This window comes from Prenolepis imparis, unplaced genomic scaffold (assembly GCF_030444845.1).
Source record: "Prenolepis imparis isolate NDT839.2.m4 unplaced genomic scaffold, iyPreImpa1.0 SCAF_4, whole genome shotgun sequence".
Taxonomy (NCBI): Eukaryota; Metazoa; Arthropoda; class Insecta; order Hymenoptera; family Formicidae; genus Prenolepis; species Prenolepis imparis.
Window position 1 is genome coordinate 20,484,093 of NW_028141162.1, and position 72,089 is coordinate 20,556,181.

Sequence of the window (72,089 nt, forward strand, 5' to 3'; positions counted from 1 at the left end):
TTAATCTTATGGCAGCTTGATTGTCCACCTTTAGGACAATTGGACCGATATATTGATATTCGATATCTGTCAACAAATGTTTCAACCACATAATTTCTCTTGTTGCAATACTCGCAGCAACATACTCTGCCTTTGTTGTACTCAAGGTTACCATGCTTTGTCTCTGCGAACCCCAAACAATAGGACCGTTAACGAGCTTTATTAGAAAACCTGACGTTGACCTTCGCGTGTCAACATCTCCAGCATAATCTGCATCTGAGTATGCTACAAGACTGTTATTTCCACGTTCGAATGAATATGTTATTTTCAAGTCTCGAGTCTCTATCAAGTATTTAATGATTCCTTTCACCGCGTTCCAATGATTTGAATCGAATTTATTCAAAAATCTGCTGGTTACACTAACAGCATAAGCAATGTCTGGACGACTAATTATCGCGAGAAAATTTAGACTACCGACAGCCTCTCGATATGGTACATCCAACGACTTTTCTGAATGACTCGACGCTAATACTGCACTCGGAGCAAATGGAACACCGATTGAATTTGCGTCAGTCATATTAAATCTTAAGGCAACACAGGCTCCCTGCATTGATAAATTACAAATTCAGAAGGAGGCTATATGGAGCAACGCGTAGGGTGTAGGTACGCAAATACTAAAAACAAACTTGTTGGAATAACAAATTTATTAAATCTAAACGTTTCGATCCTTTCTTTGGACCTTCTTCAGTAATTTAATACAATAAATTATAATGGGGAATCTACATACTGCCGCATGCAGCGCAAAAGCCGTGAGCCCCCCGATCGATACCCCACTAAATAGACAAAGTGAAATAATATGTCATGAGGTACTCAAAAGTGGACTCTAATGAAGAGTATAGTGAGGAATTTCCGAAAGGGGGCTCACTCTTACTCACACACTCATCCAACGCACATTCGCACGACCGTACGCGGACGCGTCCGACGCACGAGTGAAGAAGATATTCGGTTTGATGCTATTTATAAGGCGCCATACAATGGCTCATAGCCTGTTATCGAAGTCAATGTCAAACCCAATGTGTGGAATTTATTTCTCTCCCTCTCTCTCTCTCCCTCTCCCTATCCCTCTCCCTCTCCACTCTCTCTCTCCCCCTCTCTCTCCCTTCCTCCCTCCGTCTCTCTCCCTCTATCCCTGTCCTTCTTTCCTCTCGCTTCCCCCCCTTCTCTATCTCCCTCTCTCAAACATACAATGTATGGAATTTCATGTTACAAATGATTTATGGCTCTATAAAAGAATTCGATAACAACTAAACGAAGACCGTCTTTCAGGAAATTTGAGGCATATTTGTCACAACAGATATATATGCTTGACTTAGACACTCTGTCTTCTTGTCGGTTTAGGCCATTTATCTGGCGCCTGATAAACAGCATCTCTGACAAGTCTCTTTCTTAGAAGCGGTTCCTCATCCAAGATCTCAACGTTATCCCAATCAAATTCGTGGTTATTCAGCCTGTGGTCCGTGATCACGGATTTTTGCGCGGTGTTTCTTTTTATGTGATTTCTGTGCTCCCTAATGCGTGTTCTCAACTGTCTGCTGGTCTGACCGACATAAGAGGCATTACAATTTTGACATGAAATTTTGTATACAACGTTATTATGCCAGTCTTTCTGCAGTGTGTCTTTATGCACGCGGATAACCGAGCGTAACTTATTCAAACCTGTGTAGGACATTTTTACATCTAGATCACGGACCACATGGCTAAACCGCTCGGACAATTTGGGTATGTATGGGACATTAAAATATGCAACGCGAGCCGAATTATTATCAGGTGTTCTGTTAGCGTCACCTGAATTATTATTTTTATTTCTCGCAAACAGTCTTAAGCCTTTCGTGAAATGTTTCAAAAATCAGTTGCAATATGCCTCAAATTTCCTGAAAGACGGTCTTCTTTTAGTTGTTATCGAATTCCTTTATAGAGCCATAAATCATTTGTAACATGAAATTCCATACGTTGTATGTTTGAAAGAGGGAGATAGAGAAGGGGGGGAAGCGACTTCGGACTGCCCTGCCCCCCGGCTGTCACGCAATCTGCTACGCAGACGACACGCTGGTGATGGCCGGGGGAAAAACGTGGGAGGAGGCGACTGCGCGAGCCAATCTGGCGGTAGCTCGTGTCGTGCGGCTAATCAAACAGATCGGGCTTAAAGTGGCGCCCCAAAAAACTGAGGCAGTGTTTATGCACAACGGTTCTCAGGGGACGCCGCCAAAAGCCCAGATCACGTTGGAGAACACCCTTGTGGACGTGAGGACCCATATGAAATACTTGGGTCTCCACCTGGATGGAAAGAGGAGCTTCGGCGAGCACCTTCGTCAAATCTCCCCGAGAGTAGAAAGGGCAGCGATGGCACTATGCCGGCTGCTGCCTAATCTCGGGGGCCCTGACGAGAGTGTTCGCCGTCTCTATGCCGTTCACTCTATGCTGATGTACGGAGCCCCGGTATGGGCAGAGAAGCTGGGAGCCACCCGCAAAGCTAAAGATGCAATGCATCAGTTGCCAAAGCGGGTGGCGAACAGGATCTGCCGGGGCTACCGTACAGTCAGCTGGACGGCTGTGGGGGTGCTTTCAGGTGTACTCCCTGCAGAACTGCTCGCCCGCATGTACGCCAAAGTATATCGGCGTACGCGAGCGTATCAGCGGGCGGGCATTCCGGTTACGGACGGTGTCCGGCGGGCCCTGAGGGTCCATACCCGACGGGCGCTGATCGAGGAGTGGGCCGAGAATCTTCTCGGCCCAAGACTGCCTGGTCAGCGCATCGTCGGGGCCATCCAGCCCTGCCTAACAGACTGGTTGGACAGGGCGAAAGGGGGTGTAACCTACCGTATGACCCAGGTGCTCACAGGTCATGGATGTTTTGGCGAGTACCTGGGTCGTATACGGAAGGAGCGCACGACACGATGTCACCATTGTGGCCACGAGCGGGACACCGCCCAGCACACCCTGCAGGAGTGTGCAGCCTGGGCGGGAGAAAGAGCCGAGCTCGTGGCCACAATCGGAGGGGACCTATTACTGCCCAGTGTTGTAAGAGCAGTGATAGGAAGCGAAGATGCCTGGAAGGGATTCTCTTCCTTCTGCAGCACAGTAATGCTGCAGAAGGAGGAAGCCGAGAGAGAGAGGGAGAGAAGTGGAAGGAGAAGACGCTCCTTGGAGCGGGCGGAGGAGGATAGAGAGAGCAGCGGGAGGAACCCCCTCCACAACAACGGAGGGGGAGACTCACCCGCCTCCCCGGGGTCAATATTGACCCGGAATGAGGTTTTCGGGGGTGGACCCGAGACGCTTAAGTCTTGGTCTCCTCCCCCGACCTCTCGGGAATTGGGGGTGGGGGCGGGTAGGCTAAGCTCCGGCGTGGCATGCTCGCCCAAATCCCTCAAAATGGGCAACCTCCCCGATTGCGGTCCTAACTCCCATGGGAGCGGAGGAAGTTGCAATCGGGGAGGCCGGGGGATCGTGTGTCGCCGGTGGCTGGGCCCATGCCCGGCTAACGGCGCGCGCGACCTCCCTCTTGGACGGAAATGCAGCGGGAAGTGCTCTCTTACCGGGAGCCATAAGGCACCGGGGAGAGGACATCACCATTGTAAAGAGGACTCTCCTCTGAGAGAGGAGAGTCCTTTGGTGAGGGCCTCTGGGGCTAAATGCCGAATCCAATTCCCCCCCTTGGAGGTGGAGGGAGCACCAACCTTGGAGGCGGGGGGCCCCGGCTCGAGCGGGAATACTCGAGCCGTGACTCCGCCCCCCAAACTCTTTGGGAGGGCGCGACGCGGGATCGGTGTCGTCCCGCGTCGCAATCGCGAAGTCCGCACGATGGCGGAGAGGAGGGTGACCCTTCTCCGAGAAAGAAAAGGCGGGGGGGGCGTGGAGTCGGCATGGGTTTCCAACATCCTCCACGCTCCCTACCTAAACGCCCGAGAAGGACACCCGCTGTGGTTTTAGTGCGGTCCCCTTCTGTGCCCCATCACAGGGAAAACCTCGGTTCTCCCTGGGATGAGGAGAAGGAATCCCACATAACCCTTGCTCTTTACCCGGGGGGCAAGGGTACCTCTTGGAGGTTTCCACAGCATAAAAAAAAGGGGAGGGGAAGCGAGAGGAAAGAAGGACAGGGATAGAGGGAGAGAGACGGAGGGGGGAAGGGAGAGAGAGGGGGAGAGAGAGAGTGGAGAGGGAGAGGGAGAGGGAGAGAGAGAGAAATAAATTCCACACATTGGGTTTGACATTGACTTCGATAACAGGCTATGAGCCATTGTATGGCGCCTTATAAATAGCATCAAACCGAATATCTTCTTCACTCGTGCGTCGGACGCGTCCGCGTACGGTCGTGCAAATGTGCGATGGATGAGTGTGTGAGTAAGAGTGAGCCCCCTTTCGGAAATTCCTCACTATACTCTTCATTAGAGTCCACTTTTGAGTACCTCATAACATATTATTTCACTTTGTCTATTTAGTGGGGTATCGATCGGGGGGCTCACGGCTTTTGCGCTGCGTGCGGCAGTATGTAGATTCTCCATTATAATTTATTGTATTAAATTTACTGAAGAAGGTCCAAAGAAAGGACCGAAACGTTTAGATTTAATAAATTTGTTATTCCAACAGTTTGTTTTTAGTATTTGCGTACCTACACCCTACGCGTGGCTCCATATAGCCTCCTTCTGAATTTGTAATATATTAAATCTTGTTATAATTTTCTCAATGTATTCGTGCTGGTGATTTGACATTGTTTTATTAGCACGATCTCTTTCTATCTGCATGCCTACAAATACATTTGCATTTCCTACCGTTATTTGAAATGTTTTACGCAATGCATCAATAATTACATTTATGGTTTCCTTCGGTTTTGCAAAAATTAAACCATCATCTACATACAGTGCAAGCCAGATCATACTGTCATTAATGTGTCCTTTGAATACACACTTATCAGACTCACACTCACTGAATTTTAATTTTTTAAGGAATGCTTTAAATTTCTCATTCCAACAGCATGAGGCTTGTTTTAAGCCATACAACGCTTTCACTAACTTGCACACGGCCATTTTCTTCTCATCACTGGCGTTGCTCGTTTGGAGTCCCTCTGGGATCTTCATGTATATTTCCTCCTCCAGTTGACCATACAGAAATGCCGTCTTGACGTCGAACTGACTGATCTCTAGGTTCTGTTCCGTGGCGACTGCCAGCAAGGTTCGCAATGAGTCGTACCTGCGACTACAGGCGAGAATGTCTCTTTATAATCGATTCCTGGACGCTGCGAGAAACCTCTGGCACAGAGACGGGCTTTGTAGCGCACCACGTCTCCCACTGTTTTCTTCAGTTTAAATACCCATCTCGAGTTTATGGGCTTCCTGTCCGGTGGCAATGAAACAACTTTCCACGTTCCATTGTTTTTATGAGCTTCCAACTCCTCCTCGATGGCGCACTTCCACTTGTCTGCCTCCGATCACCTCATGGCTTCTGCGAAGGTGACTGGCTCATTTTACACTCAGATTACACTCTGTAATATGAGGTTCATATCTATCTGGTGGGCGAATTGACTCTCGACTTCTCAATCGTGCACGACCATCGTCAATTTTATTTTGATTGTCTTCACCAGGATCATCAGCGTCGTCGAATACCTGGTTGTCGTCTTCTTCTTCTTCCTTTTCGACGTCCTCGACACCCTCCTCGGCTGGTGAATTCATTGTGATGCCATTTATGCTCACATCAACAGTGGTTGATTTCTTCACCGAAGTCGTTACTTTCTCATTGAATGTCACATCTCGATTTACGACGATCTTCTTCGTGTGTGGATTGTACAAGTTGTAGTTTTGTGAATCTCCGCTGTATCCAATTAGAATATTCTTCTCTGCCTTCGGATCCAGTTTCCTACGATGCATCTTCGGTACATGCATGAATGCATCACTACCGAACACTTTCACATGTGACAGATCGGGTTTCCTGCTTCGTATTCTTTGAATCTTTCGAACACGTCTGATTTGTGTTTCATAAAGAATACGTGCCGAAATCCTGAAGCGTCATCCTTGAACGTTACATAAAAACGGGATCCTCCAAACGAATTCACGGACATCGATCCGCATACATCACTGTGAATAAATCGTCCGGGTTCACGTTTCGCACGCGTCTTGATTTTCTTTTCAAAGCTTTTTCGGTGCGATTTGCCAACTTGACACGGCTCGCAGAAAAACTCACTGTTGTTTGTTATTTTTATACCGTCGACGAGCTTCTCAGTATCGCGCTGATTTACTGACTTTACATTAATGTGAGCAAGTCTCTCATGCCAGAGTTGTAAGCTGCCCTTTTCTACGACGACATGTGCTTCAGGCTCAAGCGATGATTTTAAGAAAAGCCTGTAAAGTTGATTGCTTTGCTTTACACCTTCAACAATCAGTTCTCTATCTTCGTTTATGTAATATACTAATACGCGTCCCTTGTCAACACGACGTTATAACCTCTGCCCGTGCACACACCAAGAGATATCAAATTTCGTTTGAATCCCGGGATAAACAACACGTTCTCAAGGTTAATGTCTATCCACGCGTCGTTCATTAGTCGTTTCACTGGTACAACACCGCAGCCTTTTATCTCACACGGACCGTCGTCGCCTAGCACGATGCTCCCACCGGCTTCACTAATACTGGAAAACCAGTCTCGTCTGTACGTTATGTGTCTTGAACACGCACTATCGCCGAACCATACGTCGCGATTGTCTCTCCGCGCGAACTTTTCCTTCTCAGCACTAGAGGTGCTGAACACAAAAATGTCCGTCGTCGAGTTTCCGTCTTCTTCATCCTTAAAAACAGCTAACAGCGCTCTCTTCTCGTTCTGCTCAGACTTCCCGCCATTTTTCTTTCTACAATTAGCCTTTATGTGGCCTGACTTGCCACAACCGTAACATATAAATTCACGCTTCGGCTTATTTCTCTTCGGATTGCCGCGCTTGGATGACGAACGCCCGTTCTTCGATGCATTTTCAGCGCTAAACGCAGATTCCTCCTCGTCTTGATGCGTTAGTCTGTTTTCCTCTTTTAGCAATCTTTGACGGAGATTCTCGAGCGTTTGATCCATGATCGCAACGCTATCCCATGCCGTTATTATTGCGTTATATTTCATGGGCAAGCTCCCTAGAATTTTAGCCATTACTGCATTGTCGGAGATATTCTTTTAAATCCTTTAATTGTCTGGCCATGTTTTCGACTTTAGTTATGTGCTGAGAAATCGAATCATCGATGCTCATTCTGTAGCTATGAAATCTTTGATTTAGATGCAATAAATTACAGGCCGACTTTTGCTCGTGGATACTGAGCAATTTATCCCACATCTCTTTGGCCGTAACGCACGTAATCAGGCATTCTAACTGTGAGAATTCCATTGTTGTGGACAAAGTGCACATCGCAATGGCGTTATTCTTGCACCAATCGGTATATCCGTTCGTGCCCACCTCGGGTTTTGGAACGGTCCCATCCGTATCCGATCGCTCCTTGCGCTCTTAAAACTGTGCTGATCTGGAATTTCCATAGTTGGAAATTCATTCCGTCAAACTTCGTCACTTGTTTGACGTCAACTCGATAATTACTCTGATTATCAACACTCTAAATGAATGTTCTTTCCGCGTTTAACCGACGCGAAGAATCCTTCTATTCGTTAATGGCGACACACGCTTATACTGCGCGACGTCCTTTCAATCTACCGTTCGAACAAAAAAAAACTCGAAAAACACTTTCCGAAATCAATTAAATTTTCGCGACCGCCAGGAAACAACAACGTTCTGGGCCCATAACCTGTTACATAAAATAGTCGCGAGGAAATGGGCAGTTTAGTGAAGTAACACTCTTGAGAGAATGGATTATTTTATTCAGAACTAAACGGTTTAGAGAATGCGTACGAATCAGAACAGCTGATGTGAGATGTGTTATGTATAACGCACGACGCAAGAAGAAGGAAAACAAAGAGCGTGAGAGTCGCACATACCTCGCTTCCTGAACAGAAAAGTGGGGGTAGAGATCACCTTGGTTTCAAAACAGACAGGTGTCTCTACTCATATGATTTGTGTACGAAATGTCGCCATATTCAACATATATCATTAGATAATGATAATTCTGAGGAAATTGATATTCAAGAAGACGTGTCAGAAGATGGTTTGGATGCGTCAGAAGATGAGTCTGCAAATATTTCTTCAGTTTCATCAGATTCGTCAGTCGAAGAAAAATCAAATAATATTATAAATGATCTTCGAGAATGGGCATTTCAATTTCCGCCACTTCCCCATTCTCGCTTAGATGATCTATTAAATATATTACGACCCATCTTACCTCAATTACCAAAAAGCTCTAAAACATTTTTACAAACTACAAGTGAAAATTATAAAATTGAGAAACTAGATGAAAATGCTAATGGTTTATTTGTATATTTTGGTTTAACTTCACACCTTGTAAAATATTTTAATCCTGATTTACATTTAAATAATATAATAGAGTTGGTAATAAATGTAGATGGTTTGCCACTATTTAAGTCGAGTTCAACAAGTTTTTGGCCAATTTTATGCAAAATTTTTCATCAACCTGATATTTATAAACCATTTCCGGTTGCAATTTATTGTGGAAATCAAAAACCAGAAAATATCCAAAAATATTTTGGAAAGTTTGTTGAGGAAATCAATCTGCTCCAAACTGAAGGAGTAAATGTAAATAATCAAGTATTTTAAGTTTGTATTAAAGCTTTTATTTGCGATAGGCCAGCTCGGTCATTTGTAAAATGTATAAAAAATCATAACAGATTTTGGGCATATGAACGTTGTTTAGTACGTGGCAAACGGTATAAAAATCGGACAATCTACCCAGGTAGTAATTATGAAATAAGAACGGATCGTTCTTTCAGAGAACAAGCAAATAGTGAACATCACAAAGGAACATCTCCTTTAATTAATGTTCACCCACCAATTGACATGATAAATAGTTTTCCACTTGATGCAATGCATCTCCTTTAGGAGTTATGAAGAAGCTATTGGATTAAAAAATTATCGTACAATTCAAAAACACAATTGTCTTCCCTGTTAATAAAAATTCAACAGTACATCCCAGAAGAATTCCAGAGAACAACTCGATCCCTTTCAGAATTTAAAAAATTTAAGGCTACTGAATATAATTTTCTTTTATTGTATATTGGACCAATTATTTTTAAAAAAATTTTACCGGAAGATATATATAAACATTTTATGATTCTTCACGCTCCTATTCGGATTTTGTCGGGAAAAGACAGCACTAAAATACTGTACGCATGCCCGAAATTTATTGCAAAAATTTGTACATCTCACAGAAAAATTTTATGGAAAGGAATTTTTAATTAGCAACGTCCACAATCTACTGCACATTGCGGATGATGTGTCATTCATGCAATGTCCTCTGTCTGATATTACATCATTTCCGTTCGAAAATACATTAGGAAAAATGAAGAAATTATTACGTAATGGAAATAAACCTTTATCACAAATATGCCGTCGTTACAATGAAATATCTCGTACTCATCAAGCACAATCAAATGTATCATCTGGAATTGAAGTTCTAAAAAAATCAAGCTGTCAAAATTCAGAAAAAATAAATATAAAAAAAAATAAAGTATAAATATGTGCTCTTAACAACAAAATCACCTAATAACACAGTTTTACTTTCTAATGGCAGTATAATACAAATTAATAATATTTATCTTCCGGAGAATCAGGGAGAAAAGATGGCGGTCGTCTAGTGGACAGGTGGTTTTCGGAGCTCTGAGCTCTGACGGGCTTGTCGGCGGTGAGAGTGATGGTGGAGGCTGGAGAAGTGTTGGACGAAGGGATATAAGGAAGGTGGGCAATTGAAGATAGAGCTGGAAATGGAGTAGAAGAAAGGATCTAGAGGAAGGAAAAGTCGGAGCAAATAGAAGAATGACGGCAGGAGAGAGAGGTAGGAAGGGAAGAGGAAGGAAATGACTAAGAGGAACGGAGGCAGAAGAAAGCAGCAGAGAGGGCGCAAGGTGTATGGAGCAAAAGGAAAGAGTGTGGAAAGTAATGAAGAGGGCGCCGGCGACGGGAAGGGAGAGTAGAAGAGAGTGGAACTGAGAGAAGGAAGGAGTCGGCAAGGAAGGAGCACGATGAAGGAACGGATGAAGAAGAAGAACTAGGGAACGGAATGGTCGGTAGGGAAGGAATTGACGGAGGAGAGTGTTATCGGCCGGCGGTAGAACGAGATGCTGGGACTACAGGTGATGGCGACACAGGAAAGCCGGCGGGCCACGTGCGCGAGCACATGTTGCGAGGGGCTAATAGTGATACGCAGTAGTGCGTGGAGGTAGCATTCGAAAGATTGACAGAGAGAAAGTGGTGAGATTATGGGTTGGGAAGAGGACTGGTTAAGTGAGCTGAAGGGGATAAGGAAAGGCTTGAGCGGGATTGTGGAAGGAATGAGAGGGATTGAGAGGGAGCTGAGACTTTTGAGAGAGAGAGAGGAGGGAAACCACGGGAAGAGGAGGAGAAAGAAGATGACAGGTTGGAAGACAGGGGGAGGAGGCAGCGACAGAGGAAGAGGCCGTAGGTGCAGACGCAGGGAGCGAGGAAAAGGGGAGGAAGAAGGAAGATGCTGAGGAGGAAGAAGGGCGAAGGGAGAGAAGAGAAAAGAGGCCGTAGAGTGATCAGGGGAAGTGAGGGGGAGGGAGAGGAAAGTGAGGGGGCGAGCGACAAGGGGTTAGGGAAAATGATAGGGGGAGAAGCAGGGAAGAATAAGGTCGAAGGTGATAAGGAGGAGGATAGGATAGCAAAAGGGGGTCAAGAGGGGGATAGCTGGTGGAAGAGTGTGGAGGAAGAAGAGGAGGAGGAGGGGAGAATGGAGTTATGGAAGAGGTTAGAAGACAGAATAGAAAGGAAAAGGAAAAAAGAGGAGGAGAGGGAGAGAGAAAGGGAGGCGAGAGAGAAATTGGAGGAGCAGGTGAGGAGGGAAAGGAGAAGGAGGAACCTGGTGTGGAGGGGGATAGAGGGGGATAGTTTTGAAGAAAGGAGCAGGCTTTTGAAACTGCTGATTGAAAGGATCCTGGGAAGAAAGGTGGTGTTAAGGGGGGTGGAGGAGAGGATAGGTGAAGGGGGAAAGAGGTGGCTGCTGGTCATAATGGAGGAGAAGGGAGATAGGGATGAGATCTTAGAAAAAAGAGGGGAGATTGGGAGAAGGTGGAGAATGGAAGTGGACGAGGATCTAACGAGGGAAGAGAGGAAAATGAAGTGGCGGATCAAGGAGAGAGCAAGGTTAGAGAGGGGAAGGGGAAAAAGGGTAGAGTTTGATAGCAGGGGATTATGGGTGGAGGGCAGGGAATGGAAGTGGGACAGGGAGATGGAGGTGTGGAGAGAGGTTGAGGAGGTATAAGGTAGGAGGGGAAGGGAGGGGGAGAGGATGGAAGGGAGGTCAGGAGGGGGTGGAGATGGAGGACGGTGATCGTATCGTATTTGGTTTGTCATGTTCTTGTCATGCTCTGTCTTGTTTCGTTATGATTTACAGAGGAAGGATGTGCGGAGACGAGATGTTTTGACTGAGATGAGGGGGAGACGGTAGGAAGACAAGGGGAGGAGGAAACCGCAAGGAATAAGAAGGTCAAGGATAGAGGAATGCAGAAGGGAAGGAGAGAGGAAGGAGATACGAGAGGCGGGAGGATATGAAGAAGAAGGCAGGGGGAAGGGGAAGGGGAAGGGAAACGTGAGGGAGGGGGGTAAGAGGTCGCATATGCCCAGGTCGCGAAGGGGGAATGAGAATATTTTGTAAAGGTTCGGGACCGCTCCTTAAAAGCGCCTTCAAACTGAGGGGACGAATAAACGCATATCTATCTATCTATCTTCCGGAGAATCAAACGCATATGGAACACAGAAATTTGTGGTGATATTTAAAAAAAAAAGAAATCTATGTATAATTATCCATGCGATTCAAAATATTTATCAGCGTGGACTGTAACGAAAAGAAATGGAAGGATTGGCACATATAAAGTAAATGAGATAAATAAAAAAATGATAAATGTAAATCTCAGTGTAGTCGAGAAAGAAAAAATTTATGTATTAGCGCTATTACATATGTAAAGAAACAGTTTATAATTTGAACATTTTGCTTCATGAACTTGAGACGCCACTGAGCGCTCGGCGCATATTTACTTAGCAACCAAATGTTTGTCGTGCCACGTCTGTCGCATTGTAAATAGCATCATAAAAATTATTATAAATTTTTACATTTTTGCATTCCTTCAAGGTAAGTGTTAATTAAAATTTAAAAAATTGTTTATATTACTTTATTTCCCATAAAATATTCATGAGTTATATAAAAATATTTTTTACTATTGCAGATGAGCAATGATTACAAATATAGGCCAATTGAATTTAAAGGCATAAAAAATAATGTTAAAAGTGTTGACATTGTGCCGAAGGAGTGGATTATTTGGGATGTCAAAAAAAATGAGTTTATATGTAATTTTATGCCACGTCCTTATAATAAGGAAAGATTAACTAAATTAAGAAATCTTGTAATAAATTGTCAACCACCGAATTACTCTTGGCCGAAATACATTGTGCAGTCACGCGGGAAAGCAAGTAAATTAAAAAAACATATATATATATATACAGGGGTTGGACAAAATAATATGAACACCACGCAATATAGTACATCTTGTTTCATGTTGGCAACACTGCTTCCGTGTAAATAATGCGACGCGTATGTATTGCGCAGTTTACGTGCCAAGTCTTGTAGATTATATTTCAGTGTATTATACGCTTTGTTCTGCGACGTCTAAAACAAGCGATCGGTGAAATGTGTGATCTCTCAGACTTTCGAAAGAGGGCAAATCGTTGGTGCTCGGTTAGCGGGAGCGTCTGTGACGAAAACAGCTGAATTGTTTAACGTTTCACGAGCGACAGTATCCACGGTAATGACAGCATACACAAAACATGGTAAAACATCATCGGCGAAGAGGAATAGTGGGCGAAACCCAAAGTTAACTGACAGAGACCGACGAACATTAAAAAGGATTGTGGCCAGACGACATAAAACTACCGCGGCAAAAGTGACAGCAGAACTCAACACTCACTTGAGTAATACTGTTTCGACAAAAACAGTACGGCGGGAGCTCCACAAAGCTAACATTCATGGAAGGGCTGCAATTGCGAAACCCTTTATAACGGAAGCCAACGCTAAGCTGCGAAAGAAGTGGTGCCACGATCATAAAACCTGGACACTTGATGATTGGAAGAATGTGGTATGGTCCGATGAATCATCGTTCACATTGTTTCCTACAAACGGCCGGGTTTATGTATGGAGAAGCCCAAAAGAAGCCTACGATCCGGACTGCCTGCTTCCTACAGTCAAGCATGGGGGAGGTTCCGTTATGATTTGGGCGGCTATATCGTGGTATTCAGCTGGTCCTCTCATTCACATCACTGGCCGGATTACTGCGAATGAATATCTCGACATCCTCAATGATGAAGTTCTTACTATGACTAGCATATTGCTGCCAAACACTGCCATATTCCAAGATGATAATGCGCCCATACACACAGCCAAAAAGGTTCAGTCTTGGTTTGAGGAGCAGAATATCATCAAACATCTTCCCTGGCCAGCACAATCGCCAGACCTCAACATAATTGAACCGTTATGGGGAGTTTTAGAGCAGAGAGTGAGGAGCAGATTTCCATCTCCAACATCATTGAAGCAATTGGCGGATGTTTTGGTACAAGAATGGGACAACATTCCGTTGGAAACTATTCAGACGCTCTACGAATCTATTCCGCGAAGAATTGCAGCTGTTCTACAAGCAAATGGTGGCCCAACACCTTATTAATAAATAAATTTTGTGTATATGTCAGGTGTTCATATTATTTTGTCCACCCCCTGTATATATATATATATATATATATATACTCTGCACACAAGTTACTCCTAACATTACATCTGTCACTTTCTTAATATCTTTATATCTCTTAAGCGTCGTCTACAGTAGGTGGAGTAAGCTTAGCGTAAGAAGTAAGGGTAGGAATAACTTACTGATTTTTCCTCCTGCGTTCTGATTAATCGAGCGTAAGCGTAAGAGTAAGAGTAGGCGTAAGAAATAAAAATAATTTATTTCGCCTACTCTTATTCTTACGCCAAGTATTTTCGCTGAGGAAAAATCGTCTCTAAATGATCCCAGGAATCTGTTACTAAAAGGTTTGCTATTAATTTTGAGACACCCTGTATAATATATAAAATTAATTATATTATAATTAATTTTTAAACTAAAGTTTTATTTGAGTAGAGTTTTTAAAAAGTTTTTTAGTTAAAAACTATAAAATTTATTGCAGATTTTTTCGTATAAAAAAATAAAAATTTAATTTAAAAATATAAATAAATTTTTATTAAAAATATTTTTTATATAAGTTGACTTTTTAAACATTTTTGAGTTGAATTTTTTAGTCACACTTTAAAATAAGACTTTATTTTCATTTATAATTGGGAACGTTTTGTTATAGGTACCTATATATTATTAATAAGTATTATATAGAAATCTTAATTTGAGTGTTTCAACTAAATAAATATTTGTATAATAATATAAAAATATTAATTTTGAATTTTTTGCATAATATATCGATATTATATTTAATTAATAATAATATATCTTATAAATTTATTTCTCTTAATATTTTTCTTCATTTTAATTCATTTTAATAAAATATTTTTTTCTACTAAATTAAAATTTTAGTATTAATATTTAAATATATATAATATATATATTTTACTAATATTTAAATATAATATATATTTTATTTTTAAAAAAAAGTTGACATCATTTTTTTAATAAAAAATCAGACGCGATACATAAAATTTTGTAAAATGTTATTACATTGCAGACCCTATGACATTTTTGCAAAACTTCCAAATAGTATTTATTTTAATAAATAAAAAGGAATATTTAGTTAGAATATTTAAACTGCGAGATAAATAACTTATTATATTTGTAAAACAAAATGTTATAAACAAATACATTCACTTTGAATTACTTTAGAATTACATAGAATTACATGGAATTACTTTATATTGTTTAGCATTACACGTAATTCCGTCATATTACTTATAATTGTACATCGCATTACAAGGAATTACTTAGAATTCCCAGTAATTCGCAATACATGTACAAATTTTTGATGAGTGAGACACCCCTCGGATATCTCTCATGTATGCAGAGAATGTATATATACACATATATATATAATATAATATAATATATATTTGTCTAAAGGCAGTTTTGACAACATCTTGAAGTATAACTGGGCAGTTTTGACGACTATTGGCAGTTTTCACGACTGTCGTCAAAGACATCGCGATATAAAGGCAGTTTTAACGACAGTCGTCAAATCTACCTTTATATGGCTGTATGCCTGTATATATATATATATATATATATATATATATATATATATATATATATATATATACATTCAGTAAACAATGTAGAAAAATGCTTGGTTAAAATATCTTCATATTTATATATTGTTTTATTATTGTATATCTGTGCTTTACATATTATACTGTTTAAAAACAATTAATAATTATATGGTACTTTTTTGCATGTAAAATCTCACTGCCGTGACATGAAATTTTAAGCGCGAAAAAATATAGTACAATTATTAAATGTTTACGTACAGTATATTATACGTAAAACAACTATACAACAAAATAAAACTGCTTATAAATAATAGTTACTTCAACAAAACGTTTTTCTACGTGGTTTACTATGCATATAGTATAAATATTTATATAAAGATAGATATGACGACAGTCGTTAAAACTGCCTTTGTACAGCGATATGTTTGACGACGGTCGCGAAAACTGCCAACAGTCGTCAAAACTGCCTAGTTATACTTGAGAACGTTGTCAAAACTGCCCTTACACAAATATATATTAGATTATTTACATATATATATATATATATATATATATACATACTCTGCACAAATTACAGGAATTTTAACATTATATTTGTCACTTTCTTAATATCTTTTAGGTGTTTGAAATGACAACAAGAGTAGCATAATTTCTTAAAAATGTACAAATATATTTAATACTGAAAATACGTAACGAGATATTAAAGCCGATATTCATAGTCCGATTTTAGGATTGTCTTAATTTAAATTATCTTAAGTCTAGTCTGTGGTTGGGTTAAGGATCCCATTCAATGAATCAAATGGCTGCATAGCATCTCAGCCTCAGATTTAAGACGATCTAAATATAAGATCGGACTATGAATACCGGCAAAGCGACATATATGTATAATGTTAAGATATCTGTCATGTGTGCAGAGTATGTATATATACACATCCATAAAAAATTATCTTTTTAAAAAAAGTAAAAAAAGGCGCCAAGTCCATGGGTCTTGTGAAGAAGTGTTAAACAAAAGACAGTATTTTTAAATTACTGAAAAAAAATAATATTAAAAAAATGCGCCAAATAAATAAAAATTTATACAAAAAATTAAAAATTAGAAACTTATACGAAAATTAAAAATACATAAAAATTTTAGTTAAAAAAACGGCGCGCTGCTAAATTTCAAAATTACAATGTATCCTAAAGTAACAATTATTAATTTAATAATAATAATACATATTTTTTTAAAAAATAATAATAAATATATTTTTTTAAAAATCCGCCAGTCGTAAAGAATATAGAAGGAGGTTTGTAATGACGACCAAAAACTGGACTAATTTGAATTCATTTATTAGATAAAATTCATAACGTTTCGACCTTAGGTTTAGGTCATTATCAAATGTGAACTGAAACAGTTATTGCCGAGATGTTACGGGTTACCTAAGATACATAAAGAGAACGCCCCACTCCGAATCATAGTATCTTCTCTCGGTAGCCCGACATACAATATAGCGTACTATATACATAAAATCTTATATAATTCTATTAAAAAACCCAGATCTTACATTAAAGACGGCTGGTCTTTTGCTAAAATCATTAACAACACAAAAATCAAAGAAACCGAATTATTAATGTCGTTAGATGTGTTGTCATTATTCACCAACATCCCAAAAAATCTCGTCATTAAAGCTGTTGAGAAACGCTGGAGCGACATTTGTAAAAACACTAAATTCAGTCTGTCTCAGTTCACATATGCTATTGAAATAATCTTAGACTCGACAAGTTTTTCTTTTAATGGAGATTTCTATGAGCAAATTTTTGGTAGCCCCATGGGGTCACTTCTGTCTCCCATACTAGCTGATATGGTTATGGATGACCTCGAAACACAATGCCTTAAAGAGTTAGATTTCGATACTTCAATTTATTTCAGATATGTAGATGATATTTTATTAGTGACTCCTAGAGATAAAATCAATACTATTCTTCATACCTTCAATAAATACCATGATCGATTAAAATTCACACATGAAATTGAAAACAATAACAGGATTAACTTTTTAAATACAACAATCATAAGAAATAATGAATCTTTAATTACTAACTGGTATCGTAAACCGACCTTTTCAGGCAGATATATCAATTATCTTTCGAGTCATCCACACAATTATAAAATTAATACGATTATTAATTTGGTTGACCACGCAATTTTACTGTCCAACGAACAATTTCACAATGACAATATAGAACTAGTTAAAAAAATCTTAGTCAACAATTGTTTCCCTTCTAATTTAATTAACCGAATTATTAAAAAACGACTAAGATACTTATACTTAAATAAAAACAATGACGAGCCAATAAAAGAAAAACAAAATAGATTCGATATCACTTCGTGTATCACTTTACCTTATATAAAGCACTTCAGTGATAACATAAAACATTCCCTTCGTAAAGTAGGCTTAAATGTATTATATTCGATCCCGAAGAAATTAAATTCTATTATCAAACGCGGTAAAGATAAGATCCCAAAATTAAAGAAAACTGAAGTCGTATACAAGATCAATTGTAAAGAGTGTGAATTTTCATATATTGGGCAAACTAAGAAACATCTCAATACCCGCCTAAAAGAACATAAAAATAATATAAAATTGCATGAGAGCAATTATTCAGTAGTGAGTAAACATAGAGTTGAATTTAATCACGATTTCGATTGGGATAACCCGATTATCTTACATAATGAAAAACACACCAGAAAAAGAGAAATAGCTGAGATGTTTTATATAAAAAAGTTTAATAATACCCTTAACCTACATAGAGACACAGAGAATATAAACATTATATACGATAAGGTTATTAAAGTCGTTTAATGTTTGTTGCTCTAGGACTTAAATATTCATAGTTACTGATTAGTCATGTCATAAGACACACGTATTATATTTATTATTAACTACCCTGACATCGCATATACCATTTATATAATGGGATTTCATTTGACACCGTAAATAATACATCTGACTGTAAGTTCTTCTATACTTTTGTATCCAATCATAATCATGCCATAATACTGTATGTTTAAAATATTGTAATAACTGTTTCAGTTCACATTTGATAATGACCTAAACCTAAGGTCGAAACGTTATGAATTTTATCTAATAAATGAATTCAAATTAGTCCAGTTTTTGGTCGTCATTACAAACCTCCTTCTATATTATTAATTTAACTACAATGTGTGCAATGTATTGGATGATTGCAAAAGTTCGTGCCCGATTTGCATAGATGGTGGTAATAACTTCAAATCGGGCACGAACTTTTGCAATCATCCAATATTTGAACTGTAATAATTTCTAAAGTAACAAATAATTTAATTTAAACGAAGAATGTTAACATTATTAGCATATTATTTAGCAGGCGCCAAGTTTTTTAACTAAAATTCTTTTTGTATTTTTAATTTTTGTATAAGTTTCTAATTTTTAATTTTTTGTATAAATTTGTATTTATTTAGCGTAATTTTTTTAATATAATTTTCTTCAGTAATTTATAAATACTATTTTTTATTTAACACTTCTTCACAAGACGCATGGACTTGGCGCCTTTTTTAACCTTGTTTTAAAAAGGTAATTTTTTTATGGATTTCACTCTTTTTTGTAGTATATATTTATTTAAACATTTCAAAATAATGAAGTAAAGAACCTACCAACACCCTCATCATATTTCATCAAAATACAATAGTCCTTTTTGCTTATTAAATCTATAATTTACGTTACTTATATTAAATAACGTTAATAGAAAAGTCATAAAGAATATGTGCATTTTTAATAACTCACAGTACTCATAATGTAATAGGTTATTAAATTTTTATGACTTTGATTTTTATTAATTGAATTTATATTATTATATTTATATTATTTTATTTATATTACTTATTATATATCAATATTAGCTTTAACGTTCTTATTTTATATCAACATCAACCATTAGATGTATATGAAAAATTAGTAGCATGATATGAAAGTAATTTATATTTATTTTTATAATTATCATTATATTATTTTTTCATAAATACATATATAATTGTTAATATAAAATAAGAAAATGAGTGAGAGCTAATAATATAATAAATGATTTTAAAAAATAGCTCATAGCACTCGTAATAGTGATGCTATGAGTTATCAAATTTTTATGACTTTTTTTGTTATTTTTTATTATAATATTATATATTATATAATTATAATATTTTATAAATTAAATATAATATTATAAGATTCTAATTTTTATTTACGTCTTTATTTTACATTATTTTTATACATAAATACAAGACATTTTCTATTCTCTTTCAATCAATTAATGAATCAATCAAATGCTTATCTACATCAAAACTAAACCTATGTGTCAAAACTGACATATGTCAAAACTAATAACTGTCAACCTAATAACACTATGACCATGGACGCAATCTTGTAATGAAAACTCGAAATGGACATTTTCAAATACATGCGCATTCAGAAGGTCGACGACGACCAAAAAACTGGAATCAATTTTTTTAAAAAACAAACTTTAAATTTTATAATATCTCCGTTAATAAAACACAAAGAGCAAAAATAAAGATACTTATTATATAAGTCGATTTCAATCTGTCGATTAAACACGTAGTAAGAACTTGATCGCTTCAACCGTTATTGCGTATCCGAAATCAATGATATTCTCAAATGTCTGATTCGCGTATAGACACACGGGGTGCCTCGCGGTCGCTGCGCGTGGCCTTGACGCGAGACACTACCGTGTCTCTTGATATATGTAATAAAATGTAATATAATATATATTTGTCTAAAGGCAGTTTTGACGACTATTAACAGTTTTCATAACTATCGTCTAAGACATCGCGGTATAAAGATAATTTTAACGATTGTCGTCATATTTACTTTTATGGTTTATATACAGTGTCCGGCAAAAATAAAAAGCTATTTCATCTATCTATAAGACTGGTTTGCTTTATAAAGGTAAAAAAATATGTTATAGGTTTTTTATAATTGAAATTTTATAAGAATTTATTAATTGTTTTTTATTAAAAAGAAATAATTTTTTATTTAATATTATATGTATTTACTTCTAAACAATCGTATATTTAAGAATGACAAAATAAAAAAGCAAGTTAAGATCATATATTTTAATTTCTTTATAATATTTACAATATTATTATATATATTTTAATTTCATTATATTTATAATATTATTATATTTATAATTTTTATAATAATTATAATATTTACTTATAATATATTTTAATTTAAAGAAATAATAATATTTTACTTAATACTTAATATGATTTTCTTAAGCCTCAATAACTTTCTGCAGTCTTAGTATGCTTTCATCAATTATTTCAAATTTTTCAAATGTAATGTGAATCTAGATTTTTTATTTTGTCATTCTCAAATATACGATTATATAGAAATAAATATAATAAAAAATAATTTATATATTTAATTGAACACCTTTAATTAATTAATACATTTTCAATTTTAGTTATAAAAAACCTATAACATATTTCTTTCACCTTAAAAAGCAAACCATCTTATAGATGAGATGGCTTTTTATTTTTGCCGGTTTCTGTATATAGCCAGAGGTAGATATGACCGTCGTTAAAACTGCCTTTATACTGCGATGTCTTTGACGACAGTCGCGAAAACTGCCAACAGTCGTCAAAACTGCCCAATTATACTTGAAAACGTCGTTAAAAATGCCTTTAGACATATATATTTTATATTATATATATATACACTCTCTCTCTCTCTCTCTCTCTCTCTCTCTCTCTCTCTCTCTCTTTCTTCTCTGCACAAATTACAGGAATCTGAACATTACATCTGTATACTACAATATATGTAATAAAACAATTAAATCCAATTTATATTATTATACAAACTAATGTCCTGTGTAAGAAAAATTAATTCAGACTTATATGCTAAAAATTTTCGAATTTTTCTTACGCATTATGCTATTATTTTGCATATATAATTTTGATATAATTTTTCTTAAGCACGACATTAGTATTTGAATAATATATGTTTGATTTAACTTATTCATAAACAGTTTGTGACAATATAAAGGAAGTTTTAGCGACTATAGAGGCGGTATAAAGATTGTTATGACGACGTCGTTGAAACAACCATTACATTGCAAGAAATTATAAACTGTCGTCAAAACTGCCATATTATGAAAGAAGTAGTCAAAACTGCCATATTATGAAAGAAGTAGTCAAAACTGCCGTTCTATACTTTTTTTCATTTTAATCCAAAACTATACAAAATACAAAAGAAACACTTTACCAAACTGTTCTTAGAGTAATTATACACGTATGTATACATAAAAAAAAAATAGTCGTCAAAACTGCCCTTAGACACATATATATATATATATATATATATATATATATATATATATATATGTATACATATACATATATGAAGTAATTACGAAATAATTTTGTCACAATTGTTGTGCCTCTGGTGGGGAGACACAGGGTAGTTGGGATCGTAGCTGGATTAGAACTGAGGAGTTCGGGACTCGTCCAGTGAAATAATACCTTTTACTTTTCACAACACTTTAATATAAATTCACTAGAGATATATCGTGACGACCTGTACAATTTGGATTTCAGACTGGCCCTCGAGTATTATCGATGGGTCTTTTTTATAATTAATTAATGGGGTCGTCACGCGTGGTCAAAGCCCAGATGCAAGCGAAGGAGGTTAATGGAATGCTTTGCTTGCATGTTGGCAATATCGTGTCACAGCGCTTAGTTGCAATAACCTCGTTTTCGCGGTTCTTTCTGCAACTCCTTATTGCGTGTGATGCTGCATCGGCGTTTCGCGCGGGCCTATGCCCTACTTATAATTGTGTAATAACCTACTTAAAGTATAATATAATCTGACTGTTTATAGCCTAATAATTTGGGGCTATAACATCCCTCCCCCGAAAAAAAAAGAAAACGGAGGTACATAGTTTTCCTTTACCAATTAAATTACACATATCTGCGATATTTTCTATTTATATATATCTTATTTCTAATATCGCGTGCTTAGGCTACGTTTTAATATTGGTTTTAGTTTCGGTGGTGTCTCACATCTGTATATGGGTAGTTCTTTTGTCTTTTTGTTCTTATGTGTTATATAAATTACGGCTATTATTAGCGTTAGGATTATTCCGTTTGTTGCCATCGGATATAAGAATTGTTTTCTTGTAAAGAATTGTCGTTCGCTATCTTCTATATTGCTATTTATCGTATGTAGTTTAGCTTTTAATTCTGCTAACTCGGTTTCGTGTCCTGTAACATCTATTAGTGTCATGTTACTGTGTGTCCGTGTGTCGAGGTTGTGTAGTAGCGTTATATTTATTTCTGGTAGGTAAGTTTCTGTGTCTGTTTCGTAGACTGTGCCTTTTGCTTGTATTGTCATGTCTTCGGTCGTTAATTTACATTTTTCTTTTAATGCAATTCGTCCTGTATTTTTTATTGTTTCTCTATATTCGTACTGTCCGTCGCATTGTATTGCTACTTGTAATTCGGCGGCGGTTGAATATAGTCAAGTGTCCGGCTGGTGTAACGCGATCCATACTGCATTTTTCGCGATAATGGGTTTTAATTTACAATGTTTTTGTTGCCTTTGCTCGTATATTTGTATTTCGCATGGCGCGTTCGCATTTATTCGGTACACTGGTTTTGTTTGTAGGCACATATATTCGGAATTAGTTTGTTTACAATTTTCTAATTCGGTTTTTGTTAATACCAAGTATGTTAATGTTTCCTTATCTATCGCAATTAATTCATTTTTTACTTCCGTTATTGACATTATGGCGTTATGATCTGGAACAGGAAGCGCAACTACTTTTATAATGTCATATGTCGGTTTCGCTATTAACGGAAAACGAAGAATCGTGAAAATTTTTGTTTTATCGCAGTACGCACTCATGGTCGTATATTTTTCTATTTGTAGCCAGTCCTCGGCGTGGACTGTGAACGGAAAATATGAGCCTCGCGGTATTTGTTATGTTGCCTCTTTTAAGTGCGGGATTATGGTCTCTACCGGCATTAATTTTAAATGTATTGTCCCTTGTTGAATGTGCGCAAGGTAATCTAATACGTTTTCGGCGTCGCGTATTAATTCGGTAATGACCGCGGTAATTATTAGAAAATGTTCGGTAATATCCTCGCGTTCGAAAAAGGCCTGCATTTGTGTCTGTAGAAGTTTTTCGTTTCGCTGGACTATCTTTTCTAATGTTACTATATGCGCGATTGTTGTATTTATTATTTTTATTTGGTTTTTTATCGCGTGCTGTACCGTTTGCTGATTATTTTTTAATAATTTTAACTGCTCATTTATCTGTTCTTCATCGTCTGCGTCCATTGTTCCGAATAGTGCTTTCGCGATTGATCCTATCCCGTTTATTAATCCCCGGCGTTTGTTAGTCGGTGGTCTGTATACGGTCTGAATCTGTGTCATGAGACTTTTTAAATATTTAGCCTCTCTTTTTGCGATGCTCTCGAAACTAGTGTAGGCGTCTTGTTGGTACTGTACATGGAACTTCAGTGTGTCACATTTCAGCTGGTGTTGCTGTCTGTATTCTTCGATTTGTTTGTACCTTTGAATTAATTCCTCCAAGTTTAATTTTATTACGAGTTTCCAGGTCTCTTTGGCATGATGTAATCGTCCAATTTTTTCAAAATGTAGGCCTGGGTTATACTTGAATTCTTCTAGGTCATATGGGCGCTCCGTGTCATATGGCCTTGCGAATATCTTGCTGTTCCAGCAAGTAAGCATCCTGTAATCGAGTGTTTCATTTTATTTTGCATCGTTGAGGGGAGTATTGGCAAATGTTTATGCTTCAACAAATTGCTTGAGCTTGTTTACGTGTATACGTATTATCTTTCTCCCCTTTTTAATTGTATAATTCACATCGGAATTCTTTTCGAATATTGTGTACGGTCCGGTCCATAGAGATTCGAGTTTTTTCGAACGTCCACATCGTAGTGTCTCGTCATGGACCAGTATCTTGTCGCCTACTCTAAATTGCGTTATTTTGGTGCCCTTGTCGTAATATTTTTTGGCCTTGGTTTTTTCATCTTTGAGATGTTCTCTCGCCCGTTGATTTGAAGCCCGTATTCTTTCTCTTAGCTCCTGCGCATAGTCATCATAGTTATACGTTGGCTTCGGAGGTTTCGTCAGTGCTGTCGGTAGTTCTGCTTGATGTCCCTAAATCAATTCGAACGGTGTGTATCCTGTTGCTGTATGCGGTGTCGTATTATATGTAAACATCGCGTATGGTGCCCATTTATCCCAATCAGTTTGATTTTCATTAATATATTGTCGTAAGTACTCAGCCAGCGTGCGATGTGATCGTTCTAACGCGCCATTACTTTCATGGTGATATGCAGTTGTCTGTATTTTATTTATTTTTAGCAACTTGCATGTATTTTTGAAAATTTCGCTAAGAAAATTTGTACCCTGATTCGTTAGAATTTTTTCTGGAATTCCATGTTTAAGAATGATTCTGGTGACGAATTCCTTGCTGATCGTATTCGCTTCTTGATTTGGGATTGGTATCGCGTCGCTATATTTTGTTAGGCTGTCTTGGAATGTCAGCAGATATTTGTTTCCTTCCGTTGTCACGGTCAGTGGTCCGACTATATCTAAAGCACATTTTTCGAATGGCCTAGTGGGCATATCGGTGATTACTAAAGGCATTTTTATTTTTCTTGATAATTTATTTTTCTGGCACGCTTCACATTTTGCTATATATTTTTCCACGTCTTTAGTTATTCCTGGCCAGTTGTGATTTAGACGAATCCTTCTAATAGTACGCTCGACTCCTTGATGTTCTCCTAGGGGTGCATCATGGTATTCATGCAATATTTGTTTCTTTTCTTCCTCTGTGTAAATTTTCTCATCGACGGCGCTTGCTTCATCCTTTTCTATCGCGTGTATTTTTCGTTCTTCCGCTGACTCGGTTAAGTCTCGGAATATATTGCGGCTCAGTGCATCGGCGTTCGCATTCGCTCGTCCGGCCTTGTGAATTATTTCGTAATCGTATTCCTCTAACTTGAGTCTCCACCGGATTAGCCTTGACCCGGGGTCGTTAACATTGAATAGCCATATTAATCGTAATATTCCTCGCAGATCCTTAGGAGTGCCTGTCGTTCTTCCGTATTTAAATGATCGGTTCGTAATAATTGTCAAATGCGTTCTTTTCGTGGTGCGAAAAATTTTGTTTGTTTGTTATCTTTTATCGCATGTATCCCGGCTGCGGTGTCTTGTTCTATTTTTTCGATTGAGACCGTCGGCGTTTGTATCTCGACTTCCTTGTCCGTCGTGTTCATTATGCTGACGGGGCACGTGAAGTCCATTGGCTCTACTAGTCCGTTGCCGATATATATGCCCGGTGCGGTTTCTTCCGCTTGAACTATTCCTATGCGATTTGTATGGGTCGCGGCTCTAATAATAGTCTCGCAGCGCGGTTTCAATGTTATTCTGTCGGGGGGTTGCAAAAATTTTAGTGCGACCTTCCCTATTTGGAGCCGTGCCCTTTTGAAATCGCAAATAGCTGAGTGTTTGTGTAGGAAGTCAAATCCTATGATGCCGTCGTTTTCGATAGGCATGTCATCTCTTACTATGTAGAAGGAGTGTTTGATATTGTGACCGTCTATTTTAATTGTGGCGTGCGTCTTTCCTATTGTGTGTATCTTGTGTCCGGTTACTCCGGTGAGTGCGATTTTGTCATCGTAAATTAATGTGTCATCGTCCAATTCCTTTAATTTTATTAATGAAATAGTCGATCCCGAATCGCACATCATATTTATTTTTCCGCTTTTTGCTTCACGTAAGGGTAGAGTTACTATCGGCACTTTCGGCTTATTTTGTGTGTGTGATGTATTTTTTATGTGTGCGACGCGGTAGTCCAATGCTTTTAACGGCGCTCTCTTTCTATCTTTACTCTCTTCTTCGCCACTACTGTTGGCGGAGTCGGTGCTCCGTTTTCGCTGACGGTGCGAATCGTATCGTTCACTTGTGTTCTCGGCGCGTGGTTTTCGGTCGTCTTCCCGATTTTTGTCCTCGCGGTCTTTCGGTCGTCCGTTCAATTTCCAGCATTCGTTGCGGCTGTGTCCGGATTTTTTGCAATGGTTGCAATATTTATTTATCGTGTTGATTCGCGAAAATTTTTCGGGCTTTGGGAGCGCGTGTCTATTGCTACTGCGGCAGTCGCGTCCGTAATGACCGTTTTTTCCACATTTATAACATTGCGTGCTCGAGATTCGAGGTTGTCGCGAGTAACTCGATTCGGTTTTTTGTTTGTCTTGAAACCTGTTGGGCTTGATAAGTTTTTCTTCCGCACATGCGCCGGTTATTGCCTCCTGCAGTGAAGTATATCGCTGCGCTCGAATGAGCATCTGGATTTTATATATATAGATAGATCATTCTGTATTATGTAGCAGTTATATTCCGTTTGTTGGAATATCATGAAAATCGCAGTGCAGTGCGATATATCATATCATAATATTTGTATGATATTGCATTAATATTACAATGTAATAGATTACATAGTAATATTTGTGAAATATTGTAGTAATATTTTAAAATTATATATCACACTGCAATATAATATAAATATTACAAAATATTACATTGTAATATATCGCAATGTAATATATCTCAGTAATATTTCTATAATATTTTATTCTTATTCTAATATTACTACAATATTGTAATATCACTGTAATATTATTGCAATATCACATGCTATGTGGGTAGGCGTTTATAATTATGCTTTTTATTATAGAAAAGAAAAAACGATGATGAGGATTAGGAGAATAATGATGATAATTATAATGATGATAATAATAATAACGCACATACTTTCGAGTTTATTTTCTACACAAAAAGTATCTTTTAAAAGTGAATAAGGAATAGAATTGCGTATCGCTAGAAGCAAGCCGCCATTGCTGTTAATTTGGGAATCTGCCCGGAGAACGACAAAGTCTCGAATACTAATCTGTGAGTTATCATTAAGCCAGGTTTCGGATAAGGCAATAACATCAAATTCTATGAACAAAGGATTTGAAATATAAACTTTGTTAAACAAAAAGTGGCAGTTCCACTGTAAAATCGTAAGAGCTGAGTTAATAGGAAGATTGTTCCGAGGACAGGCCATTAGATGTGGATGTGTTAGAGATCACCGAGAAGGAGCTTAAAGAATGAAAAAAAATAAGCTCAAAAATTCTGAAGTGACTTCGTAAAGTCCAAAAAGCTTAAGAAAGGGACTTAGCTTATCCAAGACAACAATTTTTTTGGGGAGCTGTTTAATCAGTTCCGGATTTATGACAGAGAGATTTTTCGAACTAGAAGAATTATTTATGGAGGGAGCGGGGTGAGGGGAAAAAGAATGGGCGTAGTGTTTAAATACCAGCCCATTCCCCATCGAGTCAAAAGGAGATCTGCCGTTAGAAACTAATAAAGGAGGGGGATTATGAATAATCTTTTGACGATTAGAAGAAGATGATGAAGAAGTTTGTAGATATCGCTGAGAGCAATTCAAAGAGGAGGATTCTTTACTGTTGTCATTATAATTGAAAGAGGAATTACCGTTGGAGTTAGAATTTATAGCTTGAGCATATATAAGAAATATTTGGGGAAGAATGAGAGATATATTCCGAAGTCGGGGGAAGGGAAGGAGAATTAAATAGGGGGAAATCTTTAATAGTATTAGAAGAGTTAGCAGAAATATTTGGCGTGGAGTTCCTTATTCTATTCCTGGCTTCTAATAGAGAAATATTTTCATATGCCGCTAGTTCTCTGATCTTCCTTTGTATTTTGTATTCCGGGTAGTTAGGACTTGTGGCTTTGTATGGGCCCTTACAATTTATACAAACTGGAGGTCCCTCCCTCTTAGTGCACAGTCTTGGGTCACCATGCTCAATCTCTCCGCTAAGATTACACCTGGGATGACTTTTACATTGGGATTTAAAATGGCCATATCGCAAGCAGGAATAGCACATGGAAGTCTTAGGCACAAAGGGCTCTATGTCATATTTAACTCTATACAAGAATAAATACCTCGGTAACTGTTGGCCTTTAAAGGTGATGAGTATGATCTTGGAGGGGACAAGACTACCTTCGGTGTCGTAGCCTGGGTTGCGTTTAGGGGAAGGCTCAGAAGTGTCCTTCTTCCTACGGTTCAGTCTCTTTACTGATATAACCACCACATCGCAATCAATTCCTCTGCGAATCTCATCATCGGATTTGTCCAGAGAAACGTTTCGAATAATTTCCTTCCTATTCGTTCTGAACAAAGGAATAAAAACCTTAAGTTTATTTGTCTTCAATATAGGATTAGAAACTGGATTATTGGCCGCTTCTCTTGAATTAAACATTTATTTTTGAGAATCCTATTTTTTTAAATTTCGCTGATGTCTTTCTTTAATAACGAGTATAGAATACGACCAACAAATATAGGGTCAATATATGCCCAATTGGCATGGGAGAGTCCCAGAACATTCTACAAAGATGCTATAAATATGACAATGGGAATGTACAAAATGAACATTCATGGAATATCTCATAGATATTTTTTCGAAATGTATATCCATTTTTTCGAAATGTATATCCATAATCTGTTCCCTGAATATTCCATGTATATTCTTTAAGAGACATTCTATTATTATGTTAACGGGATTATTCATAGAACGTTAACTATGATAAGCTTAAGGAACATTCATATAGGGCTATACTTGTAACATCAATGGAATATATTTGTGACTTGCTATACTTGTGAATAATTTTGTTTTTCACTGAATAACATGTTCGCTGAATATTCCATGTATATTTTTTAAGAGACGTTCTATTATTATGTTAACGGGATTATCCATAGAACGTTAATTATAATGGTATGAACACACGTGTCGAGAAATGTTACGAGACGTCCCAAGCACATTCTCGGAATGTCCTTTGGACATCTCTTGAATGTAAGTGTTGCCTGGGTATTATGGAAGCTTTTTTATAATTCAATTAATAAATGCTAATGCAATGTTTAAAAAAATGTGTGTGTTGATATATCGTATTTAATTTTCGGTGAATAATAAAGTTAAAAAAAACGAAAGTATTTATTCGTTCGGAGAACATATAAGTTATAGCGCCGCTGAGTCAACGATGCTCGCGAGCGCTACAATCGCCAAGTGAAACCTAACCTATTCTATCGTTGTACAGCATTGCCCGCCCGGTGTATCACGGACAACTCGTGGCATAATCTGCAACAGTTATTATATATGTATATTTGTTTGCTACAAAACTGTGCATTACTAAAATATTTTTATTACGGTAAGTATACTATATTTATGTAAAATTATTTTCCACATATTCTTTTTTTTATGTAGAACATGCACAACCTATATACAAAAGTAAGGTTATATAAAAAGTTAGCTCAGCTATTTATCTACAATACTTATCTATAAATATATATATATATATATATATACATATATATTTATGACATATTTTCGTCTAATTTCGTTTCTTTGTAAAAATGTGAGTCTATTTTAGTAGCACTTAATTTCGAACAAAGATAGAATGACGATAGCAACACGTACATTCAAGAGATGTCCAACGGACGTTTCGAGAATGTGTTTGGGACGTCTCGTGACATTTCTTGACACGTGTGTGTTTGTATAAATATTAATATTTTCACTGTGAAAACAAATAAGATAAAGGCATCTTAAACATAATTAGACGATGACGACATGTGATTCTGTAATTGTTAACGACGATGTCGTTATATTATTTGTTATACATATACGTGTCTCTGTGCCTATATATTTTAACAGGTCAAAATACAGTGCAATAACACGTTATGATGTAGCAATAAATACATTAAAAATTATAGAAATGTCATACAGGCGATTATAATTAGTTATAATAGCTAATTGTACATGTCGAATTAATTGAGGATTAATTTTCCAGCAATTCTATTTAAAGAGTATATCTTACTTTGAATTTGATGTTGACAAATTGAATATCCTTAAATTAATTGAATATATAATTAATTATTATATGTCTTTAATACACAGTCGTAAAAATATTTATTATCTATTTAATATTTCGTTTTATTAATATTGCAATTGAATTTTTTTATTTTATATTTTAGGAATAATTTATATATATCTAATTTTTTTATTTTCAGAGAATAAAATTTTGCTTTAAAGAAAATCAACTAAAAAGAAAAATATGGATCAAAATAAAAATATTCCAAACACAAACCTCAGGTAAAAAATAATTATATATATTATATGAGATGTATGTGTATATATATATGTATGTGTCCCGTGTGTGTGTTTAGCTGTTAAAACAGAATTCACTTTTATATTTAAAACATTTTATTTTATACAAGGTTTGATACCTTCTTGCCTGACAACAATGTACAAAGTACAATGGACCAATTATCTGCTGCAAAGAGCAAGAGACAATTTTATCGCATTTTACGTGATGCAGCAGACAAAACAGTATGCCACATTGAAACAGAAAATCAAGTATCTAAAAAGCAAAAAATTAATATTTTTTCTACAGAAGATCAAAAAAATATGAATTTTAACATCTTATATAAACATTCTCAAGCATTTCCATTGCAGGAAAACAATAACAATAATGTTAAGAAACAAATTACACAAAATGACATATCAGTTAACATAGATAGCTTTTCTGTATCAAGAAATTGTGACAGTGATAATGAGCAGAATGAACAAATATGTAATGAAATTTTTAATAGTTCTGTTAATTACAGTAGCAATGAATTAATTGATAAGTTTAGTCTCACAAATTTTTTATCTCGTGATGAAAATTTTCAGACTAGTGATAAGCTTATCAAAGAAAGAGTAAATGATTACAAATGCAATGAAAATATTAATGTTTACTTGCAAAATAATCTCAAAATGTGGGCAGTGGAAAACAATATTAGCAGAACTAGTTTTCAACAACTTTTAAAAATTCTTAATAAAGTCCATCCAAATTTACCTACAGATCCGAGAAGTATTTTTGGAAAATCAAATAATATATCTATTGAAACTATGGGGGATGGTCAATATTATAATTTTAACTTAAAGAATATGCTACAAGAACAATTAAAAATGAGATCTCCATCATCACCAATAATTTGGCTAAAATTCAATGTTGATGGACTTCCCTTATTTAAAAGTAGTCGTATACAGTTGTGGCCAATATTATGTCTTATTGAAGAATTTAATTTTACACCGATTGTATGTGCTGTATATTGCGGGAAAGAAAAACCAGATTTAAAATTGTTTTTGAAAGATTTTGTTCCAGAGTTAAAAGATCTTATGGAAAATGGTATTGTTATTAATGATACAAAGTATACAGTATTTGTTAGAAGTTTATTTGTGATGCACCAGCTAGAGCTTTTTTGAAAGGTATTAAAGGTCATGGCGGCTATTATGGATGTGAAAAGTGTGTTCAAAAAGGCCAATGGAAAAAAAGACGTGTTATATTTCCGGATCATTCATCTAATTTAAGAACTGATGAAAGTTTTGCTGAAAGAAAACAGAAAAAATATCATAAGGAAATAAGTCCGTTAATAGATATTGGTATTAATATGATTACAATGTTTCCGTTAGATCCAATGCATTTGGTATTTCTTGGAGTGATGCGCAAGCTTTTGCACATATGGACTGGCGGTAAATTAACAGCTCGTATGTCTGCTCAAAATATTTGTATCCTTAATAAACAACTTGAAAAAGCAGCATCTTCATGGCCAATAGAATTTAATCGAAAGCCAAGAGGTCTACATGAACTTAATATGTGGAAAGCCACAGAATACAGAAAATTCCTTCTGTATTTAGGTCCTACTCTACTCACTCCATGGCTTCCTAAGAAAATTTATAAACATTTTCTTCTTCTACATGCAAGTATATTTATACTATCACGAGATAATAATTCAGAAGAAGACCTTGTTCAAGCAGAATATATGCTACGACAGTTCGTCATAAGTAGTATTTCAAAAGATCTTTATGGCAAATCATTTCTCATATACAATGTTCATAATTTGTTGCATCTTGTTGATGATGTTAGACGTCATGGTCCTCTGCATAAATTTTCTGCTTTTCCTTTTGAAAATAAATTAGCTTCTCTTAAACGAGCAATTCGTGGGAAAAACAAACCATTGCAGCAATTAGTAAACCGCACTTTAGAAAAAACTGAGACAGATTCAAATAATTGTAATCAATTTATTACAAAAGATGGTCCCATTCTCAGATCTGTTCATTCTGGTCCTTGTCTTTCTTTAATTGGTATACATTATAAAATGATTCGATGGCATGGTACTGTATTGTCGTTAAAAGAAGGAGATAACATGGTTATTACGTCTAAAAGTGATGTTATCAAAATCATTAATATTCATACATCATCTGGTATATTTTTAATAGGAAAACGTTTTCAAGAGTCTAAAGATTTGTATTCAACTCCAACTAAATCATCAAATTTTCATATTTATATAGTTAAAAACTTGTGTGAGCGACCAGACAAATGGCACCTCACTGATATTTTATACAAGGCAATTCTTGTTCAATACAAAGACAGAAATGCTTTTGCAGTTTTTCCTATGCACAATTTCTAACAATTTTTTTATTTTCTTTAGATGTATACGTAATCATTTAACTTTAATTTCTTTTTTTTAAGTTTCTAAATCTATTCTAAATTTATATCACAGTAAAATGTGGTCAATAGTAGAGTTTCCTCTAGAAAAGAAAGGAACATCTGTACCTATGGATATTGTACCAAAAAATTGGTTATATGAAAATGAAAATCAGATGTTTTGTTGGTTTCCCAATAAATATAAAAAAGCACAATTGAAGGCTGCAATAAACGAACTAGAGGAACCTGATACATCGTCATGAAAAAGTTATTTAGTTACTGTTTTATATAAAAAAGGTATAACTGGTTTCAAAAAATTTTTATTTTACAGCATAAATATAGCGCGCTACATTATTTCTTTCAATATTACTTTTATTTTTCATTGTAATAGGTACGATGGAAAAGTGTATATCAAAATTAAACAAATTTATAGTAGAGTCAGAATTGACATCTACTGAAACAGAACTTGAAAATTGTACACCGTTATGTTCTCAGGAACCTCTAGACAAAACAGCAATAACTTCTCAACAATGTGAGAATGACAGAAATGCTATGCCAATTATATCAGATGTAAGAAGTTGTCTTTAAGGTTTTATTTTCTGTACATAAAGAACTCTATCTGTATATATTCTTGTTGTAATAGGAATCGCAAGATTCTGTAATGGACGATGAATTAGGCGATTTTAATGATACAAATAATACTAATAATGAAGAAGAAGAACCTAGAGCATCTACATCAACTTATATTCTACAGAAGAAAAGAAAAATCGAGCATCTTACTGATTGTAAGTATTGTAATAGTTTTACTACATTCTGAATTATTTTTAAGAAGCACAATGTTTCTAGATATATAGTACAAAAAAATCTCAAGTACATATTATTAATATTTTAGACGCTTTTCTATAATGTTTCTTCTAAACTTTAATATTTTTAAGATAATTATTTCTTTATTTCAGATCAGTTTAAAACTTATCTCGTGAGATGGATGATACGGATTGAAAATAATCAAAGAGAAATAAAATCCGCTTTAAATACATTAAAATCAGGCAATGATAAAATAGTTCCTTCTAGTAGAGATTCTATTCTCAAAACATTAAACATACCAGCAACGTCAGTCGAAACTCTGTTAAACGTAAACAAAATGCTACAAGAAGAGAAACATTTTAAAGCTCTAGTAAGTTAATCGCAATTTTTAACCTGAAGTACTTATTCATTAACAAGTTTTAAAGAAATTGGTGTATTTTTTGTATTTATATATATTTGTATGTATATATAATTAGATTTGTACATAATTATGTGTATTATCATAACACATAATTTATAATTTTTTGTTTATAATAGGTAAACATTCTGAAAGGACAAGGAGGCACAAGTTTGTCTGAAATGTGTTCCAGAATGATGGCCACTATAGTAACAAACGAATGTGCAACACAGTTGGTGTGGGTTGGAAGATTGGAAAATACGAAGCCAAATTCCAAAAAATCATTTAAGAAGACTCTTACTAATATTTATCGAGCACTCCTTGGTAAATAAGATTGAATCAAAATTATTAATCTACTAATTATTTTCGTTACAATGATAAATATATTAATTCTATTCTAGACGCAGCAACTAGTGCTGATGAATGGAATTCAACAGAAAAAGATATTGAAATTAAATTTGGCTATTGGTTAATTAAGGCTGAAACACGAAGACAACGAGCACAACCAAAAGGAAACAAATAATTTTATCTTAATTTCAGTAAAAAATTTTCAAGTTTATTTAAGTTTATCTAAGTTTATTAAATATTTCACATTTTAATTTTTTCACTATTTTAAATTTATTTAAGTTTATTTAAGTTTATTAAATATTTCAGTTTGTTTATTATAATTTATATACATATATATATGTTACTATAATATATTAAGATAAAACGTTCATATTTTATGTTTACTTTAGATATAAATATTTCATATTTTTACGTGTTGAAATACAACAGAATAAAATTAATAATTTCTAAAAATAATATTTTTATGAAATCATTTTTATCCCTAGAACGATACAATAAATATTCCCAACACATTCCATATAAATATTCCAGGAATGTTTTACGTTGTGCCAATTAGAGATTCCAAGAATATTTGTTGGAACATTCATGGAACATCTAAGCATTTCATTTGGAATATTGCAGGAATATATCTGGCATATTCCGATGCGAATTGGGTGAGGCTTCATTACTTTCTAAATCAGACTGGATTATAACATCGTAAGGACCCCTTGCGGTTATATCGTATCTATTGCTTTCCAATTGTGAAATATTATTTGAATTAAACTTAAGAGTGAAAGTGGAATCATTAGAAAGTTATGAGTTACCTGTGCTTAATTTATCCGAAACGTTTTTTTCACTTTTATTACCTGGAGAGGATGACGCAATCGTTTTCTCTGTCTTTCGTTTGTTCGAGATCTTTCCCTTAGAGATTAGTGGATCTTGAGAATTCTTTGGCAGTGCAGAAGGGCCGGAAGGCTCCTGACTGTAATTAGACAGGAAAGAGTTATTACAATTAAAGTTTTTACTCGATGCAACAGTGTTAAGCTGTTCAGTGTATCATAGTCCATATCGTGGTTCTCGGTTTCAATAGGGAAGGGGGGAAGCGAGGAAGTTATGGAATCCAGCTTTTGTTCGTCGTTTTTAGAGATATTTGAAACGTCCGTCACTGCATCTAATGTTTCACAAGCAGGATAATTTGACCTAGAGGGGTCACCCCCCCGGGTCTTGAGTGAACATGATTCACAGTCCACTTAAATATTTAAGAAAACCGGCCACCAAAGCCGTGAAGGAGAGGGTGGGGGGCTGCCGCCGCCCGTAACTTCTCTCTCGCAGGTTATATTAAGTTCTTTTGTAGGAAAAACCTGTACTCGAACAGATTCGAGCGGAAAACACTTCACTGCCTTGCTGTATCAGCCAGGACAGTAATAGTAAGACACAGGGATGTTAGTATTTGTATCACCAAATCGGACTATAACTCGACACGTGTATCACCTCTCAAGATGGCTTCTCTTGTAAGAGAAATTTAAAAAAATCAATGTTTAACGATACGGGCCATTCAAGAGAACCTCCAGGTAAAGGTATCACATAAAACAATTTGATGATGACTACAGGAAGCAAATTTGAACAGCCGATTTTCATAAAAATGGCCCATTATTTGCAAGTAAAATAAAATTAAGCGTATAGAATGTACAAGAAATATGCAAAAATGCCGATTGATTTTTGGAAGATATTATGGTCTGACGAGAGTAAATTTGATTTATTCATATTCAACCGGAAAACAAGTATTAGAGTATGAAGAAAAAACGGAGGATTGTATCAAAGGAGACACTTGCAACAGAATGTAAAGTACGGAGGACGATGCATTATGATTTAGGGTTGTTTTGCTTGGTCAGGAGTAAGAAATTTGGTCAAAATCAATATCATAGTACATTGACAGAAAAAATGTATATTGACATAATCTATAAAAATATGGAAACATCACTACTTCAAGTTGTGTTGAAAGACAATTTCACTTTCCAGCAGGACCATGATCCGAAACATTCTACGAAAAATACTAAAACATTCTTCAAATCGAAAGGAATAAAACTTCTTGATTGGCCTCCACAATCACCCGATTTTAAGACCACAGAAAACCTATGGTCGATTTTACATGACAAGATTGATAAAACTGGGGTAACCAACAAAGAAAATTATTTCGCAGCGCTTAAGAAAACTTGTAAAGAACTAAATGAGAAAAATCTTCAAAATTTCGTGTAGAGTATGTCAAGACGACTCCAAGCAGTAGCCAAAAAGAAAAGAAGCTACACCAAATATTAATTTTAGTTTTTCTTATTTCTTTTATTCTTTTTTTTTAATTAAATACGTTCTGTCTTTTTGTCCTAATGTTAAACGGAACATTTTTTAACAAATATAACAATTAATTAGAGAAAAATGTTTTTTTTTTTAAATAATTTAATACAAGGCCATAAGAATCAGCGTGGTAAGGTGAGCGCAATCGAATATAAACAACTTAAGCGTGAGTCAAACGTATACAAAAATTATAATCGAATTATATATAAAGACGAACGTTTCGGTCCATTTTTTGGACCACCTTCAGCGTAATGATAAAAACAAACGAGATTAATGAAAAAAGCAAACGAGTTGTTTTTCTCGTTAATCTCGTTTGTTTTTTTGTTTTGTGATTTTTAAAATTGAATTAATAAGAAATCATTTGAGCCAAAAACATTCAAAATTAACTTATATTTTTATAAATTTTAGAAATAAGAGCTTATAGAAAATAAAGAGTAGTATCTTTTTTGTCAATCACTGTATACATATGTCTTTCATAAATTATCATTTTAATAGAAATAAAGTATGGTATACATATAAAATGATGTTAACTAGGCTTTAAAAATCGTTTTAAAAGTTAATTGCAGTAACAACTAGCTCACTTAATCTCACTATTTAATTAAAATAGCGTATTATAAGACTTACTTGATTTGCTTTTGAATTCAGTTTACATTTATTTCCTTGTTTTACATCCCATCTCGGTATATACTTGTATGTATACACAGAACAGTTTTTCTTATTCCGCCAAAAAGTACATTATGAAGTCAATAACACGACGTTCTTTTTGTGAAAACGCTGTAACATATAATGAGAATATAACTGTGTATAAGAATATGCACATATTAATATATCTAACCGTAACTGATAAAAAAAAGAAGCCGTCGCCTATTGTGCAAGTTCATGTTCAAAATATTTTTAAAATATATAAAAGTTTCTATATTTTCTTACGCTGAGATAATTTATTGATTTAATTTTAGCTTTTATAAAAAATTATTTTCTTTGGATTCTTTTTTTTCTAATTATTTCAGAATTGATTCGCTTAATAGACGAAAAGTGAGACAAAAACAAGAGACTATCATCTAACAAAAGTTAAAAATGCCGCTTATTAATTGAAGTATTTTACCTTTTCCTAGAGCAAAATTATATACGGTTTAGTTTAGTTTATCGTGTGACCTTATTATATTGCGCGTTCGTTTTTCGTTGTCATTCACCTATTCTCAACAGAGAAAGTTCGTTTGTGAAGATAACTAGAAAACAAACTTGTACACAAATTTGAAAATTAATTATAAACATATTCAGAAAGGTTTTTCACAGAGAAAAGTAGCAGCTAAATTCGAAGTAAACAAGATAAATAATGCAAAAACTATGAAAAAATTACTGAAGTTTGGTTCTGTTGTGGACAGAGTAAGAAGAGGAAGAAATCGAGTGACCACTGATCGGGACGACTCTCGTATTGTACGAGAAATTTAAAAAAATCCATGTTCAACGATACGGGCCATTTAAGAGAACCTCCAGGTAAAGGTATCACAAAAAACAATTCGACAAAGACTCCGGGAAGCAAATTTGCACAGCAGATTTGCACGAAAACGGCCCTTTATCAGCAAGCGAAATAAAATTAAGCGTCTGGAGTTTGCAGAATCGTCGACTGATTTTTGGAAGGTTTTATGGTCTGACGAGAGTAAGTTTGAATTTTTCAACCGGAAAACAAGACTTAGAGCATGAAAAAAAACCGGAGAAGAATATCAAGAATGTCACTTGCAACAGACTGTATAATACAGTGGACGAAGCATTATGAATCACAAAATTAATCCATATGTTTATACTTTAGTTTTTTCTTCATTTGTATTCTCACAGATCTGGTTTACATTGCTCTGCCGTTTATTTTCTTTATTTTCTTCTTGTATGACAACAAGTTGATTAGTATATCTTGATTGTTGATATATATTCTTGAACATTACACATTATATGCTTTAAGCTAACAATAAAGTTTGAACTCAATGTATATGACAAGTTTTGATAAAAATACTTATCAAAATTTTTAGGTTTTAAGTAACTCAAATTATAATCAGATAAAAACACATTTTATATAAAAAAAAAAGCTTATTAAATATGTACAAAATATTAAGACACAACTCGACATTAGGAAAAGCTGAACGAGATAGGAATATTTTAAAGTTATTGTAGCCGGTCCGCCTGACAGGATGGTCGTTTCCGATATCTTCGTATTCTTGAACCAGGTTGTCGGGAGAAGATAGGATTATATGTAGAAGATTCTATTTTCTATTTAATGTTTATTGCGAACCTGAAGCGTCTTCTTCTGTCGATGCTCTTCGGAAGGTCGTGGCTCAGAATTGCGAGAGTGCGAGAAAGCGAGAATGTCAGCGTGAGAGAGTGTCGCGATCGCCGAGGAGGCGATATATATATTCGGATCTTTGCGCTAAAAATGTCCCTACCCGGAAACATCGGGCCAATCCTGGCATTCGTGTTTCGGTTCCCGAAAAGTGTATATCGCTCTCGGAGGGCCATTGTAGAACGAAAGGGCCAACAATATAAATATACTCAAACGGTTTTACAGAAAAAAAGAGTAAATAGATAACAATAGGCGACCGAAGTGTCGCCCGTTATTTCTCGCCTTTTATAAAATCATATTATTCGAATACCTAAATATATATTTTAAAGCCTACATTATTAACAAAATACTTAAAAATCAATAATAAATTATTGTTATAGCTATTCGCAATAGTAACAGACTTAATAATTAACGAAGAATTTACTTTTTTTATCGTGTAAAATTGTTGACCGTCAATATCCTATATCTCAAATATTCCATCATCAATATTTTCAGAATAATTAACATTAATTGAACATTATTTTACATAATTGTTGATTAAAAAATTACTGCAATCTTGATCTAGAAATTTTAACCAAGAAATAAAGCATATAGCTTGATATAACAAAAGAACACGATTGCAATGGCAGATAAAAGAGCAGATCCGACGCCTCAGATTTGCATTGCCTTAGTATATATGTCAAAAACTTGCTCAATCGACATTTATTTCAGTCCAGTAAACAGCAGACGATATCCATAACGAATTGCAATGAAACTGGATGATCAGAATATTCATCCAATAGATATAATTTTAAATAGATTAGTAATTATTTTCTAAATCATTTTATTATTGCTCTCCTCTGTTCACGTTTTCACAAGTTACAAAATAATTTAAATCTGTTCTCTATATGTCTTATAAATAAAATAATATAAGGTAATTGGCCCAGTAATCGTCAGGATACCAATAATCGCCATGTTCACGTATTAACGATATATTTAAAGTTTTCTGTCGATCGTGCGGCTTGCTGATATTTCTGTTGGCCCCAAGAAGGTATTTACAATGCTGTATTACATTGTTAAACTCTTAAGTATACCAATTCAATAATAATTAAATCGAATATATGCAGCAGCCAAGCCTATGCGTGATTTCGACCGAATGCGTAATTGTAAGGTTAAGATACTCCGTTTGACAACTCGTGTTATCTTGAAATATCCGGTGACTCGCATAAGCTAAATTGAGCTTCAAGTTATAAATAGAGATCTCAGTTTTACGTTACAGCATCGCAAATTATTGTTTCATGTAAATTTCATAGAGTTTTTTATATGACGAGCATTGGTTCTCTGAAGCACGTAGTCCTCCGAGTAATCGCCATATCTGTCGATTACTGAGACTATGTGGAAAAAATCTCGTAAATCGAATAATAATATATACTCACCCAAAATCCAAATTAAAAAATTAGATCCGTAATTGTTACTATCCAGACATTCCATGGACCAGTAATCGTCATAGACATAGTCAATTTAATAAATAGATACATAAACAAATAAAGATGTCGATCACTGGATCGACTTTTATGTCGATAACTAGGTACGTCACAGAGATGGGCACTATTCAAATAAAAAATCCAGTTAAAATTTTTTCTTGTTGAAATAGCTATTAATAATTATTGAAAATTTATAATAATAATATATAATATAAAAATATAAATAAAATATAATAATATAAAAATAAATGGTGATAATAATAATAATAATATAAAAATAAATGGTCTCGAATAAACCATTAGAATTTTTTCTCTTTAATAACAGCGATGGCTCCAACTCTGAAATACACAGCGGACCAAATGAGAGAAGCTTTAAAAGCGGTGAAGACAGGTGGCATATCCGTACGCTCTGCTAGCATAAAGTATAACGTACCTCGGACTACGTTGTCTGACAAACTGAAAAATAAAGTACCAGAGGAACGCAAAATGGGACCAGAGACTGTTCTGTCGGCTATCGAGGAAGAGCAACTAATCAGATGGATCATCGTACTAGGAAAAGCTGGATTTCCAGTTACAAAGGATCACCTACTGGACAGCGTAAAAATGCTGATTACCAAAGTTGGAAGAGAAAGGCCTTTTACTAACAACAGACCCGGGAGACACTGGTACCAAGCATTTATGCGACGGCATCCCGAAATTTCGACACGAGCACCCCAGAACCTATCTAAAGCTCGAGCTTTAATAACAGAGGAGAAGATAAAGAACTGGTTCAAAGAGATACAACTGTATTATATAGAAAACAACTTCATCGACGTTATCATCGATCCACAACGAATCTTTAACTGCGATGAAACCGCATTTTTTCTCAGCCCAAAGGGGAACCAGGTTTTGGTAAAAAAAAGGTGAAAAAACGGTATACAATTTCATCAACAGCAACGAAAAGGAGTGTATTACGACGTTGATGACAGGAAACGCTGCAGGCGAATTGGTTCCGCCAATGATAATGATCAGCTGCAAGCGAATGCCAGCATCTATAGTAGCTGCTATGCCAGAATCGTGGGGACTGGGCAAATCTGACAACGGGTGGATGACGGCGGAGTTTTTATGAATTTGTTGCTAATATCTTTCATCCTTAGTTGCTCGACAAGAAAATTCCTTTACCAGTCGTTCTATACGTGTCGACGGCCACAGTTCTCATATAACAATGGCTCTCAGTGACTTCTGCTCCATTAATCAGATCATTTTAGTGGCTCTGTATCCAAACTCGACTCATATTCTTTAGCCTATGGATGTGGCGATGTTTCATCCTCTGAAAAAAGCGTGGAAGAATGTAATCCATGACTGGCGAATGGAACACAACGCAGCGGCGCTAAAACGAGAAGCGTTCCCTCCTCTGCTTGAAAAGGCTATTGACTCCATAAATTCAGCGAAAAATCTGCAAAACGGTTTTCGAACGTGCGGTCTCTTTCCTTTCGATTCAGACGCCGTAAATTACTCTAAACTGCTCGAAACTGACACACAACGATCGACTAGTGACAGAGCTTATAATGAAGAGCTACATCAAGCCAAGGAACACTTGCGATATTTTGAGAGCTATCTTCGGAAAAAATTGAAACTTTCGAGAAATCCGGCGACACGTGGAACGGACTTGTTGAAGATTTTAATCTCTTTAATTATTGGATCTCATTGAAAAGGAAAGCCGGAGAAAAAGATAATGTTTTGTCACTCAGCGAAAGAACCGGAGAGATACTGAACATTTATAGCAACGATGCACACTCAAACATACAATCGAACACTACGATTTCAACAGCACAGATTATGACTGACAACACGACGAATTTGCAAAATAATATCTCCAATCTTGGTCAAGACATTGACTCGTTTATTATCGATGAAATCGACATCTTCGAGCCGTTAAATCCTGGGGAAGAAATGCAGGTAATCGAAATTTTTAACTCTGAAGAAACGTTTACGAACTGCGAAAATAATAATATCGTTCAGTGTCTCAATATCGAGAAAAGTGGAGTCTACGAAAGGTCAATTTCTTGTAACAACTCCGAGGGTTCAGAAGACGGCGCTCAAAAAATTGGTGATGCGCATGATGAGAATAATCCGTCTCCAACTGCAGCCAGAGAGATCACTATTGCCACAACAAACTATACTGAAGGATCTACTAACGAAGTGGCTGAAGGAATAGCTCATCCGGTAAGGTCGCCAAGTATAGAACGCGTCGCTAAAGAAATCGGAGATGGCCGAAAAGACAATCTTGAATCTCCCATCGATACCAGCGATACTGGCATTACACAAAGAGGCAAAATAGAAGGCGTTCAACAACAAAAAACAAAAGCCACTGTGTCATCTATATCTTCAGTATTCAAGGAAACCTTATTTTGGCCATCGGCACTCCACGAAGCGAATTCCAAGGAGACGAATAGTGTTCGTAGGCGTAAAGAGAAAATTCCAGCTGTTGTCAGTTCATTGCAATGGAAGGAGTATTATAAAGAGAAAGAAAATAAGAAACAAGAAGTATTGCTATAAAAAGAAGAAAGAAAAAGGAAGCGTGAAGAAAAAGCAAGAGAAATTTTAGAAGTAAAAAGAAAAAAGCAGGAAACCAAAGAGGAAAAACAGCGTATTGCCAAAGAAGCTAAAGAAGCTCAGAAAATTCAGGATGCTGAAGTTCAAAAAGCTAAGAAGACTAGTCAAAAAAAGACTGCACGCAAGAAAGAAAAATAAGAGATATTATAATTGATATGTAAGAGACATGTATGTGCAATCGTTAATTTACTCGTTTCTGAATTTAATTAATTAAATACAAATATATAAGTGATAGGCCTTTTTTAGAGCCGAACGCGGATGTTGATGCGTATTCCAACGAAATTTAATTTTTCGTGGAATTAAATTAATTGTGCACAGGGCACGAATTTTACTACTTGGTATACTGCCAAGTCTTGTATGGAATAATCTCTTACTTGAGATTTTTATTCCATACATCCCCTCTTACCCCCTAAAGAATTAGAAGCGAGAGAAAAATATAGATCCGAAAGTCGCTGAATCAGGAATCGAACCCGAGACCTTTCGCTTGCCGGGCGACTGCTCTTCCACGAGGATCTGAATAACTCAGATGGAAGAGCAGTCGCCCGGCAATCGAAAGGTCTCGGGTTCGATTCCTGATTCAGCGACTTTCGGATCTATATTTTTCTCTCGCTTCTAATTCTTTAGGGGGTAAGAGGGGATGTATGGAATAAAAATCTCAAGTAAGAGATTATTCCATACAAGACTTGGCAGTATACCAAGTAGTAAAATTCGTGCCCTGTGCACAATTAATTTAATTCCACGAAAAATTAAATTTCGTTGGAATACGCATCAACATCCGCGTTCGGCTCTTAAAAAAAGGCCTATCACTTATATATTTGTATTTAACACGAAAGAGCCTTAATAATAATTCTTAATGTTTAATTAATTTATTTATTTATTAACTTTAAAACAAATATAATATAATTACAATTGTTAATAAAAATAATAATTAAAATAATAATTAAAATAATAATTTGTGTGTGTCCGAACCTTTCCATCATTCATGGATGCGATAGTTAAACACGTATGGCGATTAGTGGGACATACCCATGACGATTACAGGGCTAAGCATCATGGCGACATGACGATGACTCGTACAGTTGCTCCTTTCAATCTTTACGAAGGATTTTCTCGAGAATGGCAGTAGGTACAAGAATTTTAGAGCGACATTCTTATTTGTAATAAAAAAACTTATTCAGAATAACCTAAAATAAGTCATTTACTTTTCAATCTGAGCGATATAAATTTTCAAAGTCGAGTATTTTGCTTAACATGACGATTACTGGGCCAACTACTTAGGGATGGGCAATATGTTTCGATTAATTAAACATCGATATTTTTTTTCCTAATAATCGATTATTTTTGTCAATATTTCTGTAAATCAATTAATCGATTATCAATATTTTTTTACACAACATCGATGTTTTTTTATGTCTCAGATCTGTGCGAAAACTTATGGCTCTGGCAGACCAGCGCGATAACGCGACGCGCGATATCCAATGAGCGTACAGTTTTTCGACGAAAAGCTTTACGCTCATTGGATATCGCGCATTACGTTATCGCGTTGGTCTGGCAGTGAATTTCGGAACGCGGCTAAATCGGAATGAATAAGAACGCCGTGTAATAAACATAAGTTAGATACTAATATCTATCTAAATAGGTATTCTGAAAATAAAATTGTGAATTGTGTTAAGTTAAGAAGATGAATGCGAGACAATATGAATGAGAGCAGGTAAGATATAATGTTCATGTATGATATTTAGTTTTTATATTATATATATTCATGAGTTTGTAGTGATTTCTAGTACATAACCTTTCTTTTTTGGTGCCTAAAATTTCCTTGTGTACCTTTTTATTATTTGTTTAAATCTTTGGTTTTCGGTTATTTTCATTTAGTGCAAGGATTGCGACGACTTCATCTGACCGTTCTTCATTAATAAGTGGAGATGTAATCTCAAATTCGAGTAATAGCTCCATCAGTCTAGATGGTAATTTTCTATTATTATTGTTTTATTTTTATTTAAATTGATTTTGAGTGTTTATATATATTTATTAAATTAAACTATTTATTATCAACAGATGTACAGAGCGTCGAGTTTTGCAACAATTTGTCTGATCCATCTCAATCTAATGCCGCAGAAACTACAATATTGCAGATTCCATCTACTCAAGAGTCTCATGATTTACAAAAGTTCGGGCTTTATTCGATATTTATTAACTTTTTGATTAAATTTTTTATAAAAATGGATATTTATATAAATTTATTTATTGATATTATTATGTAGTGTATAAACAATTCTTTATGTTCATTATGTTTATTATGTTTATTATACAGATCAAAAGCAGTGAGTCGTGTGTGGAGTTTTTTTAAAAAAATGGATAACTCAATGGCCCGTTGTAATCTCTGTGAAAAGAAGTACAAGCACGGGGGCAATACTACAAACTTACGGCAACATCTGACACGAAAGCATCTAATCTTTTACACGAGTGACGTGCCAATAAATCGAGAGAAACAACGAGCAGGATCAGAGTCCAGCAATGACGTCGATGACAGCAATGACGTCGATGACACCTACTCAGTTGCAAGTTCGTCCTCTACTGCTAACAATAAGCGTCGAAAACTTGAATTTAAGGTACGTCATCAAAATATATATTTTTACGTGTCATTACAAATGCATAAATTACAGGTGAAGCCCCACCGTGATGTACGAATTGATACTGCGTTTCAGAGGACGAGTTCTTTTGCAGGTTAGTAAAAATTTAACTCATACTAATGAATTCAGTTGTTTAAAAATTTAAAATCTAATGTTTTCAATTTTATGGTTTGTGTAGACGGCGGCTCAATGGCTGATCGAATAACAAACGCAGTATTATACATGATCGCTGCTGATAATGCACCCCTATCAATAGTCGAAAATAATGGTTTTAAGCTACTGATGAAAACGGCGGTTCCGTTATATAATCTTCCTAGTAGGAAGACAATCACAAGACTAATGGCTATCAAATATGAAACGCTCAAGAAGGATATCAAGCTGCATCTCAAGGAAGTCACGTCGTACACGATAACCTGTGATAATTGGACGGATATAAGTAATCAAAGTTACATTGGAATAACAATACATTATGCGACGCCCAACGGAGCATTGAAGAATAGATGTTTGGCAGTTGAACCACTGCATGAAAGTCATACAGCTGCATATCTATCAGAAATTCTATTTTCCGTACTCGACTCTTTCAGATTGAATCCAGAGAACGCGACAGCCATTGTTTCCGATAGTGCAGCGAATATAAAGAAAGTTGTGTACGATTCGTTTGGTCGATCCAAACACTTACCGTGTTTTGCTCACGTATTGTCACATCTGGTTCCTGATGTGATAAGTTCTAGTTCGATGACGAACGTGAGAGATAGTATTACAAAAGTGAGAAATATTGTCACTCTGATAAAAAGAAGTGTCGTAGCTTCGGATGAATTAAAACGATTACAAGTTCGCGATGGAAAAACTGAATCAACAGCTCTCAAATTCATCCAAGACGTTTCAACTCGATGGAATTCGACTTTATACATGCTGGAGAGATTTTTCGTTCTTGAAGAATATGTTTATCCTGTAACTCTCAAGTGTCGAAATATCCCAGAGATGCTAACACGTGATGAAATTCAGCTATTGAAAAATCTCACTAACTTGCTCACACCCATTGAAAGGGTCATTACAGAAATAAGCGGCGATTCATATCCAACGGCGAGTCTCATTATACCAATAATACATTGCATGCAAGTAGCAATATGCTCTTGGGAACCGAAAAGATCGGAAGTCAGTGATAACGTGTCGGAAACAAGCATGCAGTTCAAGAACAAACTTCTGGTAATAACAGAGCAAAAGTTTAAAGACTTGGAATTAAATCCAATCCTTGCAATCTCAACTATATTGGATCCGCGATTCAAGAAACTGCATTTTCAAAGCGCACTAGCAGCATCCTCAGCAATTACAAAAATTAACACTCTTATGAAATCTAATGCGGCTTCTGAAATGTCCAATAGGATTCCGAAAAGATCAAACAATGAGTCAAGTATATGGGAATATCATGATGAAATGGTGGCCAAGAATATCGATTCGATAAGCAACGACAAAGAAAGTCTCAATCTTGAATTACGACAGTATCTCAATCAGCCAGTAATTTCACGCTACGAAAATCCTTTGAAACACTGGAAAACTCAAATCAGCGTATCCGTCACTATACAAATTGGCCATGAAATATCTAAGCGTCGTCGCAACGTCTGTTCCATCTGAGCGATTATTTTCCAGAGCGGGAGCAATTAAAGTGGAAAACCGCAATAGAATTTCGGGTGAGCATTTAAACCAGTTACTTTTTCTTGGATGCCTCTCTCGTGAGGATTGGGAATTGATTTAAGTAAGATGTAAGATAGCCTAATAATTTAATGATAAAATTGTTACTAAACTAAGGTGATTGATTCTCGCATGTGTTTTGTAAATCCTACTGACTTCTTATGTGTTTTCTATTATTTTGTTTAATTTAAATGCATTACAGTTATTATGTTCTTGTGACTGTTATTATATTCATGTTATTATGTTCTTCATTCTTATGTTCCTCTTAAAGTAAAAAAAATTACTTTGTCCAAATATTCCATGTATACTTTTCTTTCATTTCAACCTTTTTTTAGCTATTTACTATTGCAGGTACTGTGACTTTTTATAGTGTACGCATGACATTTTAATACTTATGCTGCTTATGCGTAAAAATAACATCTATTCTTAGAATATCCCATTCTTTATAGGTTTAATAAGAATGTTTTTTTCTAGTCACGAAGTCCACCCGGTCACTACTCTTATAGCTCAAGAACCCGCAAAATACTATTATTACTTAGGCGAAATTCATCAATATTTTTTGAAGTTAACATTAAATATACGATTCTAATTTAAATATATTTTTTAATAAAATTTAAATAGAAAGTTAAGCGTAATTTTGAAGGAATTACAATTATATGAGAAAGATGCTGTAGTATTTTTTTTACCCTGCATATGCATTTTCTATTAAAAAAATAATCGATGTTTCAATATTTTTCAAAAAGCATCGATGCTCAATAATCGATTTTTTAAATAATCGATTATTTCAACATCGATGTATTTTTCGAACATCGCCCATCCCTACAACTACCTTATGCTCTAAATATGTGTGTTTAAAAATATTTCTAAAAGATTAGTTTGGTTTCAAAATTTAGTTAACATAATCACATTTTCAAATTTAAATTTTCACTTTAACGAGAATAGAAACGATATTGTAATAGAGGTATCGATGATAAAAGTGTGGCAAAAATTCTTGAAAAGCCTTGAACATCAAGGCATCAGTTAAGTAGTTTCATCGCCTTATATACTTTCTTCGCTAACTTCTTACTACGGAAAGATTGTTTGCCGCGGAGCCATCTCGCGGTACAATAGCGGTACTAACTGTACCAACGTAAAGCACTCGCGAGAAACTCACTTTAAAATGCAAAATAAATCTAATATTGAATTTCTAAACAAAATAATGAATATTGACATCAAAAATTATTTATTAAATATTAATTTTGGAAATGATTATTTATACTCTGAACGAGTTTATTAAGGTTATGATATTTTATAATAAAAATAAAGAAAACACGAATTTATAGAAGATTCAAATATATTAAAGGTATATGTATAAAGGTAGTTTTATATATATATATATATATATATATATATACATATATATAAATTCATTATATATTTAATTCTAAAATATTTGTTGGACATATTTTTTGTAACATATTTTATAAAGATACATTTTTAACATGCTTCAAAATGACATTAAAATTATTTTATTATGTCTATATTAAGAATATACAGAAATAATATAAAAATAGAATGTTTTAAAATTGTTAAAATATTAGAAATATTAATTGCAATATAGCCTAAGGCTAATATTTTTGATAACTTCGAAGATTCGAAGCTTTAAACCTTTAAAAAGTTTAAAATGTCTTCAAAATTTCGAAAAATATATTTGTGTGAATGCCAAATTCATTCAGTGAATACTGAAAATATTGCAAATAAAAAGAATTAACTGTTATATGTATGCTTAAAAAATGTGCAATTATTCCTGAAGTACAATTTTGAAGTATATTATGACATAAAATATTACATATTTAATATAAAAGAATTTTAAATAAAGTCAAACAGCCCAGACAACATCACGTCTATAAGAACGGGACATAAGACGTCTTAAAGATATCTTAAAGAAGCCTTAAAGACATATTATAATATGATGTCTAAAAGACATTTTTTTACATAAAAGATTTTTTTATTACACTTAAAAAAAGCATATCTAAAATTAAAAAATTGCGTAATACAAAGCTTAGAAAAAGATATTAGATCCTTAAAAAAAGCATATCTAAAATTAAAAAACTAAATATTTTTTTTAATTTAATTAAATTTATTTTGAAGTATTATATACAAAGAAATTATTTATTAGATTAAAAAAAAAAAGTTTAAGTTACGAAAATAATAACGTAAACCTAAAAAAGGATAATATTAAAGAAAATAATTTATATTTCGTAATATAAAAATTTCTATTTTAAATTAGTTTTATGTTTCTGAAAAGTATTAAACATGAGAAAAAAAATATTTTCTCATAACTAATATATATATTTTTTTATTTCCCTACATCTTTTTTTATATTAAATAAATATTTAAAATATTTTTTTACTTTTAATACTAAACTTTTAATACTATAGTAAATATACACAATTAAATCGGTAATAGATAGGCTATTCGAGTCGTACGCGGATGTCGGTGCGTCGATTCCAACGAAAATTAATTTGGATGGGAATAAGACTTTCGGATCTATATTTTTCTCGCCTACATTTCCTTAGGGGGGACAGAGGGAATCTTTGGAATTAAAAATCTCGAATTGAGATTGTTTCGTAATAAAGTCTTGGCGGTGTACCAAGCAATATTTGTGCCCCGTGCATAATTAGTTAATTCCAACGAAAAATTAATTTTCGTTGGAATCGACGCACCGACATCCGCGTACGGCTCGAATAGCCTATCGCCTATCTATTACCGATTTATATTTGATATATATCGAGCCTTTATATTCTTAGTGTTTAATACACAATTAAACTTATTATGTTAAATATACGCAATTTATTTATGATTTTTATTTTTTATAATAGAAATTGTTCTTGACAAAAAAAAAAAACAATTATATTTTTTGTCAACAGTATTAAATTGCTTTATTTGTCTTATTACATAATATACTTATATACTCAGCAAACACAGAATATAATTGTTATGCAACACAGAAGTAACAGGTAATATAACGGCTGTTACATGTTATTAACGTTGAAATGACATAATTTTCTCTGCAACTGCAATGTAATTATGTTTTAGAACTATTTTATTGTTATGTTATTTACTGATTATTATCACTATGACAGCAATGTAACTTAAACATATCACATAATATAACAACCCAAGTAGCAAAATGACGTCATAATGACGGTAAATTTTGGTCACAAAAAGACCGATTAGACGTCTTAATTAGGTCTTATAAGACCCGAAAATGACGTCGATATGTCACATCCACAAGACGTCATTTTCTGACTTCTTATTGACGACATAATATGACGAATATAATACTTAAAATTGACAAAATTTCGATATTTTAACAATTAATACATGGCATCAGTTTTAGCCCAGTAAGAATAAATCATTCGATAAATATATTACATATTCGATAAATTAGATAATTAGAATATAAAAGTTTAAAGTATATTTGACAACAGAAGAATGCCTTAACAAATAAATTTACGCGCATACGTAAATTTATTTGTTAAAAAGTCATTCTTCTGTTGCCAAGTGTACCTTATAGTTAGAGGTACTTGGTACTTATATGATACTTTTAATTTTAATAGCAGTTGTTTGCCAGCTTTATATAATTCCATAACTATAAAACTTAAATACGAGATAGATAGTGCATCGCGCGTCGCATAGCGATAAATGAAAGAACTAAATTTGGACGAATTTAAGACGTCTTAAGACGTCTTCAAAATAACGTCTTTAGTTGATCTAAAAAATAACGTCTTATAAACGTCCATTATTAGTCACTGACGTCATGGACCAAAAATGATTAAAAATAGACGTCATAATGTCGTCTTCTGACGTCACTTTGCTACTTGGAAAGTATTATGTTATCGTTACTTCGCTGTTATATAACGTGTTATATAGAGATGTAATATTAATATTATATTATACATATATATATTATAACATGAATGTAATATATATATATATATAGTGATAAAGTGCTCCGGTTTTTACCGCCATTGGCCGCTATTGGCGCCTTCGCGGACTTTCCTCATCTCATCGTACTAGCCGTGTGTGAAAGTTTTGGTGGAAGTGCTTTAATTCTTTAACCAAGGTAATTCTTTTATATATACGAGGGCAGTTCAATAAGTCAGTGACTTTTACAAGATATGGCACTCAAATCGCAATCTAATTTTATTTCTGACATTTACCATCTTATTTAAGTATACACACCAAGTTTCAAGTAGATCTGTCAAATAGAAATTTTTTGACAGCGTTCTAAAGCGGATAAGTTTGTGTTTTTTGCTAAAATGGAAAAAAGTGAATTTCGTGTGCTAATAAAACATTACTTTTTGCGTGGAAAAACCATTAAGGAAACTGAAGAAAAGCTAAAAAAGTATTATGGGGACTCTGCTCCGTCGCATGGAATGGTTCACAAGTGATTCACTGAATTTCGTTGTGATCGTACAAGCACGAATGATGCTGAGCGGACGTCCGAATGAGGTCACAACTGAAGAAACAGTCAATAAAATCCATGATATTGTATTGGACGACCGTCGAGTAAAGATACGCGAGATAGCCAAGATGGTAAACATCTCAAACGAACGTGTTTTTAATATCTTGCATAAACATTTGGGCATGAAGAAGCTGTCGGCCAGATGGGTGCCGCGCTTGCTCACAATCGACCAAAAACCACAACGAAATTCAGTGAACCACTTGTGAACCATTCCATGCGACGGAGCAGAGTCCCCATAATACTTTTTAGCTTTTCTTCAATTTCCTTAATGGGTTTTCCACGCAAAAAGTAATGTTTTATTAGCACACGAAATTCACTTTTTTCCATTTTAGTAAAAAACACAAACTTATCCGCTTTAGAATGCTGTCAAAAAATTTCTATTTGACAGATCTACTTGGTGTGTATACTTAAATAAGATGGTAAATATCAGAAATAAAATTAGATTGCGATTTGAGTGCCATATCTTGTAAAAGTCACTGACTTATCGAACTGCCCTCGTATAATTTCTAACAGCCATATTAATTAAAAACATTCAACATAAATATTATTATAAAGAAATATTTATGTATATGTGAAATGATGTAGTAGAGAGGTTATACATGCAAAAGTCGCATTGCAAGAATGCCGGATTATTTTTACTTCTGCGGAACATATAGAAATGTTTATCATTGTCAAATATATATATGAAGCAAAGATGATTGATAATGAAAAGTATTTCTAAATGTTCCGTACAAATAGAAATGATCCGGCGCGGTGTTGTATTTTTTTGCAATGCGGCTTCTGTATGTAGAATCTACCACACCATTATTTATTTATAGATTAACTGCAATAAATTATGTTTTATTATTAAATCAGAGCTGTCCACGTTTTGCACTTTTCGGCCGATTTCCGAGGCTCACCGCCTAGCGGCCCCCACTTACGCTCGAGACCTTAGCAACGCGTGGTCCGATAACCGTAACTAAGACGCGCGGAGCTCTGTCTCAAGGACGGCGCATGTTGAGAAAAGAGAGAGAGAGAGAGAGAGAGAGAGAGAGAGAGAGAGAGAGAGAGAGAGAGAGAGAGAGAGAGAGAGAGAGAGAGAGAGAGAGAGGAAGAGAAAGGGAATGCGTGCGCAATAAACTCCGGTTTGCGGGTACCGAAACTAAGGGGGCAATAATTGCGCTTTTCTCGCTTTCGTATTTTGCGCGGCTTCGCACGGCGCCGCCGGTGCGCCAATCGCCACCGCGCGCCGTAGCGCGCTTTCCCGCGCTCGAAATACCTTCGCTGTTAAAATCGTCGTTAAACACAAACAAACGATGATAACAAACGGTTTTGTCCTCCGACTCTCGAGAGGATTCCATATCGCCACGTAACGAAATCAAAAGTTCGTTGATTTCGTATCGGAACCTTCTCGAAGGTCGGCGGGATAAGGCCGTTTGCCCGTCGAACAAACACTCTCTTGTCTTGAGGCCTTCTGTGCGGATCGATAAGGAGCGTTCTCTAAAAAGTACTCAGTACCGCGCCTTTTCACGGGCAATACTCTTGTTCTCGTTGTTGCACTTCTTGCAACTGCGCTCCGCGTCGGCGCGACCTTAGTTCGTCGCGCAAAAACTCTGTAAATTACATTCTGTAAATATAATGCTGTTTATTTGTGTAAAATCAAGTCTTTGATTTCTTTGTGTCGTCAGTCTGTGTGCCTGACTTTATTGTGTGCGCGCGTTACCACTGTGACTACTCTCTAAAGATTCCGAACAGCGCATCTGTAACGCGATGCTGTTCCGTACCCCTTAACTAAATATTTTCAGTTTTTTAAAATCGCGATTTTTTAATTATTATATTTTATTATTAATTATTATTTTATACTTATATTAATATATATTTATTATTAGATTATATTTATATTTATAATAATTTTGATAATAGATTTCCACATCACCCATGAGGTACTATTGTTGACGCGTTTTTTAAATAGTGGGTTCCCCTGTAGGCCTAATCCACTTAAAAAGAAGAATAAAAAAACGACCAAAAAGCGATGACCAAAAACGAGAAAAATTAGAACATTAAAATTTTGTACGATTACGGCGTTCGTACGATTCGAGAACAGAAGGAATATCTATTTGAATATTTGAAGAACTTATTCGCATCAACGAAGATAATGATGCATCCTTCAAACAAGAGCGTCTGTCGGTTTTTATATATTTCATTTTTGAAAAATAACATTCACATAAATAAGTCGAGCCAAACATAGAAAAAAATCGAAGACCGAAATTCCTAAGCCTCGGATAAGTTGCTATGTCTAAAATTTTATAAACTTTTATTCCTTTTTCCGGTCGCGTTTTAAGGGAAATATTAGATTGTAAATTGCAAAGTTCTTGTTGCAATTCTATATTTTGTTCTTCGATTTGCGCAGTAAAAGGATTCTCGAGAAGAATAAGATCATTTCTGAACATTTCAAAATCTCTAAACCATGTATTAAATTGACTAATGAGAGAATCGATTAAATAGAGATGCTTCTGAAAATTGCAGCTTTTGCCATGCTCTTCGAAAAGAACTTGACAAGATGGGAAGAAATATAAATTATCTGCCTCAATATGATTTTTAAATAATAATAATTGTCTACGGAAACAATCAATGGCGCTAACTAATTGAGAAATAACTTGATTCGTTCTTTGCAGATTCAAATTTAAAATATTTAAATGATTAGTCAAATCAGTAATAAAAGCGAGCTCACTGAGAAATTCTAAATCCTCTAGAAAAAATTTAAATTCGTCGCATTTTGTAACAGATATTTCTTGCAAAAAAAGGAAGATTTCTTTTCTTATTGCAAAAAATTGTTCTAAACATTTTCCGGCACTAAGCCAGCGGACTTCGCAATATAAAGGGACATCGGTATAAACCGCGTTATGCTCTTCGAGAAAGTGTTGAAACTTTCGATGGGAAAGAAATTTATGACCACCTTTAATAAAATTAACAATTTGCGTTACCGTTCGCAAAGCAGTACTAAGTTTAACAGCTTTCCCGCATAACGCTTCTTGATGAATAATGCAATGAATAATCGGAAATTTTAAATCTCGCTGTCTGATTTGACCGAAAAAACCAATTTTTGCGCCAGTCATCGCTTTGGCACCATCTGTTACTATAGCCGAACATTTTGTAAAATCTACATTAAATTTATTGAGAGTTTTTTCTACAGCTCTGAAGATATCTATACCCGTAGTTGTGTCATGCAAAGCAACAAAATCTAAAAGCTCCTCGACACATGAGAAATCGTTGTGCATGATTCGAGTAAAAATACTCAACTGGCTCACGTGTCGATTATCGGTGCTTTCATCAAGACACAATGAAAAGTACGAGCAAGTTGCTAACAAAGATTTTAATTTATCTTCAATAGAAAGCGCAATATTAGTAATTCTACGTCCTATTGTTTGATGACTGAGCGAAATACTTGTAGCTTCGTCAACTGTCAATTTACCGTCGAAGGATTTTACTGTCTCAACGAGACATATTATCGCGCGCAGAGTCTGCGCATATCAGTAATTCGTAACGCAATTGTTTTAACGGTAACGCAAATTGTTAATTTTATTAAAGGTGGTCATAAATTTCTTTCCCATCGAAAGTTTCAACACTTTCTCGAAGAGCATAACGCGGTTTATACCGATGTCCCTTTATACTGCGAAGTCCGCTGGCTTAGTGCCGGAAAATGTTTAGAACAATTTTTTGCAATAAGAAAAGAAATCTTTCTTTTTTTGCAAGAAATATCTGTTACAAAATGCGACGAATTTAAATTTTTTCTAGAGGATTTAGAATTTCTCAGTGAGCTCGCTTTTATTACTGATTTGACTAATCATTTAAATATTTTAAATTTGAATCTGCAAAGAACGAATCAAGTTATTTCTCAATTAGTTAGCGCCATTGATTGTTTCCGTAGACAATTATTATTATTTAAAAAACAAATTGAGGCAGATAATTTATATTTCTTCCCATCTTGTCAAGTTCTTTTCGAAGAGCATGGCAAAAGCTGCAATTTTCAGAAGCATCTCTATTTAATCGATTCTCTCATTAGTCAATTTAATACATGGTTTAGAGATTTTGAAATGTTCAGAAATGATCTTATTCTTCTCGAGAATCCTTTTACTGCGCAAATCGAAGAACAAAATATAGAATTGCAACAAGAACTTTGCAATTTACAATCTAATATTTCCCTTAAAACGCGACCGGAAAAAGGAATAAAAGTTTATAAAATTTTAGACGTAGCGACTTATCCGAGGCTTAGGAATTTCGGTCTTCGATTTTTTTCTATGTTTGGCTCGACAAATATTCAAATAGATATTCCTTCTGTTCTCGAATCGTACGAACGCCGTAATCGTACAAAATTTTAATGTTCTAATTTTTCTCGTTTTTGGTCATCGTTTTTTGGTCGTTTTTTTTATTCTTCTTTTTAAGTGGATTAGGCCTACAGGGGAAACCACTATTAAAAAAACGCGTCAACAATAGTACCTCATGGGTGATGTGGAAATCTATTATCAAAATTATTATAAATATAAATATAATCTAATAATAAATATATATTAATATAAGTATAAAATACTAATTAATAATAAAAAATAATAATTAAAAAATCGCGATTTTAAAAAACTGAAAATATTTAGTTAAGGGGTACGGAACAGCATCGCGTTACAGATGCGCCGTCCTTGAGACAGAGCTCCGCGCGTCTTAGTTACGGTTATCGGACCACGCGTTGCTAAGGTCTCGAGCGTAAGTGGGGGCCGCTAGGCGGTGAGCCTCGGAAATCGGCCGAAAAGTGCAAAACGTGGACAGCTCTGGCTTAGACAGTTTAAATGGGCGTCGCCATCCATGGCGACAGCCTTTAGGATATTTCCTCCCGGGAAAATGCATGAAAGCAGAAGAAATAATAATATTATTAAAAGAATGTTTAGACAGATTGAGTGCAACGGGTGCTGATGTACAACTTGTAACATGTGATCAAGGCACATGTAATCAAAGCGCTTATACTCAACTCGGGATTGATGCACAGAGACCATTTTTTATATATAATGGAAAAAAATATAACGCATCTTTTGATTTTCCTCATTTAGTAAAAAGATTAGCAAGTTTCCTTAGAACACATAAAAACTTATATTATGATGGAAAAATAATCGCATCATTTTCAGATTTTGAGATGACATGGTCTATTGACAATGCCACAACAGGAGGCTCAAATTTATTGTCCCACATAACAGAAGCACATATTCGTCCAAATAATTTCGAAGCGATGAATGTAAAAAGAGCTTTTCAGTTATTTAGTCACACCTTTGCAGCTGCAATAAAAACAGCCGGCTAAGAAAAAGAGTTAAATACAACTACATGGGAAGCGACAGCTGATTTTGCACAGCGTTTAAATAATATTATTGACGCTTGTAACACTTACAGCCTGAATATTACATTTGGCGGAAAACGACCCTTATCCCCCAAAAATCTGGATATCTAAAAGCTGTTAACAGATTCTATCGAATGGTGCTCAAGATGGTCAAAATTAGCGGAAAGCATAGTTCAAATTCCTTGTTTCAAAGGTTTTCCCTTAACTATACGAGCTATTCTTGCAACATATAAAATACTTGCAAATCAATACGAAGGATTTCAACTTGCAACAGGATTGTGTAATCAAGATTCTGTCGAACATTTGTTTTCTAAATTGAGACAACGCGGAGGTTTTAATCCTAATCCAACCGCAAGAATGATCCGATTATCCATCAGACATATATTTTCCACGGGATATATTCAAGCCAGCGAGAAGGGCAATGTTCAATGTATAGAAAGCGAAAGTCTTATCAATCGACCAAGTCGGCTCGTAAAGACGATAGAAAATGTCATGAATACGAGCAATACAATTGTAGAATATGATGAACATGAAAACGAATTACTTGATAAAGGCGCTAAAATTCTTCTCGAGGAATATGATATTGAACAAATCGATAATATAAATTCGATTGATAGCAATTATGACGAAAATGCTATCGCATATTTTGCCGGATTTGTGGCGCGGCGAAGTATTGCTAAAAGTAATTGTGACGACTGCCGAAATGCTATGATGAAAACACCAATGGATGAATGCACATTAAATATATAGAAAAATATATAGAATTTCGTGAATATCCAAATATAGATGAAGATGCTCCAACGGTGACAAAATTGATACGACCAACAACTTTATTCATAAATATTAATAAAACCCAATTAATGGCATTTAATCGTACATGGCAATCTCATTAGGCATCTACACAGATTCTTGATAAGATAGTGACGGAATGTATATATGCCACAAATAAAATATATCCTGAATGGCTAAATAAAGATAAAGAATGTTACAATCATCGAATGCAAACATTAAAATATATGATTAGTATAAAAATATATTCCCGTACGAGATATAATAATCGTACTGCAAGAGTAGCTAGTGCACCGAGAAAAAAAGTTATGAGGTTTGTAAATAAATAAGAAAAATACATAAGAATAGATCACACACATCTTGAGCACCATCATATAAAAACAAAAATGAATAAGAAAATGATAGAGGAAGGAAATGACGGAGAAAAAAAAACAAGAAGAAAAAGGCAGAAAATAATATACATATTTAAAAAATAAAGGTAAGCAAAAAGGTCAGCTAATGAAAAAATAAAGAAATAATAATAAATAAAATAATAGTAAACAATAATAAAATAACATAGAACGCAATATGAATTATTTAGAAAAAGAAAAATATATATTTGAATATGAATACTTTCTTTTACCTTTTTATTGTTATATGTATCTTGCATAATTTTGTCATTGAAAAGAAATACTTATACTGTGTACCATGGTATTACATTCATTAAAAATATGTTTGCAAATCATGTTACATTTAGTAATGAGTATAATTTTCCTGTAATGAGAAAAAGAAGCATGAATTTTTCAATTTCTTAGAAGGTTGCAATCATAGTTGAAATAAATTACATAAATCGTTAACTAGCAGGTTTAATCACGGAATAAATAAAAGATTTTAATGCAATCATGCTAAGAAATTGTAAAATCATGTATTTTCTTATTACTAATGACATATAACACGAGATATATATAATAATAACAGAATTTTAAGAAAATACAATAACACGGTAGAAATGAAATTTATGGTATGTATTTTATGTTGGCATACGGTATTCTAATATAATCATAGATCAAAACACATATGAATATCGTAAATAATATAGTATACAGTAAGTGATTCTGACAAATCACTTAAAATAATAAGACGTCTTAACAGAAATAGATTTAAAAAAAGGCGTCAAAATATATAACTGATTCCTTCAGTTATAAATAATCTATATTATATATATAGATTTCCCGTGATAAGACCTGCTAGTTTGAGATTTATGTAATTGTTTCAACTGTGATTGCAATCTTTACGTCATGCCTATAAATACCAACTAAAATATATATACCCACATGTACATAAATCTTTAATTATAATATTAAAAATTTTCTGAACATGCGTTCTACGTTAACATAAATATTATTAAATGCAGATTATTTAACAATATCTTTTTTTTTTACAAAATATGTTATTTTATAATAATGAATATTTTTCCATTGCAGCTTTTTTTTTTATAGTGGAAGGTTTTTTAGTGGGTGAGAGTCCCACATACCCCCGTCGAACGGCCGATAGGAAATGCATAATGCATTTTTCCCTTCCTACGAAAAAAAAAAAAAAAAAAAAAAATTATATATACAGGATATCCCGAAATTCGCGAATCAAAATAGCATAGCAAGAATGTTCTCGAAAAAATAAATTAAAAAAGTATTTGCCATTTCTTAATTCTAAACAATAATTTTTGAGGTAGCAAGATTTAAAACTGGCCAATAGATTACGATTAAACAAACGCCTGAATGTAAAGCGCGTGGTTATTAACATAATCATGCGTGAACTCACGGACGTCCGTTTAATCGTATTCTGTAATTCGGCCAGTTTTAAACCTTTTTTCTCAACAAATACTGTTTGGAACGAAAAATGGCAAATATATGTATATACCATATATTTTTTTTTTTTTTAATTTATTTATATACGCAAAATATATTTCTTATCTATAATTTATGGATATATAAGATGTGTGGACACACATGCATAAAAAATGATTTTAGATTTTACTTCTCGAAATGAAAGTGGATGTATTTAGCACGGACATGAACCAAATAATCGATGGTATCGAAAAGTGGATGTGGATACGTAGTTCTAATTCCTAAAAGTGGATGCACGGCGCTGCTGTACGGCCTAGTAAAAGCGTCCCACGAAAATCGCCGGCATGGCCTCTCTCAGGCTTCTCTCTGCTCTACATGCGGCGCTAGTAGTAGTATGTCAGCTATAGGGAGTCAAAACAAACCCCCATCACTCGACCACTGGCGCCGACCCCCCACCACTCGACCACTGACATCGACCCTCCACCACTCGGTCACTGACGCTGTCAGATATGGCCCGTCAAACTAACCCCCTCCACTCCCCGCTGGTTTTCGATTAGATAAGACAGTTTCACACCTTATATCTGGTAACGATATTATTATTAGTGATAATGAAGCACTTAAAAGTTAAACAATAGAAACAAAGGTCAGTGACGGCGTGATGAAAAAAATAACAAAATTATCGCACGGTTGAAGATTACAATAGAGCTTTACGAGAGTGTTTCGCTGTTAAAAGGAAAAAGGGAAAGAGTGGAAAGAAAATATTGGATAATTTAAATAAAAAAAAGACACATTTATTCATGGTGATTTTACAAAAGTCAATATACTTATTACAAATATAATACATAAGGTTAAAAGTGATACATAGGAGTATGTTATTAAAATTACAGAATGATATCAGTTAGCAACTACGATGGCATGTTTCTTATTGTAGCAGAGAAAAATTTTGCGGAATAAATTTACGACTAATCGGTCGTTGTGTTCACAATTTTCGGTAAAAAGAGTAAGAAACTGATTAAGATCGTAACCGACAGACATATAATAAAGAAATACCCAGCTAAATTGTCCGCAAGTTTGTGAAAAAAATCCTTGTAGTTGTCGAGTGTTCCATCGGTGGATGATGGAGTTTCGTCGAAGACGAAGGAGAAATCCGGGCTCCAGGGGTGGTATTCCATAGCTGTCGAAGTAGGTGCCTGTACCGTGTTCATCGAGGAAAAAGGCGACCCAATGTTCTCCAGGTCGGTTATGATCGTCTGTATTAGCGACGATAACCGTCGACCTCGTCCACACCCTCGGAACTCTGTCGGAGGGATAGACACTCACATGATTGGCATCGATATGGCGCAATGCTCGTAGAATTTCGCAAGAGTTCACTTTTTGGTACAAAGACGAACGCGTGGATCCTGGTATTATTTGAATAACTTCGGCTTTTATTTCTCCCTCTGTAACGTTTTCGCTCGTCGATTTGAGCTTCGCAAGACTTTCTCCTTTTTCTTCTTCTTTTTCAATCGCCTGCTCGGCTTTCGACAATTTTTTTATCTCTAATACATTATCCGTTTAAGTTTTAATATTATGAATTAGAACGGGATTGCCATTTACGTGCTAGCAGAATAATCCTTGTTGCAGTTGATTTTCACGCTTTCGTAGCTGACGTCGTCGTCGCTGTCACTCAATTGATAATTTTCGGGGCAACTACAAGTATCGGGTTGACTTACGCTGAGAGTAACCGCATCCTACGATACAGTACGATAAGCCACAATGACGCGAATAGCCACAATCCGCTGCAGTCTCCTCAAGGGACGCAGAATTTTCTGTGTGGAGGCCGCTAACGCCCTCCCCCACACCGGCGCCGCATACATTACTACCGAGGTCATAACCTTCGAATAGAGTTGGCGTTTCTTCTCGCCAGGTCCCCTAAGATTAGGCATAAGCCTGTTAAGTGCTCTGCTGACTTTTGCAACCTTCATTTCTATATAATTAAAGTGATATTGAAAGTTCCACTTACTATCTATCATGACACCATGATACTTCCCGTGTGGAAATTTGTCTGGGAAAAACTGGTTTGGTCCTAGCGCTTACCCAGTTTTCCTGGTCTAGTTTTCCTAAACAGAAGCTAGACATGATCTAGCTTATGTGAATTATTTACCATTTCTCCGTTCTAGTTTTTGGCCAATTTTGCTCTTTAGTTCTGGCTACCTTCCAGCTAGCTAGTGGTCGTCCAGGTTTTTTCGATACTAGACGGCACCAACGTCGAAGTTCAATTTCTGACCAACTTTTTTTTTAATATACATATAATATAAACATATAAACAAATCCAACAGGTTATATTAGTATGTTTATATAAACATATAAACATACTAATATAACTTGTTGGATTTGTTTTCTTACGTTCTGTGGATTCTTTGTGTTTCATATATGTATAGAAAATAGTTAAACATTGTTCGCGTTGTTTTTTCTTACGTTCTATCGCAATTCTCACCAATTATCGCTCGCGCTACGAGATTACGCACTTTTTTTGATCGCACAATATAACAGTGCATTGTATGAAGTGATTATGGAAGACGAAAGAAGACGACTTTTAATTGCAAAAAGAGTTAGAAAGCATCGTGTTATACAAGCGGACGTCGAAGCTGTACTGGCAAAGCGATCGCGGCAACACCTTCGTATCGGTAAGCCAATTTTCTTTTTAATAAAGTTCTCGTTTAACTTTTTTTCAAGTTTTTCTTTTATAAATATTCTTGTGAACAATTGTTATATAGTTTTACAAAAAATAGCTTTTTGTAATACAAGAATATGAGGTATTTTTTTATAATTTTTGATGCTCAATATAATGCGGGTCCATCACGTCACAATTGTAAGATATTTAAGATCAAAGTTATAAAAAGAACTATTTTGATGTACTTTACTATATGTTTTCCTCGTCTTTAAGTATATTGATATTTTTACTCTCAGAAGAAATTTTATGTGTACATTACAATTAAGATAATTTTAATAATTAAATTATGTTTGTTACATCGCAGGTAGATTTTAAATAGAATTATATGTATTCAGTATCAGAAAAACTATAAAAAGATACTTCGCATTCTTGTTTTTTTTAACTGTCATAATGATATAATTTGCTATTTACTTATTCTATACAGACGATAAAATAGAGAATATACAAGCTGTGTCAGAGTTTGTAAATCAACACGAAACCAGCTCATCACAAAATGAACAAATTGCACCAATAGTGAATGAGGCAATCTCACTGAATATTGAAGAAGCACATGTGCAAGAAGTCACAAAAGACTTAATGACAGAAGAAGTTGAACAAGATGACCATATGAGCAATAATAATGAGCAATTATCATTATCAGAAGACAACGAAGAGCAAGTGGATGAGACTGACAATAATTTAATAGAAAATGTAGAACATGAGCAAGCGGGGATTATCGAGGCTGGAAATGATGAAGTTTTGGATGAAGTCACGCTAATTAAAAAATGGGCGATTTTAAATAATATCAAGCAGAAATCATTAAATGAACTTTTAGCTATTTTGCGAAGGAGATTGCTACCAGAACTTCCAAAATCGGCCAAGACGTTTCTACAAACACAGACTGCAAGATACAATATCCGAGAAATGGAAGCAGCTGATAATAGTATCGGAGAATTTGTATATTTTGGAGTTGCAAAGGGTCTTGAGAGGTGTGTCCGTGAAGATTTGCACAAAAATAACAAAATTCTACTTCAAATAAACGTCGATGGTATACCGCTGTTTAAATCGAGTACAAAGCAATTTTGGCCTATATCATGTAAAGTGTTTTTCAATCCAGATATATACAAACCATTTCCTGTTACAATTTATTCCGGAGATGCCAAACCCATGAGTGCTGATGAGTACTTGTATGATTTTATAGAAGAAATAAATCAATTGTTTGCTGAAGGAATTATACTGAATAGACATCGATTCGAAATAGAAATTCAGTCTTTCATTTGCGATACACCAGCACGATCGTTTTTAAAGGGAGTTAAGGGACATGGAGGGTTTTGGGCTTGCGAGAGATGTGAGATTAAAGGAGATCGTATATCCAGACTGTATATCCAGAAGTAAACTGTCCAAGAAGAACTGATTATTCATTTCGGCTTCAAACTCAACCACAACATCACAAATATTCATCGCCGCTGCTTAAAATCGAGCCTCCTGTAGATCTTGTGTACTCATTTATCTTAGATTATATGCATCTTTGTTGCTCAGGTGTAATGAAAAAACTCACAGAATTTTGGATTTTCGGGAAGGCACAAACTCGATTACAGCGAAAAAACATGCTGGGAGTACGACAAAAAATGGAACTTTCAAATTTAATGATGCAGCTACGGAAATGTATACCATTCGAGTTCCAGCGCAAGACCAGAGGCATAAAACATATTGCACAATGGAAAGCTACTGAGTTTCGGTTTCTTCTATTGTATTGTGGTCCTGTTGTACTTAAAGGGATTCTTAATTCACGTTTATATAAGCACTTTTTGTTGTTTCATGTAGCATGCCGAATTTTGTGCAACAATGAATATGCGTTTACATATAATGCGCATGCTAAGGAATATTTAACGAGGTTTTTTGATGCAATGGGTTATATTTATGGACGTCAATCTCAAATTATGAATGCTCACAATCTCATTCATTTAACGGACGATGTGCAAAACATGAATTGTACTTTGAGCAAAATTTCCGCTTTTCCTTTTGAAACCCTTCTCGGCACAATTAAATTACTACTTCGAAATGCCAATCGTCCACTGGCACAAGTATCCAGACGGTTACACGAATTGACATCTATATCAAAGAAGGCATCCATTACGCCGACTATTCAAATTCTGAAGATAACGAGTCAAAATGAGAATAGATTGTGGGATGATGTAAGAAGACTCAAATACAAAGATTTTATTTTGACGACAAAATCTCCGAATAATTTAGTGATTCTCGAGGATGGTATATTGCTTGCCGTGACGAAAATTGCATGCTCTCGAATAGATCAGCAAAACGTTCAGATCGAAGGAAATGAATGGAAAATAAAACGATCGATTTTCAAATATCCAACAAATTCAAAAGATTTAAAAATGTGGGAACTTTTAAGTTTACCGTCCAGGAAAATAATACAATGCGATATAAGAAAAATAGAACACAAGATGGTTAAACTTGAAATAAGAACTAATCGAGCATGCAAAAAAACTAAAATTTACGCTATTCCCCTTCTACATGATTAAAAAATTACGAAAAACTTGCGAAAAATAAAATAATTTCGTGGAACAGTTATGAAATGTAGTCAATAATTTTTTTTCGGATCATAGAACTGATGTATATTAAGTTAATATATTTTTACTTACTGATGTAAAAATTAGTTAATATATTTTTAAATTTATGGTGAATAATTTATTGTAATTTTTAATTTTTGTGTCAATAAATTTCCAAGTTCGAATTTATTCTCCTTTTGTTTTACTTGCTCGTTTACGTAGGCCCAATTTTTACATATATTTAGTTATGGTGAATATTTTTAAATTTATTCTGCTTTACAACTAATCTTTTTGAAATATAGCTTGAGCAACAATTTAATTTTTTATGTTGATTAAGACTATATTTGAAAAAGATTAGTTCTAAAGCAGAATAAATTTAAAAATATTCACCATAAATTTAAAAAGAAGTTTTTTCCGCAAGCTCGGTTTTTAAAAATCCCGCGGTCCCGAGCACGTATGTACGCGATGCGAGTCGCGTGATATGGAGGGAGAGTGGGGATAAGGGGGACAATAAGGCGCACATATCGTCGAGTAATACCCTAACCTACGTGAAGGAGCTTCCATTGCACATCGAAAAACGTGGTTTGGTCAATGTACAGTGAAATCTATAAATCTATAAAAATAATAAGCGGTAATAGCGGTAAGTACGGTAGGTAAAGAATTAAATTAATACAAATCAATATCAATCTGTATTACTGTTATCCATAATTACTTTTTGATATATGACTTCAACAGAGATAACCAATATTTTGCAGTTTCTCGGAATCAATGTTGTTAAAATTTGAGTTTAATATTATTTTGCTGCGTTAATTCTTGTTGGTCATGTTTTAAATTAATTGTAATAATTCGTTAAACATTTTGTCTATACGATTATGCTTATCATGCCCAAAATATTTGTTTTGCATACACTCATTTCAACACTGAGTATTGTAACGAGTCAATACGTAGTAATAATAAAATATACCGAACGTTTAGATCCAAATCATGAAATAATCAATTATGTTTTAGATGATGGGCGAACAAGTTTACTTATATCAACTCATAGAATTTGTGGCTGAGACAACTCAAGATGGGAAGAAAAGCATAGGTTTTGTTCCAACAAACTGAGTTGAATTTGATTTGCTTGTTGGAAAATGTTTTGCAAAATTTATGCCGCCACCTTATAACTCGGAAAATAAAAGGCAATTAGAAAAAATGATTTCGATGGAGACAATCCACTAGATGATTGGCCTCGATACCCTGTTACGATTCGAGGTGGTGCCGGTATGTATAATGATATTTTACTACATTTAGAAATATAAATCAATCATTCTTAAATTATTACAATAAACTGATATTAAAACCGTAGAAAAAAATATTTGCATACCAGAAAAGAAAACATTAACATAATTAATATCATTCTTTTGAATAAAAATAAAAACAAATCACAATACATATTGAATAAAAATCTTTAATTAATAAAATACTTCTTAAAATGTGCATCTGTCTTTTTTAAATAATGTGTACCAGCAACATATAAGGAAGCAAAACAACGCTTACAACGTCTGACTGTGGAAGAGTTTGTTTACACAAGCGGATGTGAGGAACCAAGGAAAAAGGCCGAATTAACTACACAATCTCTCGCCGATAAAGCAAAAAAAAGAGAAAAAAAAATTTCGGAGATAATGACCGTGCCAACCTTTCAAAAAAAACTCAGCACATGTAAGTCTTTTTTTATACGAATCATGCTTTTCTTTGTTCGAGTATGATGTATGTATCGAAAAACTGCTTTTTTCATAGCACTTCAGAAATCATCCTCAGATTATTCAGAGTCTTCCGAGGAGGAATTTGGGAGTGAAGTAATAGATTCGTGTTCATCGCAAAATGTTGGGCGAAAATTAAAAATGGATAATAATAATAATAATAAATCAGGTAAAGATAAGAAAAATATTCGGTGTATACACATACACTCTACTATTTAAATATTTTTAAGATAGTTACTAACAAGGGAATCTTGCGAACTCGAAAATGTATATTCTAATGAAACTTTGCATACATGTAAAAAAGAGGTAAATAGATGAATTTAGAAATTGTTAGTTGCTGCCCAAAAACGATTTTAAAAGATGAAACCACTTTTTCTGTGTAAAACGGCTTTTCGCTTTTCTAGATATATTTTCAAAATTATTTAAGATATCAAAAAATATTTTATACAAGTTTTATGATAAAAACATCTCTATTTAATTACATCAATAAAATTTTTCCAATATTCTCTTTAAAAAATTTGTTTTTTTCAAATCTTACTCTATAAAACTTTTGTATAAAACTTTTCATATCTTGAATTATTTTCAACATATACCGAGAAAAGCAAAAGGACACTCATCTATATATGAAGGATGGTTTCATCGATTTAAAATCGTTTTTGAACAGTAACAGAAAATTTTTAAATTTATCTATTTACCCTTTTCATATGTGTGTAAAATTTTCAATATCAGAATTTTCAGGTTGCAAGGTTTTCTTGTAATTAAGTGGCAGTGTAATCTTTGTACTTTGTACATCTTTTAAGCATCTGTACTTCAAGACAAAATGAAAAATTCTAAGCAACGCGGCGGAATGTTACAAGAGAAGCGAATTATAATTGCCAAAAACAAGACTTCGATGACCTTTCAACCGATTTCTGTTTTTCCGACTACATCTTCGCCACCTCCAAGTACATCGATTTAAAATCGTTTTTTAACAGTAACTGAAAATTTCTAAATTTATCTATTTACCCTTTTCATATGTGTGTAAAATTTTCAATATCAGAATTTTCGGGTTTGCAAGGTTTTCTTGTAAGTGGCAGTGTAATCTTTGTGCTTTGTACATCTTTTAAGCATCTGTAGTTCAAGACAAAATGAAAAATTCTAAGCAACGCGGCGGAATGTTACAAGAGAAGCAAATTACAATTGCCAAAAACAAGACTTCGATGTCCTTTCAATCGATTTCTGTTTCTCCGACTACATCTTCGCCACCATCGTCACCAGGACCTTCGCAAATAGGTAGACAAGTATACAATTTTAAATTCATAGACAGTTACACATAATCGCATGTTAAAATAAAAAATTAATATTATACCTGTTTTTACTATACATTGTCCATTGTTATACTCTTTAGATTGTATGAAATCGTTTGAAATATTGCACTATGTTTCCACAGATGTACCTCATCACGCTATGCGTTTGGATCGTGAGAAATGTACAAAAACATCAGCAAGAGATTATTTATGTACCGATAATACTCTGGCAGAATCTGGTAATTTATAACTATTATTACATGCCTTTTCGTAAACTTTAGTATGTAAAGATTTCAACTACTCTACATATTTCTTAAATTCAAATTACAGATTTAAAGTTAATCATTAAAGAAATACGGAGTCTCAGATATGAACAACGTCAGATGGGCGCTGCCATTAACAAGCTCCAAGACACACTCGATGTAGCATTAACCATGCGTGTCGGACAAATTCAAACGCCAATTGAAACGTTTGAAGCAAAATATAAATTAAATCTGCCACTCGATACATATGACAAATTTGTCGAATTGGACAATAAAATTTGCGAAGATGCAGAATGCCGTACATCTTTTGTAAGTATTGATATAAGTTTATTTTATTAAAGTCTCCAGCGGTATTAAATGAGGTTTTCTTTTTAGATACAAATGTTATCACAAAAATTTGATAATGAAAAATCTATCACAAAAAATATTACAGCGCTTTTAAAAAAATACATCACAAAAGATGTAGCATTGTTATTTAATGCGCAAAAAAAAGTTGAAGGAAAATATTTATTTAAAGATACTACCTTCTCCAACTGCTTGCTAAGTACGTATGATAATATGAAATGAATAAAACTTATAAATATAGAAACTGAGAAACACAATGAAATAAAAATGATCATTTTGCTTTAAATTTTCAGGTGTAATTGATGAAAAATCGGCAAGTCGCCTCATACCGCCCATCTCAGATAAAAATTATTTAATAAATCTTGGAACTGTGTTATCAAACGTTAGAGATTGGGATACACCGCGAGCTCGCTCTTCTAAACAAAATGAAGCTAAGTCGCTAAGAAGCTAAGAAGCTAAGACTGCTTTTGCGATAGAATCAAAATGATTAAAATCATTCGTCGCTATGATTGGTCAAATCTGAAATATCATTATAAACATCATAATGAAATTTCAGATTTAACCAATCACAGCGACGGATTATTTTAATTTGAATCACTTTAACTCTGTCGCAAAAGCAGCCAGTATGTGCTCCTTTTACATTGTGCAATTATGGTGCTTATTAAGATTAGTAATATAAATAATATATATTATAAATCTATGATTATTATATATTATATATTTGCAATACCATTAATAACATTATTATAAACATTTAATGTGATTAATAAATATTTTAAAATGTAATAAAAATCCATAATTATTTCATACGCTCTGGAATTTAGCACCGATTAGGGAAATCTAGCCTTTATATAGATATGAGTACTATCCAGGCGCTAGCTAACATTTTTTCTGGCTGTCTAGCCAGCGGCCAGGAAAAATGTTAGCTAGCGCCTGAGTAGTACACATATCTAAGGGCTAGATTTCACAATGTTACACATAGAGGCAGGCGCTAGCCAGGCTTACTAGATTGATGCTAGATCGCGTCTAGAATAACTGGCTTGTATCTATGTATCCGCGAACTGAAATTTCCACACGGGTTCATCTTGATGCCAACTCCGATTTCAGAATTACCAACTCTAATCGAAGGCATGACCTCCGGTAATCGCCCGCGAAAGAGGACCGCTTCCGTCTTACTCTCTGCCACTGTCAGACCCAGCTCTGTTATGTGACGAAATACTCGCGCAAGTTGTATATTCACATTTATAATCGCACCGAAAAAATCCTCTGAGCGATAAGGATGGTGTCGTCCGCATAGCAGATTACATGACAACTCTCCTCCAGAGGCAATCTCAACACCGAGTCAAAGGCAATGTTCCACAGGAGTGGTCCTAAAACCGACCCCTGCAGAACACCAGCCCCAACCACTTTTTCCTTCATACAGCCATCCATGTCTTTATAGGTTATAGACCTGCAAGACTGGTAACTAGCTACCAGGCGTCTAAGGTAGATTGGTATATCCTTATTTTCCAATGCCAGCAGAATTATACTCCACGGTATAGAATTAAAGGCATTTGCGATGTCCAGCCCCACCGCTATCGCAGCACTATTCCCATTAACCACTTCTTCGACATATGACCCGCATAAGAGCGTCGACTGTAGAGCGTGATTTCCGAAACCCAAACTGATTGTCGGATAAGGAATACAGCGGATCACTGTCCAACCATGCGTTGATTCTCGTCGCAATTACGCGCTCGAAAGTCTTCCCTATCTCATCTAAGAGGCAAATTGGACGATCCTTTACCTCTTCGGGTGTTAAAACTGGACCTTTTGGAATAAGAACTAATATAGCTATTTTTCAGGCGATAGAAAAAACTCCCTCTTTAAGGCACAACGTTAAAATATTGGCCATATGACCCAAAACGATCTGCGGAACGCGTTTCCAAACAATAGACTTTAAGTTATCTGGTCCAGGAGCAGTGTTACAAGCAGCTCACTTTTTCACATACTCCTGAACCTCAAAAAAGCTCACGTTGCATACCTCGTCCCATTCCTCGGCTACTCTGTCTAAAGTATACTTCTCGAGTGTTTCCGATAGGGTGAGACTAGACCTTCGCAATTTGCCTAACACCATTTTGTATGGTAACCCCCAGGGTTCTTTATCTATGGAAACTATCAATTCCTTCCAAGATTCATTCTTGGCTCTCTTGATAGCCAATCTCAAAGCCTTTCTCGCAGATTTATAGCCTGCTTCCTTTGCAGCGATATCTTCCGCTATACATCCACGCCTGCTTCTAACAAGAAGCCTCCTAGCCCTTAGGGACTCCGCTCTGAGCGTAGCAATCCCCTTCGACCACCAATACACTTGAAGCTTTTTGTGACCTTTTTGTGGATAGTCTCGGTGTAGAGACATCGCACGCGTCACCTATCGCATCGGTCAACCATTTGGCGTAACATTCCGGTGAGTTCCCGATTTTCTCGGGAATCTGAGCATCCATCAGAAACTCGAGGGACCCAACAAAAAGCTCCCTATCCATCTTCTTTACATTCCATCTTCTAACAATGGATTTGTTATTCCCAACCGAGCACGTGTGGGCTATATACGTTCAGCTATGCTGAATTCAATGTAAAGGTGGTCGGAGAGGGACTCCACGCCCCCCATCACCGACCATCCGGCGACACGCTCCAACATATCTGAAGTCACTCAGGTCAAATCGACTATCGATGATCCCTGGGGTCTAACCCAAGTAAAATGTCCCACATTGTTTAATAAACGCAAATCAAATACCGCGGTGAGTCTCTCGAGTAATTCGCCTTTTCTATCAGTAGAGGGAGAGCCCCAGAGAACCGACCAGGCATTAAAATCCCCTCCGATTATAATAGGACCGGTAAGATTATGTACACAAATATTTAAGTCCTCTAGGAATTGAACAAATTCATTTATAAATACATTAGGGGAAATGTAACAAGACACAATGTGAATGTCTCCGTATTTCGCGACCACAAAATTCCTTTTCTTAGTTACCAGTCTACAGACGAGGCTTCTAGAGCTCTCCACTCTCCAAG

General features: G+C 35.0%; 2 protein-coding genes and 2 pseudogenes across 3 annotated transcripts; 2 read left to right on the forward strand and 2 right to left on the reverse strand.

Moving 5' to 3' along the window:
* LOC145935616 (uncharacterized) overlaps nucleotides 1-556 on the reverse strand; it is a 747-nt pseudogene extending 191 nt beyond the window's left edge.
* Nucleotides 557-24,349: 23,793 nt separating this feature from the next.
* Nucleotides 24,350-38,138, reverse strand: LOC145935032 (uncharacterized). 2 transcript variants are annotated; one of them, XM_083036024.1, is made up of 5 exons: nucleotides 38,062-38,138; nucleotides 37,584-37,733; nucleotides 35,477-35,592; nucleotides 28,505-28,732; nucleotides 24,350-26,841 (listed from the first exon to the last, which is right to left on the reverse strand). In XM_083036024.1, the coding sequence occupies exon 5, from the start codon at nucleotides 26,839-26,841 to the stop codon at nucleotides 25,630-25,632; it is 1,212 nt and encodes a 403-aa protein (XP_082892150.1). In that variant the 5' UTR covers nucleotides 28,505-28,732; nucleotides 35,477-35,592; nucleotides 37,584-37,733; nucleotides 38,062-38,138; the 3' UTR covers nucleotides 24,350-25,629. The 2 variants fall into 2 exon arrangements, with proteins under 2 accessions (XP_082892150.1, XP_082892151.1); XM_083036025.1 differs by lacking the exons at nucleotides 35,477-35,592; nucleotides 37,584-37,733; nucleotides 38,062-38,138 and adding an exon at nucleotides 35,435-35,452.
* Nucleotides 38,139-41,078: 2,940 nt separating this feature from the next.
* LOC145935617 (uncharacterized) lies at nucleotides 41,079-41,859 on the forward strand. Its single transcript, XM_083037103.1, has 2 exons — nucleotides 41,079-41,536; nucleotides 41,685-41,859. The coding sequence occupies exons 1-2, from the start codon at nucleotides 41,079-41,081 to the stop codon at nucleotides 41,857-41,859; spliced, it is 633 nt and encodes a 210-aa protein (XP_082893229.1).
* A 16,032-nt stretch (nucleotides 41,860-57,891) lies between these two features.
* Nucleotides 57,892-58,652, forward strand: LOC145934748 (uncharacterized; annotated as a pseudogene).
* The last annotated feature ends 13,437 nt before the right edge of the window (nucleotides 58,653-72,089 follow it).

Excerpts from the sequence above, each read along its gene's own strand:
- LOC145935032 (XM_083036024.1), bottom strand. The coding sequence starts at position 26,841 with ATGCTCATTCGAGCGCAGCGATATACTTCACTGCAGGAGGCAATAACC.
- LOC145935617 (XM_083037103.1), top strand. The coding sequence starts at position 41,079 with ATGGCTCCAACTCTGAAATACACAGCGGACCAAATGAGAGAAGCTTTA. Across the intron at positions 41,537-41,684 it reads TGGTTCAAAGAGATACAACT|CAACGAAAAGGAGTGTATTA; the intron begins GTATTATATAGA and ends TTTCATCAACAG.